Source organism: Carex rostrata, chromosome 16 (genome assembly GCF_964058835.1).
Source record: "Carex rostrata chromosome 16, lpCarRost1.2, whole genome shotgun sequence".
Taxonomy (NCBI): Eukaryota; Viridiplantae; Streptophyta; class Magnoliopsida; order Poales; family Cyperaceae; genus Carex; species Carex rostrata.
Genome location: NC_135933.1, coordinates 1,047,905 through 1,102,907, shown reverse-complemented (window position 1 = coordinate 1,102,907; position 55,003 = coordinate 1,047,905). Strand labels below are relative to the sequence as shown.

The window sequence follows — 55,003 nt, the reverse complement described above, 5'->3', positions numbered from 1 at the left end:
ATATAACGGTTTGAATCGACTATTTGGACTTTGCAAATCAGAAAACTGAATCGTTTGCTCCAGAAACTATGAACAAACGTTTTGAGTTTAGTCAACATATATATATATATATATATATATAAATTTGCTGCCAGCAACATTTCTGCCGGCGGTGCTGCCGCCGTTTTTTTATTTTTCTGATGTTCAAACAATAAATCCAAACCGTTAGATGTTTAATCTATACTATAATCTACTTGGAGACCAAATTTTACATTTTTTGGAATTTTTTTACTATTTATTAAGCTGGTTTGAAAACTGCTGATTTCAGTAAATTTCTGCAGCATTGAAATCAGCGGTTTTCAAACCAGCTTAATAAATAGTAAAAAAATTCCAAAAAATGTAAAATTTGGTCTCCAAGTATATTATAGTATAGATTAAATATCTAACGGTTTGGATTTGTTGTTTGGACATCAGAAAATAAAAAAACAGCGGCAGCACCACTGACATAAATGCTACCGGCAGCAATTTAGCCGTGCCCGATATATATATAGAGGGCTATGGATAACATAGAGGGCTACGGTGCTACGGCTCAATATTCGAGTTTTCAAAATCCTAACGGTCGATCCGAACCGTTCATCTTGTTCTCCATATTAATATGTGTTTGAAGACCAAATTTTACCATTTTTTTAGATAGGTAGAAAATCAAATATTTGAATAGTGCACAATTTTTTAGATCAAGTGGTAGAAAATCACTTGATCTAAAAAATTGTGCACCATTCAAATATTTGATTTTCTACCTATCTAAAAAAATAGTAAATTTTTTTCAAAAATTGTAAAATTTATCCATAGCACCCAAGCCTTACTCTCTCTCTCTCTCTCTCTATATATATATATATATATATAGAGGTAGGCTAATATACAATCGATTGTTCCTAGCCTCCCGTGCAACCAAGTCGTTTTCTGATTTTTAAAGTCCAAATGATTGATCCAAACCGTTAGATGTGATCTTCATATTAAAATGTGCTAGGAGACCAAATTTTATATTTTTTGAAAATTTTTTACTATTTATTAAGCTACTTTGAAAATCACTGATCCAACGGTGGCTTAACCAAACAGTAAAATCAGAAGCTACCGTTGGATCAACAATTTTCAAAATGGCTTAATAAATAGTAAAAAAATTCCAAAAAATGTAAAATTTGGTCTCATAGCACATTTTAATATGGAGATCACATCTAACGGTTTGGATCGATCATTTGGACTTTAAAAATTGAAAAATGACTTGGTTGCACGGGAGGCTAGGAACAATCGATTGTATATTAGCCTACCTCTATATATATATATATAGAGAGAGAGAGAAGAGGCCACTCCAGTCCTAAACATTCCCACCCTCTTGAGACAAAAGAGGCAATTTTTAACCTAGCCACCGCCAGTGCTAAACACTCCCACCCTCCCTCCTCTAACCAGGCCACTCCAGTCCGCCTCATGTCCTAGTCAGCTTCTTATCTCTTCGTCGACTCGGACTATCTCTTCGTTTTATAGCTCTGTTGGTGGAAAGTGCGATACGAGAGGTGAAGAAAAGAGACGTAGCCCCTCTGTCTCTTTCCTTTGTCTTCTCTGGCCGCCACTAAACCCTAGATCTAAAAGACTATTTCTCTCAGCTTTATCAAATCGAGACGTCACCCTAACCCCGCCATTATCTGTCTTTAAAGCCTCACCATAACCTTAGGTAGGGTTAGGGGAGACTGCGGCCTCCCCCACCCGCCGCCGCCGCCACCACCACCAAAAAAAGAGGAAGAAGAAGATGCCTCCATCTTTGTGTTGCTAGTCAGCTGGTGCAGCGGAGAGCAAGAAGGTGAGAGAAGAGATTGATGACCGCTTGAGTTAGATGTTGTGTTTTTAGCAGTGTTGTTTAGTTGTTGATGAGTGTTTTAGATTTGTTACGTTATTTGAATGAGGGTGTTGTAATGTTGTGATGTGAAATGATGTAATTTTAGTTTTATTTAATGAAAAATTATGCTTGACAGACATTGTTAAGATTTAAAAAAAAAAACAGAGAGAGAGAGAGAGAGAAACTACCATACATTGCAATACATTGAGGGCTCTATGCATTGCGTTGTTCGATGTCCTTCAAAATTTGTGCAGATGAGATAGATGAGATTGGAAAAATATCGCTGGATTTCAAAATTTTTGAAAATGGACCCTCCATTTCCAAGCAAACCCTCCCACCCCGTCCTTTCTTTCTTTCTCACGTTGAGAGAAGCCAGCCCTAAAGGCGTGCTCCAGACAGGGGTATGCGGAGGGAGGAGAATGGTGAATTCACTGTGCAGAGGTGAGAGCTCATCAGACCGGAGTTGACCGGGCGAGCTCACTTGCTCCATAAGGAGAGAATCGGAGAGGGAGCGGAGGTAAAAAAACATTGTTCGGAGGTGAGCTCCGTCAGAGCGCTGGCCGCTCAGTGCCTTCATGCGGCCATAATCCCACGCCGCATCTTCGTCCCAATCTACCCAGCCTTCGGAGCGCACCACGTCCTCCCAACCCCCGTCGAGGTCGTCCCAATCGCGACCTCTGTTCTCCATTAGCCGAGCATTTACTTCGCATTGCTAATGCCGCTTACTTGTACATTCTTCCATTGCGTCTTCATAAATTATCGTAGGCTCTCTTCTCTTCTGGGCCCAATGTGCTTCGTCTTTTCTTGTGTAAATTGTGTAATCCTCTTTACAGCCCATTGTGAATTATCAAGGCTCGTTCTTCAAAGGCCCAAACACCTCGCTAACTACTACGGAATTAATTATGTATCTGGCCGGTTCACGTTTGTAATCAATTTTTAAAGTTTAATTCAGTTTAACTACTTAATTAATTATGATTGTCCCTTGCGCTACCCCAAGGGAAAGTCAATATTGGAGCTCCATGACTCCTCCCCACCAACACCATGATTCATGCACTACAATCAATCAATCAATTAAACTAATCAGTCTTTATTGTTTTATTACTTGTTTATATGTACCTATACGTCAACGCTTATCATATGTTCCTTCCCCAATTAACTACGGAATGTAGAATTTCGATGAACTAGTCAGACCGCAATATAATATAATATGATCGAAAGAATATCCTATTCAAATGCGTTATCCTTCCAGCGCGCAGATAATATTGTCGCGCGCAAAACGGGGAATGAAAGAGAGAGCGTAACCTACAGCTAGTGGTTTGCAACTCGGGCGGGTACGGGTACTCCGGGTATACCCGTCTTGGGTACGGGTACGTCTCGGGTACGGGTATACTTGGGTACAAGGGTATTCGGGTACGGGTATGGCGGGTATAATTTTCAAAACCCATACCCTACCCGTCCTATACCCTTACCCGTGTACCCTTGACGGGTAAGGCGGGTACGGGTACGGGTAGGGCGGGTACGGGTATTTTTTTTTTTTTTTTTTTTTTTGCTGTTTTTTTTCTGGTTTTTCTGGTTTTTTCTGATTTTTTCTGGTTTTTCCTGATTTTTTCTGGTTTTTTTTCTGATTTTTTTGGGGGGGAAAAATCAAATTTTTTGAATTTTGAACTGTGATGAACAGTACTCGGGTATACGGGTATGGGTACTCGGGTAGTCGGATACGGGTTTAGTCGGGTACGGGTTAACTCGGGTAGGGTAAACTCGGGTATTGGTCTAAAATAACGGGTCCGGTCCGGTTTTTGCCCGTACCCGCGTACCCGAGTACCCGACTCATACCCGAGCTCGGGCACGGGTACCCTAGCTGGCGGGTACGGGCGGGTATACCCTTAACGGGTTTTATTCAACCTCTACCTACAGCTCGGAAATATATTGTTTTACTATTTTCTTGACCGCGTTTATTTCATTGAAAAAAAATATATTTCTCTTCCTCTTTATAATTATTTGTCCTCGTATTCTATATATAAGTGTTTTATTACCCATTTCTTTGTTGAATTGTCATGTGCAATAATTTTATGATTAGGGGTTAGTTTCTCATAATACTATCTTAATCAAAGATAATCTAGCCATTAAAGATTGGGTTGTGGATTCTAAATATCAATTTTGTTTATATCATGAATCTATTAATCATCTCTTTATAAATTGTACATTAGCACAGCAAATCTGATTTTGGCTAGACAAAAGCCAATTTATAATGCAATCATGAATAACTTAGGATAATATATTTGAATTTGCATACTTTCTTAATGTCATAGATAGGATAGGTTTCTTAATTATCCTTAGTGTTGTTAGTTGGAGTCTGTGAAAACACAGAAATGATGTTTGCTTTACTGCCTATGCTATCAAAAGTATTATAAATTTGATTTTACTAATTAAATTACTTTGTTATTGGGCAGGAAACATGAATAAGAAAATCAAAGATACAGTTGGAGATTGGCTTCCAGTCCTAGAAGATGCAATCCCCCTGAATCAGTATATGCCAATGGAGATGGTGGCTTTTCAACCAAGTGTAGAGGTTCCTGGACAGAAAGGAGTTGCTAATGTGATACCATAGTGAAAGATGAAGATGTCTACACAATTTTGCCAAATAGTTATACTTAGCCTTAGCCCAATATTTTGTGGCTTAATTTTAGCAAATTTAACATACTTTTGGGGCCTTGCCAATAGCAAGCTTTAGCAAATGTATTACCTTTTAATTAGCTTTTTGGTATGTAATGAGTAAGGATGAACTCCAACTTACTAGATAATTCTTGTGTTTAACATATTTCAACAATGAAACGGGCAACTTTTTGTCTTTTTAAAAAAATAATAATAATAATTTTATGATTAATTTAAGAAAATTTGTGTACTGGATTCCTCTTAAATTTTTTAATAAATGTGATTATGGTTTCGTAATTAAAATTTATGACAAAATAAATATAACTTTCCTATCCACCTTTGTAGTTCATAAGCATAATTTTTTTTTCATCATAATAAAAATCTTATGCGCATTTTTTTTCTAAAAATGAACTGTGCACACTTTTCCTATGACCATTTTTATTAATACCCTTAATTTTTTTTTTAAAACTGCCCCAATCGCCAGGCCCACGGGCGGCCCAGATCCTCTAGCAGATTGCCTGGGCCAGGGGCGGTCCGCTAGGGACCAGACCGCCTGGGGGCCGGACAGTCCTCTATTTTTTTTTTAGAGATCTTAATATTTTGATTTAAATAATTTTGTGAAGAAAAAATTTTCTTGTATGCCAAAAAAATAAGACATTTGATATATTTGTGAGTGAGATGTCGTAACTCTTTATAACTTTGATTTGATTTGTCAGTTGGATTTCACAAGTCTAAAGATAACACTAATTAAGGACTTTGCCTTGATTACAAATTTTTCAAGTTCTGACAGCTTGTTGATCTTCTTCTCTTATTTCTGGTACTAAAACAGTAGTTTAGAGCCACTAAAATATGTTCAAACCTCAAATTAGATTCCTGTCCATGCACAAGCACCCTAAACTGACCTCTGGTATGGTACCAAGTCCAAACTCAGCAGCCAAGCACTAGGCAAAGGCCACTGGTATAACATCAAATTTGACCTTTACTGGTAAATCAACAAGTATGGATTGATACAGGGATCAAACTGCAAAAGTGATTGTACCAGCATGTAGAGCATTCAAAAATACACATAATTGATATAAATTTCAATTTATTTGGATTTTTCTACAGTTAGTTATGAATTTCCAAAGTTTAGCTTTCGAAAAAACTTTAAACAGTCATAAATTTTGCTAGGAAAGTCGAATTTGCACGTATGACCACTTTTCGGAAAGGGAAGGGGGGACGAGATGGGTCCGAATATCGCCCGGGAGAAACCCCCAAGCATCCAAAGCATCAAAATTTCAAAAAAATGTCGTTTAGTGCCTCAAAAATTCAGTTTAAGTTTTTGTTTGATGGTAGGCATACAACGATCGGTATTTTGTTTAGTCAAAAGCCTAAGAGATTATTCAAGAATTATCTATATTTACTATTTATTATGTTCGTTTATCTATCTACGAGCAAATGGTATATGTTGACAATAATCAAATAATTCAATTATTCTCTCTCTCGCTCTCCAATTATTCTCTAAAAAAAATAAAGAAGTTGACATCATTGATGCAATCTAACCATATTTTCTTGTGTATATTTGAATAAAATAAATTATTAAGAATCAAGACGAAGTCCTTAATTAGTGTTATCTTTAGACTTGATATATAAAATGACAAATCAAATCAAAGTTATAAAGAGTTACGACATCTCACTCATAAATATATCAAATGTCTTAGTTTTTGGCATACAAGAAAAATTTTTATTCACAAAATTATTTAAATCAAAATATTAAGATCTTTTAAAAAAAAATAGAGGACCGCCCGGCCCCTAGGCGGTCTGGTCCCTAGCGGATCGCCCCTGGCCTGGGCGGTCTGCTAGAGGATCTGGGCCGCCCGTGGACCTGGCAGTCGGGGTAGTTTCAAAAAAAAAAAGAGTGCGGGGGTAGTTTTAAAAAAAAAAATCTTTTTTTAAAGGTATTAATAAAAATGGCCGCTTTTCCTATCAATTGCTTATATATGATTCTATGTTTTTATTTATGGGAAAATTTATAGTGTACCCATCTAAACTTTCATAATAGCCAATTTTCCCATGAATACAACATAATATCCAACATACCCATATAAACTCAACTCTCTTTCTTATATCCCCATTCATTTATTTTATATTCTATTTAATTATTTTAAAATTTATATTGACCAATATACCCTTTCCTTCTCTTCCCCTTCTCTTTCACGGACAAAGATGCATTTTACTTGAGGTTTTTCGTCACAATTCGGCTATCTTTCTTATATCTATCATTTTCTTCCATTGACTTTTGAACTCTGTCACACTCTTTTCTCTCTAATTTTATCTCCCCACTACTAACTTGTTCCACTTTTTTCCTTTCCAAGCATGAAGATATTTTTTTTCCCTTTTGTACTGATAACTTTATTTTTTTCTTCAAAAATTGGAATGAATAATATATGTGTTGCTTTCGATTATTATACGGAGATATTGGTGGGATGCTGGTTGAATTAGAATTTTCCCAATAAATGTATGATGTCATTTCATTCTGTTTTAGTTGAAGCATGCAAGTTATTTTGCAACCAGCTTATTGTGTGTTCACTAAGAATAGTTTGCACCTTCTTGCGACAATTCTATACAAAGTGAGAATTTTAGTCTTTCGACAGAGAGAGCATGCCCATACATTGCATCAGGTAGCAGGGTTAGCTATACCAAGCCATGTATCTGCTTGTACGAAAAATACATTAATTCCTTCTAAAACTTAATCTGTCTTGTAAATGCTCAAAGACATGAAGACGTTTAGATACCTGGAAGGCACAAATTTTAGTTGGGTTGTGAGAATTCACATCCTCCCCAATTCTATACATTAATACATGTCTTGTAAAATTTAATGTGTGAAAGAGAAGAGGAAGATAAGAAAAGGGTATATTGGTCAATATAAATTTTAAAATAATTAAATAGAAGATAAATTAAATGAATGGGGATATAAGAAAGAAAGTTGAGTTTATATGAATATATTGGATATTATGTTGTATTCATGGGAAAATTGGTTATTTTGAAAGTTTAAATGGGTACACTGAAAATTTTCTCTTTATTTATTTCAATTATAACATTAATTTCTTAACTAAAATGAAGGTCCCTTAGGTCCGTTGACTTTGCGTATTACTTCCATTATAACATTATTTTTTTAATAGTAAGAACTAATCAAGAAGTACATCGATCTTGCTTAAAATTTTATATGGTGCAAATAATAATACCAAATTTAATCTAAGATATATATATGAACGACTATAGCACCCTTGTGAAATCGACCCATGACTTTATCATAATAATGGAGGTACCTCATTTGTTGGATCGATGTACATTAGTCACCAATAAAAAAAAAAAGGTATACCTTACCTTACCACTTGCAATATTTAACCACCCAACTTGCAATATTTAACCAAACAACCGATCAATTAATCTTTATTATAATATTACTTGGTTAGTTGGTTATATGGATATGTCAACGCTCTTCCACATATGCCGTGACCCTCATCCCTTAGGCCTCAGTTATATAAAGCATAGCTCCATCCATTACTTGAATCATAACTTACTTCCAATTACAAAGATATCGATCAAATTAATTAAAGCCATGGCCAAGATGATGTCTTGTTTCCACCAGCTGCAGGTTGCCACCATTGCAGTGTTGGTTTTTGTTGTTTTTCCTTCGATTGTTCAAGCCGACCCCGACATGCTTCAAGACATCTGTGTAGCTGACCTTGCTGCTGGTAAGCGCCATTGATCAAATGCATATATCTGTATAAATGTTAATGAACTTATTCAACTAATCAATCAAGTATTTATAGTATCTAAATATTTACACATGAATATCTAATTGCAGCCACTAGGGTGAATGGTTTCGTATGCAAGAACAACAACAACGTGACAGCCGACGACTTCTTCTCCAAGGAATTGGCAAATGCCGGGAACACGAACAACCTGATGGGGTCACTTGTGACGGCGGCAAACGTGATGAAAATCCCAGGGCTTAACACATTGGGCGTGTCGATAGCCCGCATTGACTACGCAGTGGGGGGCATCAACCCACCACACACGCATCCCCGCGCCACGGAGATTGTGTTCGTGATGGAGGGTACCCTGGATGTTGGCTTCATCACCACAGCCAACGTGCTTATCTCAAAGACCATCAACAAGGGGGAAGTCTTTGTGTTCCCACGAGGTCTCGTCCATTTCCAGAAGAATGCCGGATACATGCCGGCTTCCGTGATTGCAGCCTTCAACAGCCAGCTGCAGGGCACAGTGTCCATCGCCAACACACTCTTCGCCTCCACTCCTCCTGTTGCTGACGACATCCTTGCCAAGGCCTTTCAAATCGATAACAAAGAGGTCACGGAGATCAAGACCAAGCTCGCTCCTAAGACATAAGACTAGTTTAACCACATGTTCTTTCATATTCATCCAAAGTTTCAGCTAGCATTTGCTTGTTGATTGCTTTCATTTGCTGGCTTGTGGGTTAAATTAAAAGGGATGTTAATAATGATAATAATATCACAATATAATTAACATCTGTATCTTGTTTTCCTGTTAAACCAAATAAATATTGTTTTATAAGTTTGCCCATCATGAGTGTTGTAATGAGAATACATATGTGTTTTTTATATATACCGAGCTTTTGTTATTGAATATTTTCATTGTTGGAGACCAAATTTTACATTTTTTGAAATTTTTTTACTACTTATTAAGATAGTTTGAAAATCGCTGATTTTATTAAAATTATGCATCATTGGAAAACAACGATTTTCAAACCATCTTAATAAATAGTAAAAAAATTCAAAAAAATACAAAATTTGGTTTCCAAGCACATTTTAATATAGATTGAATATATAACGGTTTGAATCGACTATTTGGACTTTGCAAATCAGAAAACTGAATCGTTTGCTCCAGAAACTATGAACAAACGTTTTGAGTTTAGTCAACATATATATATATATATATATATATAAATTTGCTGCCAGCAACATTTCTGCCGGCGGTGCTGCCGCCGTTTTTTTATTTTCTGATGTTCAAACAATAAATCCAAACCGTTAGATGTTTAATCTATACTATAATCTACTTGGAGACCAAATTTTACATTTTTTGGAATTTTTTTACTATTTATTAAGCTGGTTTGAAAACTGCTGATTTCAGTAAATTTCTGCAGCATTGAAATCAGCGGTTTTCAAACCAGCTTAATAAATAGTAAAAAAATTCCAAAAAATGTAAAATTTGGTCTCCAAGTATATTATAGTATAGATTAAATATCTAACGGTTTGGATTTGTTGTTTGGACATCAGAAAATAAAAAAACAGCGGCAGCACCACTGACATAAATGCTACCGGCAGCAATTTAGCCGTGCCCTATATATATATAGAGGGCTATGGATAACATAGAGGGCTACGGTGCTACGGCTCAATATTCGAGTTTTCAAAATCCTAACGGTCGATCCGAACCGTTCATCTTGTTCTCCATATTAATATGTGTTTGAAGACCAAATTTTACCATTTTTTTAGATAGGTAGAAAATCAAATATTTGAATGGTGCACAATTTTTTAGATCAAGTGGTAGAAAATCACTTGATCTAAAAAATTGTGCACCATTCAAATATTTGATTTTCTACCTATCTAGAAAAATAGTAAAATTTATCCATAGCACCCAAGCCTTACTCTCTCTCTCTCTCTCTCTATATATATATATATATATATATATATATATATATATATATATATATATATATATATAGAGGTAGGCTAATATACAATCGATTGTTCCTAGCCTCCCGTGCAACCAAGTCGTTTTCTGATTTTTAAAGTCCAAATGATTGATCCAAACCGTTAGATGTGATCTTCATATTAAAATGTGCTAGGAGACCAAATTTTATATTTTTTGAAATTTTTTTACTATTTATTAAGCTACTTTGAAAATCACTGATCCAACGGTGGCTTAACCAAACAGTAAAATCAGAAGCTACCGTTGGATCAACAATTTTCAAAATGACTTAATAAATAGTAAAAAAATTCCAAAAAATGTAAAATTTGGTCTCATAGCACATTTTAATATGGAGATCACATCTAACGGTTTGGATCGATCATTTGGACTTTAAAAATCGAAAAACGACTTGGTTGCACGGGAGGCTAGGAATAATCGATTGTATATTAGCCTACCTCTATATATATATATAGAGAGAGAGAGAGAGAGAAGAGGCCACTCCAGTCCTAAACATTCCCACCCTCTTGAGACAAAAGAGGCAATTTTTAACCTAGCCACCGCCAGTGCTAAACACTCCCACCCTCCCTCCTCTAACCAGGCCACTCCAGTCCACCTCATGTCCTAGTCAGCTTCTTATCTCTTCGTCGACTCGGACTATCTCTTCGTTTTATAGCTCTGTTGGTGGAAAGTGCGATACGAGAGGTGAAGAAAAGAGACGTAGCCCCTCTGTCTCTTTCCTTTGTCTTCTCTGGCCGCCACTAAACCCTAGATCTAAAAGACTATTTCTCTCAGCTTTATCAAATCGAGACGTCACCCTAACCCCGCCATTATCTGTCTTTAAAGCCTCACCATAACCTTAGGTAGGGTTAGGGGAGACTGCGGCCTCCCCCACCCGCCGCCGCCGCCACCACCACCAAAAAAAGAGGAAGAAGAAGATGCCTCCATCTTTGTGTTGCTAGTCAGCTGGTGCAGCGGAGAGCAAGAAGGTGAGAGAAGAGATTGATGACCGCTTGAGTTAGATGTTGTGTTTTTAGCAGTGTTGTTTAGTTGTTGATGAGTGTTTTAGATTTGTTACGTTATTTGAATGAGGGTGTTGTAATGTTGTGATGTGAAATGATGTAATTTTATTTTTATTTAATGAAAAATTATGCTTGACAGACATTGTTAAGATTTAAAAAAAAAACAGAGAGAGAGAGAGAGAAACTACCATACATTGCAATACATTGAGGGCTCTATGCATTGCGCTGTTCGATGTCCTTCAAAATTTGTGCAGATGAGATAGATGAGATTGGAAAAATATCGCTGGATTTCAAAATTTTTGAAAATAGACCCTCCATTTCCAAGCAAACCCTCCCACCCCGTCCCTTCTTTCTTTCTCACGTTGAGAGAAGCCAGCCCTAAAGGCGTGCTCCAGACAGGGGTATGCGGAGGGAGGAGAATGGTGAATTCACTGTGCAGAGGTGAGAGCTCATCAGACCGGAGTTGACCGGGCGAGCTCACTTGCTCCATAAGGAGAGAATCGGAGAGGGAGCGGAGGTAAAAAAACATTGTTCGGAGGTGAGCTCCGTGTTCAGTTTTGACAAAGTTGTTACCTTCCAAATCGGGGTGTGCAGTTTGGAGGGGAGCTTCCCTTTCCTTTAATGAAGTTTTACTCCTAGTTTGTGGAGCACAGCCTAAAGGCGATTTTGAAACCGCTCCTCGAATAGTCGGGAAACTAAGGGGAAATGCTGTCGAAATTTTCTTTAATACTAAAACACAACTAACATGTGGCCACTACTGAGACAAAGTATTCAAAGAGTGGGATAGGATGGTAACCCGGCCCCATGTAAGCCATATTGTGAACAGAATTGAGTACCCCAACCTTGTTCTTAATAAATTGTGTTTTATTATAATTGCAGATGGACCGCAGTTGGATGTACGAAACATCACGTCTATCTGATGAATATATGACAGGTGTCGAGGAATTTATCAGAGTTGCTATGGAAGATATGGCGAATAAGGGGAGTGCACTGATGTCGTGTCCTTGTCGTGATTGTAACAATGGTCAAAAATTTTCCAACTCGAACCAAGTGAGGAACCATTTAATCCGCCGTGGATTCAAGCAAGGATATAAGTGTTGGATATGGCATGGTGAGAGTTTTCCAACCGACATAGGTACTAGTTCTGAGCATCAGGAATACTATACCGGTGGAAATGACAGGAACGATCTACGGGAATTGAAAATCGACATAGGTACTTGTACTGAGCATCAGGAATACCATACCGAAGAAAATGATAATATTGTGGTAGATAGTGTTGTTCGTGCAATAATCTTTTTCGTTTATTTGACTTATTTGCAAAAACATACAATTATTGAATTTTACGATTTCTTATATTTTCTTGAAAGATATGTAGGTTCAAGTCAAATGGAATTGCATTATGGAGTGCTTGGACTGAAGAAATCATGAAGACCTTTATCAAGAATACAAATTGTAAAATCAGATACTTGGTAAAGTAAGTTTGAGGCTATTTTAACAGAGGTAAAACGTTAGTAACGTTGTAACGTTTAAAACCTATCAGAAACGCTGAAGTAACAGCTTGATCAATCAGAAACAACTTAAAACGTTATAACGTTTTAGGATTGTCAGAACTGCTGAAGCACAGCTATACAGAAACAACTTGAAATGTTGTAACGGTTTTACAAAACGTTGTAACGTTTTAAAGATTGTCAGAACGATAAGTACAGCTGTATGAAAGCTAAAATTCAAATTATAAACGTTGTAACATTTTCACAAAACGTTATAACGTTTTAATTAAATCTGAGCTTCAAACAATTCCTGTTTTTTATTAAGATTTTACAGAGCAAAACGTTATGTAACGTTTTACTGAGCTGTCAAAAAATTGGAACCCTAAATCGTATTTTGAACTAAAACGTTGTAATGTTTTATAAAACATTGGTAACGTTTTATGTCAAACAACTCATTTTTGAGCTGACTCTATAAATAGGGGATTGGGCTTTCTTCACAATTATCTGAGCCGTCCCTAATTGCAAAAGAGGCAATTTTCTATGAGCTTGGTTCCACCATTGCTAATTGAGCTTAAAACTTAAATATCTCTCAAACAACCTCAAACCTACTTCACTAATCTTATGTTAGATTATGTTAAAGTGATCTATTGAGTGTTTCTCTTATTCATCTAGACTTTGAGACTTCGTTCTCACCTCGAGTAGCTCGTGTGACTTCTCTTGGTTGTAAGGACTCACCGGCGCACATCTCAAGTAGCTTGTGCGACTTCCCTTGGTTGTAAGGGCTCGCCGGCGCTCATCTTTTGTTGGCCGTGTGACTTCCCTTGGTTGTAAGGGCTTGCCGGTTCACAAGTTGTAAACCTTTCTTAGTGGGTAATATAGAAAGGCGCACCTAGAAAGAGGTTGCGACACCCCGGAGACGTAGGCCTTTGTTTTGCCGAACTCCGTTAAATCTCGCGTGTCAAATTTCTCTAAACTCATCTATTTACTTTCAATTGCAATTTAATTTCAGTTTTTGAGCAATTAGAAGTACTTTAAGTTTAACAGATAGATGTGATAATTTTGATTAAATGTTATGTGATTTAGAAGAGGATTTTGATAATGATAAGCAGTATTGTTTATTTGAGAATTTGTACGAAGATTCTAATAAGGAACTGTATCCTGGTTGTTCTAAATTTTCAAAATTGAAATGTGTATTAAAATTGTATAACCTTAAAGCATCTAACGGTTGGAGTGATAGAAGTTTTACTGAGTTATTACAAACTTTAAAAGAAATACGTCCGGATGGAAACGAGATATCACATAATGTTTATGAAGCGAAGAAAATATTGTGCCCAGTGGATTTGGAAGTTCAAAGAATACATGCGTGTCCAAATGATTGTATATTATATCGAAATGAGTATAAAGATCTTCACGAGTGTCCAAAATGTGGTGCATCACGTTACAAACCAAATAAGTTAACCAGCGATAAAAGTGATGATTATAAACCGAATAAAGGACCTCCGGCAAAAGCATTGTGGTACCTAGGGGTGTACAACGAGCGGGTCGAAGATATTTTATTAAAATTTGAATCCAACCCGATTACACCGGGTTACAAAAATTATTTACTTGACTCACCCATAATCTAACCCAACCCATCTATTTTTTTATATACGGGTTATTACGAGTTATGCGGGTTAGACGGGTTAAACGGGTTATAATTTTGATCGAAAATCTATTATATATCTTTTTACTATTATTATTAAAACTATGTACAAATAAAAGTGACAAACATAAATAAAATAGAAATAATTTAGCATATAACATCCATAACAAAAAAAAACATATCCATAATGTAACATCCTAAAAAAAAGACAACGACATATAACAATCGTATATAAAATTCATGAATTAAAAAAATATAACAATTTAAATTCATGTAGTGGATCATCCTTTCAACAGATATCTGATTTTTATCAAAGCTTAAACGGGTCAGATATCTCATATTTTGAGTGACCTACGTGTCCAGTGCCTATTCAGGGATAACGCAGGGCCCAGTATTGTTTAAGCTTTGAGATTCATGCAGAACGTCTTTGAACAGATGAGATTTTCCAAAAAGTCACGCAAAATATGAGATATCTCAGAGGATGCGAATTCAGCCTAAACACAGCACTCATCCTTTCAACAGAGATCTTCTGTGATTTATTTCATGTAGCGGGTCAAACTGAATGAATTATTCCTTCACATAGGTTTGAGGCCGGGTCCGGGTATAAACGGGTTATTAAGAGCAAACCCATGACCTGACCCAAAGTAACGGATTTGTCAAAATTCAACCCGTACCCGACCCAATAACATCTCAACCCAGTAAAATACGAGTCAGGTCGGACGGGTCAGACGGGTCGGGTGGGTCGACAATATTTTTGTACACCCCTAGTGGTACCTCCCCGTGAAACCGAGATTCAAACGTTTGTTCTCAAATGCTAAATATGCGAAATTAGTGCGTTGGCATGCCGATAACTGGAAAAAAGACAGAAAATTATGACACCCCGCTGATTCTCCTAAGTGGAGAAATATGGACAGAAAGTTTCCCGAATTCGGACGTGACCCTAGAAATCTTAAGCTTGGGCTGAGTACAGATGGAATAAATCCGCACAGTAGCATGAGCAATAAGCATAGCAGTTAGCCGGTTCTATTGTGCATTTATAATCTTTCGCCTTGGTTATGTATGAAACACAAATACATCATGATGACCTTGCTCATATCAGGACCCAAACAGCCCGGGAACGACATAGATGTGTATCTAGCGCCATTGATCGAGGATTTAAAAGAATAATGGCAACCCAGAGTGCAGATATTTGATGCATATAGCAAGGAGAAATTCACTTTACGGGCCATGATTTTTCGACTTATGGAAATTTGTCAGGTTATAGTGTCAAAGGAGAGAAAGTGCGTCCTGTTTGCCTGGACGATACAGTCGATGTGTGGCTACCTAAATCCTCTAAAAATGTGTACATGAGTCATCGTAGATTTCTTCCTACCAACCACGCACACCGAAAGAGAAAGAAAGAATTCAATGGAAAGACCGAGAATACTAACAAGAAAGGACAATGGGCCAACAAGAATGCAATGTTGCTTCTGGCCTTGGGGACAATTCATGTTCCAGTTGTACAAGGTGGAACAATTCACACTAGGCCTATGCCTCCCGACCATACAAGAGTAATGGTGGATGGTATTTGCGATGCGGACTATTTGGACACCCCATTACCTGTACCAACTGGCGAGCTAGAAACCGTAAAGGATGTCCTCGGCAATTTCACTACATGGCTGATGTCCATGATATTGATAGGTTCATATGAGGTATATTATTATTAAGTTCTTATACTTCTTAATTTGTATCTATATGATAGAGTTATAGTTGATTCTGGATTTTATTTTAATTTATTATGAAATTTTGCAGGAACCAGGCAAAGAGTTACAAGTTCATAAAGGTGGGAATGCAACGAGTCACTCCAAGGTGTTTGATGGTATCAATTTTGACAAGCTGGGACGAACATTCAAGCAGCTGCGTGATCGGTTTTCGGAGCTAGATGGCAGTCCATTCCAAATCGATCCGCCACTTGACCTTTTCCATCAGGTAGAGTCCATATCTGTTTATGCAGATGATTATGCGGCCTTGCTTACACCACGGGAGTGGCTCACTGTACCAGTTATTCAGATCTGGATGCTGTGAGTTAATAGTCGTAATAATTGCAGAATTTAGTACTTTTAATTCAAATTTCACAAAATAGAGATCACCTGTATGCAGGTATTGGCACAAATTCATCAAGGAGGAATTTTTCGATGAGCATGTTGGTTTCATGGACCCCAGCGAACGAATGCCACCCTGTTGAATAATGACCGAGGAGGTACACTTCAATACACAGGGAAAACACTCAAAGAAAATTGGGACAAGAGATTGATATTCATACTTTACCATCAGATGTTAGTGTTATATATATATTCTAATTTTTTAATATTTCTTTCAATTCATATAAATTATAGATTATGACATGCTACAAACCTAACATGCAAAAACCATTGGATATTGGTTGTGCTTATGCCAAGAGAAAGTGCATTGTACATGTACGATTCCGATAAGAAGAGTGAAAAAATGCTAATGATCACTGCTGCGGTCGACGAGTAAGTGCCTTCTTAAATTTTACGTTGGTTTAGAATGCTAATGAGTTTTTTATTGTTTTATCATTTCAAATATCTCTCGTAAGTACTGATTGTTCATGTTCATATTTCAACAGTGTCTTCATCAGGAAAATGGGTACTTCTTTAATGGTTCATAACGATTGCAAGGTAATAGTTTTTATTGAGATATGATTATAGGGACCTAGATGCAAAAATTTGTGAATATCTAGAAAAATAAGCCATTTGTATGCTCATTAACATACATTTCAATATTTTCAAACTTGTTATATAGTGCCCACAACAACCAACCGGATGGGAATGTGCATATTATGTCATGTTGCTCATGCAAGACATAATAAAGGAATTCCTCGAGGATTTTCCGAAGTTAAAGGTATATATGCATTTATATATTTTCCAAAAGAAAGCATTGTTGCTTCAAATATAATAAAATACACAATTAATTATGCATGCTCTTCTATCTTTTAAAAAATGTAGGATATTCCCGCTAAACATACTGTACAACACTTGGCCGACCTTCGTCTAATGTGGGTTCAAATTTTACTAAATGAGGTAAAGCCGAGAAGAAGTACAACAATTTAGGATGTGCTGTGTAAACTGAATTTGCATGAACATGAATTTTTTGTAATAATTTAGGATTTGTGTATGATATTTAATTTATGATGTGTATGTCTATGATATTTAATTTAGGATGTGTATGTGATTTGTATGCAAAAAATTATAATTTAGCATATTAGGCCAGCATATATATGGAAGCTGGCCAAATAAATAAAAATGGTTTTTTTTAGATTCAATAAAACATCAGGATCGGTTTCTATTAAAAAACCGACCTAGATACCAATTTTTATTAAAAAAAAACTTCCAAAAACAATTAGTATCGGTTGTTATATACAACTGATACTAATTATTATTTCCAATTGGGTATTAAAAAAACTGGAAAAAAAAACTATTAGGATCGGTTCTACTAAACAGCCGATCCTAATATATATTAATTGGGATCGGTTGTGTAAAAGAACCGATCCAGATTAATATGTATTAGGATCGGTGATTTTGTAGAACCGATCCAGATAAATGCCTATTAGGATCGGATATATCAAACAACCGATCCAAATAGTAACTATTAGGATCGGTTAAAGAATCGATCCAGATTAGTGTAGTATTAGTATCGCTTTGATCAAGATCGGTTAAAATCCGATACTAATGTGCATAAACAACCGATCCTAATTAGAGTTTTTCCACTTGTGATATATACAATTTTTTTTTTATAAACTCATTTTTTTATAATATATGTATATATGTATATATACATATATTATATATTATATATATAATATACATATATATATACATGTATTATATTATATATACATATATATACATGTAGAGTAAGGCTACGCTAGTTCACGAATTAAACGGGGTGTTTTAATTCGCTCTCATATCTCTAGTTTCGAAGTCCAAATAGCCGATCCAAACCGTTAAATGTTTAATCTATATTAAAATGTGCTTGGAGACCAAATTTTACATTTTTTTGAATTTGTTTACTATTTATTAAGATGGTTTGAAAATCGCTGTTTTTTAATGTCTACCGTTGAACGAAAACTTAAACTGAATTTTTGAGACACTAAACGACGTTTTTTTGAACAAGGAAAAGGCACCAGAATAGGCACCATAACGTCGGTCACGCAAAATATGAGATATCTCACAGAATACGTACGTACTCATGCATGTCATGCATGAACCGTGAAGTTGAAGATATTTTACATGCAAATGGATTATGAAATAGGATCTGTGTGCGTTTTTTTGAGGCGAGATAGTTGTCTAGCTACTGACTATTATCTTCTGAGAAAAATTATATATGTAGAAAAGTTGAACTCGATCTAATCTTACGATGGAATTCAAAACCTACAAACAAGTGATCTACAAAATACATACTTAAATATTGAAAATAGGTCGATGCGTGTAACTTTTTTCAGCTATGTGACACAAGTATTAAACAAATAGTATTTTTTTTTTATTACTATAGACACTTCATGTGTAGAGATCGATGTAAATTCAAGATATGCCTATTGTGCTGTGATTTAGGTAAAGTAATGTGCTATGTCATGATCAAAATCTTGGTGAATAGTCACAATAGGTTAGTTACTCTTACAATACGTTAGTTACTCTGTGATGTGATGTGATGTGAGTGGTTACATTTGATTAAATTTATTATTTTCATCAAATTTTAAGTTAGTTTAAGTAAGAAAAAAAAATCTGAAAAGAATAAAAATTAAGGAGATTTTATAAATAAGTGTAAAATAAAGAAATAATAAAATAATGTATAAAATAGTTGTTTTGGATACGTAATGACATGAAATTTATGTTATTTTAGTCACATTTTGTGACGGGTCATGTTTGGCTAGACTGGTTCGAGTGCTATATCATGTTGTGTCATTTTTTTTTAAAAGATAGTCATGGTATAGAGATAGACATGGCATGCAACATGCAAGTCACGTCACGTGATTGGAAGACATGCTATATTAGATTCGTATTATTAGTACTTTATTAATAAGAATTATTATCGTTATTAGTATTATTATTACTTTATAATTAATAGTAGTAGACTAGTAATTAGCGGAAAGGGGTAATAAGGAAAAGTGCCGGTGAGAGGTGGGTTGATCCAAAATGTTTACGGGCCTATTGCATGGTTATCCGCAATCACCAATGGCCCGTAAACATTCGTCCGCTTTGTCAAAGTTCATCAAGTAACCATTGGCGTTACTACTCAGAAGTCACAGGAGTGCGAATCCTCTGAGATATCTCATATTTTGCGTGACCGACGTGTCCGGTGCCTATTCGGAGGTGACGTATAGGGGCAGTATTATTTAAGCTTTGAGATTTGCGCAGAACGTATTGCAACGGTTGAGATTTTCCAAAAAGTCACGCAAAATATGAGATATCTCAGAGTATGCGAATTCAAGTCACCGACAAACTAGTGCAAAACTTCCCCATTTCTCTAATCTTATCGCCTCGCTAGACAAGCCCTGGGCCCCTGGTTACGAAGTCAACAACGTGTGCCCCACGAGATTTTCTTAAATCGGACCGTGTTATAAAATGCTTTCAGCGACTCTATCACGGCTAATATAGCCAAGGAGATGTTACAGAAATCCGGAACAAATAATGCACAAAAATATCTAGGTCAAAGTAAGTATCAGTTGCTGTCGTCTTTATAGAAATTTGTTACACCTCTCTCTCTCTGACTGACTCTCCACATTTTCTTGCTTGCTCAGTTGCTTGGGGAGTCCGAACACTTGTACCCGTTTTTCTCAATTTTAAATTTTTAATTCTTAATTGCCCCCTTTTCTTTCTTCTTATCTTCTCCACTTATCTTCTCTTCGCTCCTCAAGGACAAACTTCTCTCTCTCCGCTCCCCTCAGTGAGTTGGGTATCTTTTCTGCATTAAACCCTCTTGTGTTAATTAATTATTTTTCTTCTCTAGCAAATTTATTTTCCTAAAAGTAGTTCTGATATATTATCTTCTCTTAGGAAAAGTGCTATATATACTTAATTATTGCTATCTATTTGATTTTCAGAACTTGCTTCGACAAATCAATACATGTATATATAATATATTCCATCAGAAAACTGTCCTAATTAGATAGGAGCAAGAATATGAATAAAAATTATTGTTTTCACTTTTGTGTGTTGAGTTTATAACTTAATTACTTCACTTGTAGTAGTTTGTAAGAAGAGAAGAGAAGAGAACAGAAGATGATGGCAAAGAAGCTTATTGTGAGCCTACTTTGGTTGTGGGCCCTGAGTTACAGCTGTGAGGGTCTGTCGAGAATCAGCCTCTCAAAGAAAAAGCTTGATCTCCACTCTCTCAGAGCTGCCAGCTCAGCGAGGAGACAGCACTTCTCCAAGAATTTGTTGGTTTCAGATTCAGGCAGTGTTGGGGAGAGCGATGCGATTCCCCTTAGCAATTACCTGGATGCGCAATACTTTGGGGTCATCGGCATAGGCACTCCCCCTCAGAATTTCACTGTCATCTTTGACACCGGCAGCTCAAATCTGTGGGTCCCATCTGTCAAGTGCTATTTCTCTGTAAGTTGCTTCCACTTGAATTACTGATTGTATTGCCTACTAAAACATTTGATCATAACTGCACATTCAGGGATTAGTTGATGAACAGTTTGAACTTTGAATAAAATTAATTTAGTTTTGATTTTTAACTTGGGGCTCTGTTGGCTGGTTTTTCAATAAAATTTTGGCTGAAGACCCTTACCTTCTATTATATATGTACCAATTTGGTAATAAGTACTATGTTCAGTGCTGGCTGAAAAAAAATTCTGTTTCATTGGCTGGTGATTGTTCATTTAAGCAATTTTTTAAATAGTAGATTGAATTTCATGCAGGTAGCATGCTACTTTCACCACAAGTACAAGTCAAAGAAGTCCAGCACTTATATCCAGAATGGTGCAACCTCTCTTTAATTTATTACTGTTTCTTTGTTGGCTGGTTTCTATCAATATTTAAAGAGTTTTATCTCAGAATTTTGTCCTAGCCAGAATTGTACGGTCAGTACTCAGTACTATAGGTATAAATCTAATCCCAATTTTGTTTGTGTTACACGTCACATTTCAAGAATTTTCTGAAGAAAATGAAAACACTTCCTTTTGGTGCTGTTATGGTGGATTTATTTACATTTTTATATTTTTCTCTCTTTTATATTCAAGAATTGTACATAAATAAACATTCTGGTATAGAATGAATCAGTTTAAAGTTTAAACTCACCATATCAGAAGTAGTACTTGACTTACATACTGGAGAGTGTATGAAATAGATGGCAGTATTTTATGATTATTTGACATTGTATTATCATTCTATTGTCTTGCATATAAACAAAAAATCATTTATACACAATTATAAGGTTGTCCGTGGATGTGGCAGCTTGAAAGACATTAAAAAATTTAAACAGCTACGCCTATTGAGTCACTGGAGCACAATCTCACTATTATTTTGTTTTGGGGGTGTGGAATCATGATTTGCCTGTCAACTATTTAGTGTTGGTTGTGTCTGATTTTTCATTTTTGGTTTGATTATATTTTAGCTCTTAATTAAAATCCCAACAAGTAAGGTTTTAATCTAAAGATTGATAATTTCAGGAGAATCATGTAAGATTACTTATGGATCCGGGTCAATTTCTGGATTCTTCAGCCAAGACAATGTACAAGTTGGCGACCTTACTGTGACTGATCAGGTGGGTTCTCCTCATTTTTTTTAATCTTTCAAAGGTTATTCTCAGCAGTCTATAAGTCTCTACCATTAGGACTTAAAAATTGTTTACAATTTCAGGTTTTCATTGAGACCACGCGTGAGCCGAGCATCAGTTTTGTTCTTGCCAAGTTCGATGGATTACTTGGCCTCGGCTATCCTGAAATTTCTGTTGGAGATGTACCGCCTATCTGGTATACCCTCTTTTCAGCTACTTGAAGCAAAACCACAACTGGATTGATCTCTATATTGAAAGTTGAAGGTGATCTCCCCATTGCATAATGACACATAATTAACAGGTATAGCATGGCAGAGCAAGGGTTGATGGAAAAGAAGGTGTTTTCATTCTGGCTGAACCGCGATGAAGAAAATGTGAATGGTGGAGAGCTTGTGTTTGGTGGAGTTGATTCTAAGCACTTCACCGGCCAACACACCTATGTTAACGTCACCCAAAAGGGTTACTGGCAGGTCTGTGATGCCTTTCCAATCTCTCTCTCTTTTCTCTCTAATAAATTAAGGTTAAGTTTAGTCATTTATTTTCTCACTCTACTTAACCTTAATTTTTAGTTTGGTGGTGTTTGCAAAAAAGTGGAAACTTTTCTGTAATTGCAGAGAGTGAGATGCGTAGTCTTTTTTATCATCTATCTTGTAGCTCCTTAAAATGATGGATGTTAACAAGTTATAACTCTTTCCTTTTTTTTCCTCTTTTCTTCTTTTTTTATTCTCTCTCATTCTTGTAGATTGAAATGGGAGATCTCCTTGTTGATGGCTACTCTACTGGTAATATTTATTTTCTCTGTATTAAATGTAAATTGGATTACCACAACTGCAATATGTACTGATTTGAACTTCACAATCCACCCAAGCTTTGAATTTTTTTTTTTTTGTTAAATACCACTTTTCCCTTGTTCCTAACATAACAGACTGACAGTGCTGAACATAAATTTGACATGTACAAATTGATTTACTTAAAAACACTTATAGATATATTTAATTGAAAGCCTACTAATTATGCTAAATTAAAATAATATGATGTGCTGTGTGGTTAATTGCAAATAGAACTCAGGGTCCAAAAAGTTAAATGCTTGCCTGTGCAATAGAATGCGGCCCTGTTTGGTTGCCTCATAGTCTTATTAGAGATTAATTTCTTACAGGCTTTTGTGCTGATGGTTGTGCTGCAATTGTGGATTCTGGAACTTCCCTACTTGCTGGACCGACTGTATGTATTTCCCTGAAGCACTTTAATATTAGTCTCTGCACTTTTTACTAACATTATTGTGTTTTATATTGTACAAGTAATGATTATATCGGTGTTCTTTACCTTTTCCTCTTTTTTTTTTTTCCCATCGTGGGGCTTGATGCTTGAAATAGACAATTGTAGCTCAAGTCAATCATGCAATAGGGGCTGAAGGTGTAGTAAGCGAAGAATGTAAGGAAGTTGTTAAGGAATATGGAGACGTGATTATTGAAATGTTGATTGCTCAGGTAATAATTTGTTCCAATAGTGATCTTAAGAACATTATGTATTTTATTTTTTTTTATTCATCCAGTTGTTTAGTATTTGCTGTATTCTTATACACAGACATCACCAGCAAAAGTTTGTAGCAAGATCGGGCTTTGTGCATTTGATGGTTCACATTCTGTTGGGTTAGTAAGAAAATTAGATAGAAAGTATTGATTGATCAGCAATATTTCTCTTCTCATATCTCAAGCTTGCTTTTGTGGTTGCTTTACAGAAATGGTATCGAGTCTGTGGTAGAGATGACCAAGGAAAAAGGCTCTGATCTTATATGCGCAGCATGTGAGATGGCAGTTGTGTGGATGGAGAATCAGCTCCGAGAGAATGCCACTAAGGACCGCATCTTGGCCTATGCAAACCAGGTATTTTTTTTCATTTTAATTTTATTATTGGGACTGATATTTTGTTGTTTATGCCGTACTGCTAGTTGCAACTTGGTAGCAAAAAAAAAATCATAAATAAGTGTATATCTCAATTAATACCCCCTGTAAAACTTGAAAATATCACATTTCCAGCCAATTGAGGATTATTACAGTAAATGATCATATAATATAAGTGGGCATGTACAGACTACTACTAGAATGGTAATAACTATTGTTGATTTCAATATGAATTTGTACAGTTGTGTGAGAAGTTACCAAGCCCGATGGGAGAATCAACTGTGTCTTGCAATGAAATTGGGAGCATGCCAGACATTGCATTCACCATTGCTGGAAAAACTTTCACCCTGACTCCAGACCAGGTATGACTAGCTTATATTATTACATTGCATATTAGTTTGAGCAGTTAATTGAATTTGAGTGTCATGCACCAGTTAGTTTGTCTGTCATATGTTCTGGTTTCTATCTCAAATACATATATATCGTTGTTTCGCAGTATGTTTTGAAGGTGGAAGAATCAGGACAGACTATGTGCATCAGTGGTTTCATGGCCTTTGATATACCGGCTCCTCGCGGTCCCCTTTGGTATTTCCTGGCTTTGTTTTCTTGAGAATTTAAATTCTTTCATATATTATCCCTCTTATATATTCGTGGAGTATTTGTAGTTCAGATGATTTAAATCCTATCTTGATGATTTCTGAATCTAAATTAAAGCAAGCATTTTAAATGAAAATGCAGGATTTTGGGGGATGTGTTCATGGGAGCATACCACACTGTATTCGACTTTGGCGATGACAAAATCGGATTTGCCAAGTCCGTGTAGGAGCTGCTCTTCGCTATGCTGCTCACCTCTTGTATATTGTTAGAGACAACTTATATTAATATAAGAATAGACACAACTATACATGCTTAAGCGGTCAAATTGCTGGGCTCCTGTGGTGGATGAGAATATATTTCTATTTGGTTCTCATCTTATTCGATGGCTTTAAGCCTACAATGATGTGACATATATTTGTACTCTACGTATGTATATATTTTATGTGCACTGTAAAGTGGACATTGTGATTGTTTAGATGATTTTATCTCCCTTATCTTTATGTTGTGTGGGACTTTTGATGAGTCATTGAACATGGCCACAAATACGGATCCGTATCTTCTCAGGTACCTGACTTAACGGACGGCCCATATTTACTCTCAGTCGGTGCCTATTTGGGATGTGTCTATTTGGAAGGGGCAGGGGTAGTATTATTTATGCTTTGAGATCTGTGCCAAGTTAAAAGACGGATCCTGGACCGTCTGTTTCAATTGTACTCGGATGACCTGAGGCGTGAGGGGATGTGAATTGCACAAATGCTCGATACAAAAGGAACGAAATTCTTTGCTCTTCCTGCTATTTTCTCCTCCTCTTTTGAAGAGAGAAAAATAGAGAGCATGGGCCTGCTATTTTTCTTGAAATAGCAAAGAAGAATAGGAGCAGATTCAGATCCGATACAAAATCCTGATATTGGTAAGAGAGAGAAGGAACAACCGAAAATTGATTGATTGATTGATGCAGCCCATTTATACCAATTAAATCATCCCGTCTCATTTCTTGCTGAATAGAGAGGCAATTAAGTAATGAATTCGTATCCTCTGAGATATCTCAAACTTTGAGTGACTTTATGGAAAATCCCAACCGTTTAAATACGTTCTGCACGAATCTCAAAGCACACATAATACTAACCCCCTACAACGCCCCCGAATAGGCACCGGACACGTCGGTCACGCAAAAGTTGAGATATCTCAGAGGATACGCACTCGTAATGAATTCGGCCCATTTAGCCCAAATAAGCCATCTTCTCTAAACGAACAGCTGAGGTAAGGGAACCCTTTCCGCCTCGACTCCACTGGACGGTTCTGGAAGGCAAGGGTATACCATTCCCGTTCTTTCCATTTCTTGCTGAATAAGAAAAGAACTGCGAGATGAATATATATTCATATTCATTACTTTGGGGAAGAAAGATAGAGCGATATTGATAAGATATTCATATCCTTTTTAGAGAGAGAAAGAAAGAGAATGGACAGTTATGGTGTTGGATGGAGAGGAAGAGTATCTCGGGGAATGGTGCCGCTGCTGGCGCTGCACGTGGCCAACGAGTACAGTCGACTCGGTAGAATCCCTCCCGTCACATCGGGCCTCATCCTGGCCAATTCCTTGATCTTCCTCCGACCGGGGCCCCTTCACCGCCTCCTCCCCTCCATCAACCGCGTCTGGTTCAACCCCCACCTCATCGTCAAGGTTTCTTTCTATGCTTCTCTCTTTTCTTCATTCCATATTTTCTTCCTAATTAATTACTACTGTCAATTCGTTATTGTTACAAATCAATCAATCAATCAATCTGGCATCCTGTCAATTGGTGGTTCGTAACTCTAGTATCTTCAATCTTGCTTTGCTTGTTGCTTGTTACCAGACCAATCCCTCCTTGTTCTCCATTGGCTTAACCTCAATCGCTGCACTTCTTCTCTTATTTAATCAATCAATCCATCTAACCATTGCAAATTTCTATATATTTACATGTTATATGTTGTTTGTGTTATCTTCTTTTCATTTTTATATTCTTCCTGATCCCTTTGAGACTTTTTAATTAACTAATCAATCAATCAATTGATCAGTGCAGAATCGAGATCTGAGACGCTTCTTCTTGTCAGCCTTCTACCATGTGAATGAGCCGCACCTGGTCTACAACATGATGTCTCTTCTATGGAAGGGTATCCAACTGGAGACCTCCATGGGTAGCATCGACTTTGCTTCCACGGTGGTCTCTCTGCTCGCGCTATCCCAAGGCGCTACCCTCATCCTTGCCAAGTCCCTCCTCCTCCTCTTTGACTACGAGGCCCCCTATTACAACCAGTTCTCTGTGGGCTTCTCTGGCATTCTCTTCGCTCTCAAAGTCGTCTTGAACGAACACTCTGATGCCAACTTCTCCGTGGTGCATGGCCTAGTCATTCCATCCAAGTACGCTGCCTGGGCTGAGCTGTTCCTCATCCAGCTTTTTGTTCCTGATGCCTCCTTCATCGGCCACTTGGGCGGCATACTTGCAGGCATCTTCTATGTTCGCCTCAGACGCTCTTTCTCTGGACCTGGCCCCATTAATCTTCTCCTTAAGGGTTTTGTCAAGATGCTGAGCTGGCCTCTTAGGTTTCTGCATGGCTCCAGTAGCAGTCTGTCTGGACGGGGCCGGATTGGACGTGGCTCTGCTAGCACTGGTGGTGTTTGGAGGTGCCCGCTCTGTACATTTGACAATTCCGAAGGGGTTGATGTGTGCGAGATGTGCAGCACTGCCCGTGGAACAATGAGTGACTCACAACAATTCTCCATTGATGAGATTCGCCAGAGACGCATTTGGCGGTTTAATAGATGATCACAGCTTCATCTTCATTATCTCCTTATTTTACTTTTTTTTTTAGGGCGTCCATTTTTTGCAAACCCCTCTTATAGTCTTTATGTGTCCCTAGACCAAAAATTATGCCAAGCTGTGCTGTAGGCCTGTTGCATATGACTTTGTTGCTTATAGAAGCACTGTATTTTGATGGGCGGCTTGGAAAAAAATTAAAGAAAGATAGAACTATCTTGTATAGTCATAAGTTTTCAGAAATTCTTAATTGAATATAAATGTCTGGTCATAAATCTTGATTAGTCTCTGATGAATTAAATTATATACAAAGAAAGTGATGATGGTCTTTCCTGTCATTCCTGTCCGTTGAGTTTAGACTGGGCAAAATTGGGAATATTTTTCTGATACTTTCCCAGTTATTCCAACTCTAGTCTGATACCGGGAGCAGGATTGTTGTGTCATGGGGATTAGGGATTGAATTGTTCTATGGTTTGGTTTGGTTGACTGAGCTCCGTTGGGAGATGCTGTTTAAAAAATTTCATAAGGCTTTTACTCTCTTTTTTTCTGGGTTACTGACCTGTTGGCCGTTGCCCATGGCAAGGCTTTAGCTTTTGCAGCTCTTTCAGGCTAAGTCAACGCCTAAGGGCTTTAATTTGCCTTTTTATAACTTAACAGTTGCATGAATTTAACGGTTAGTTCTTGTTGGAATAAATTTCATAAGAAATTCATTTCATGTACGATTTCTTATCAGCTACACAATGTACTGTAGTAATTTCGTTTCACTTGCGATTTATTTTGCAATTAGGACCCTTGTAATTTCAGCAATAGCAGAAACTTATGTAAATTATGATTATAAACTTTAGATGTTCATATCTTGTCTTGCGAATAGGGCTGCAAACAAATTGAATCAAATCAAACTTATCATAGTTTAAGTTTGAGTTTGAATAAGATTTGAATCAAACTGGTTTGATTTGTTTCAGAATGAACTTTAATTGCACAAATTAATTGTAATTTTTTTTCGAATTGAATTGAAGTCAATCGAATCACAAACTATGAATTTTTTTGGCGATTGCTGGCAGTTTATGCATTAGTTTTCTTCATGCGAAACGAAATTTACGCGGTTTTCTTTTAGCTTTTACGAATTCAGGCTGATCAATTATGAGCCAGTCCAAAGTTCCCTTACATTTTGCACTGTTGAATTGATTAAAATCACGGCATGGACCTAATCAAATGAAACTTATTTTCATTGTTAATTTGTTACGCTACTGAAGTATTTTCTTATTATTAGTTATCATTATATTAACAATTTTGAACTCTGATATAAGTTTGGTTCCTGCATCATTAAAAATTGATGGTTGAAGCCATTAGTTGCATTATTTGAGATTCGAATCTAAATAGTTCACGAACTATATTCAGTTTGAGTTTGAATTTGAATAAGATTTGAACTGAACTAGTATAATTTGTTTCATAACGAACTAATTTCAAATCGAATTAATCATAAACTTTTTTCAAATCAAACTCAAATCAAATCACGAACTACGAACTTTTTGTGCAGCCATACTTGCGAATATCAACATTTGAATATTTTTCTTCTCAGAATGTTGGTATAATCGCCACAAACAGATCAAGCTGAATTTGTTAAAAATTTCCATAATGTGGAAAAGTTTTATATTAAATTCAAACTATTTGTGTGTAATACTACTTTTTTTGTAGAAAATCTTCACATATGCCAAAAGAAAATATGCTTCAAGTTTCTCATATTAGTAAGTTCCGTATAGGTGCTGTAGACCGGAAATTTTGTTATTTTTTGGCAATCATGGTTCATTACAAATTATATGTACGCTAATTGTTCTTTTTCACTAATTATCAGATTGATGGAGAAAGTTATCTTTAGCATTTCATAAAAAAAGATTCTATTGTATTATTTTGCATATTACAAATGTTGTTGACTTATTTAGTCATGCTTTTGTGATTTTTTTTTTTTTTTTGTCTTTCTTCATTTTACAAAGTTTTAGACTAAAGACCGACTTGGTTGTTGTTGTTAAGTAATTATGTAATTTATAAAATTGAATTTCTTGAAGCTTAAATAAAAGTAAAGATAAATACGTTGACGTGGAGAAGGAAAGGGACTTGTGAAAAGAAAGATTTTGTTTTATTACTTCTAATTTGATATTTTTTTTTAAAGTATTCTTATTTCATATATCGCTTTCGTAAATTTAAAACTTTTAAACTCTTTATGTAGAAAAAAAATATGAGCACAAAGTATTTAATTATACGTGATAAAGCAACGTTAAGCTTCGAACTTAGTTATCAACAAAGAGAAATAATATTTTAATTATACGTCTTTTCCATTGTCTGATTCTCGTCAAATCGAACCTTTTTGCAAAAGATATTTGTGACCCGACCTTCTTTGTGTCAAGTACTCAAGTTGCATGATTGCATTGTCTTCTATTTCCGCTCGTGTCCAGTCCCGATCGATGAATTTGGATTTCACAAGTTCTATTTTGCGTATGGAGGACAAAATTCATCAAAACTTGTTAATAGTTCTTATGGCCTCTCAAATATTAAATTTTTATTTATCAAAAGATGATAAATTAATCATTTTTTTTGCAAAACATGAAACAAAATTATGTTCGTGCGGACGAGTAGACCCTGTGTTGAAGCATGTAGTATATAATACAATATTTTATTGAACAATACGAGGTCATTTTAATTTGTATAATACACAGACTAAGCAGAGTGGGTCAGGTCAACCCTCAAACTTGCGCAACCAAACCCCAACCAGGTCTTGATCTTATCAGCTAACCAAACCCAACCAAACCCCATCCCAAGTCCAACGACCCCAATCCCTCTTTAATCTGTAAATAAATAATCCCTTAAACACACTTTTTGTTTCGGTTTTTGGGCCAAACTCTTCAAGCAAATCACAAAACCAGAACAAAATAGCGAAAAAGTAAAAAAAGAAAATAAGCGAGAAAAAGTTTAAATAAAGAAAGGAATTATGGCGGAGGAAGAGGATCAGCGAACAATCGCGGGTGAAGACGACGACGATGACGAAGATAAAGAATCAGAGACAGAGACGGACGGCGAAGAATTGGAAGGCGATGAATCGGAAGCTGACGAGAGCGCGTGCCCCTCTAAAGGCGAGCAGGCGGGTGGAACGCTCCTTGCCAGTAGCAGTGCCAATCCCTCCATCCCCATCCCCATCCCCATCCGCGTGCTATCGCCTGATCGGAACCCAACTAACCCCAATTCTAGTCAAGACCGACGAGATGGAGAAGGAAGAGGAAACGGAAACGGGAACGGAAAAGTGCAAGTGGTAGAACCGGTGAGCTCGATGTCTCCGTCTTTGGGCGATAGCCAGAGAAGAGCAGAAAGGGAGGAGTCGATGGCGGCAGCATCCCGGCGGCTGTTCCAGCGGCTGTGGACAGATGAGGAGGAGATCCGGATCCTGCGGGGTTTCCTGGAGTTTACGCGGCGCCGGGGAACGACGTTCGCGTCGCACCAGTATGACACGGGGCCGTTCTACGAGGAGATCAGGCAGCAGCTGCATCTCGACTTCTCGAAGAACCAGCTCATTGAAAAGCTGCGCCGCCTCAAGAAGAAGTACCGCAACTGCGCGGCCCGTATGCGCTCCAAGGGCCCCTCTTTCTCCTTCCGCAGCCCCCACGAGCAGGCCATTTTCGACATTGCGCGCCACATCTGGCGACCCGCAAACAAGCGCCAAGGCCAAGGTCTTTCTGATTCCTCTCACGTTGACCTTGACCTTGCGGTTGACCACCCCTCTGCTTCTGCCCCCTCCGATGAATTGGATTTCTCCTTCTCCTTCTCCTCCTTCGCTACTCCCTCCACAGCAGCACATCCGGATCTTCATCTTGAATCTGACCCTGCCAAGCCCCATTCTCGATCCTCTGGTAGGCGTGGCAGGAGGCGCTTGCAACAGGAAACATTCCCTCCTCCTCCGCCTTCCCTTACTATCACTGCAGCAGTTCCTGTTTCCGTGTCACCACCAACATACCATGAAGCTGCTGCTGCTGTTGCTGACGCTGTCAGTCCTGTTCCCCCGCCCATTGTTCCCTCTATTCCCTCTGGGGCTGCTATTGAAGAGGCACTTCGCAGCTGCTTGTCTCCTCTCTTTAAGGAGTTAGTCAGCTCTGCAATTGGAGGAGCTAGCTCTTTCGGGCATTCTGGTCTGGGCCCCATGCCCACCTGTCCGCCCGGCAAGAGCAGTGATGACAAATGGAGACAGCAGCACATACTTGAGCTGGAGGTCTATTTGCAAAGAATAGAGCTCGTCAAAGAACAAGTCATGCAGGTACTTCAGGATCTCAAGGGCACAAACACTTGATTCAACTACCGGAGGTAGTTTTTTTTTTTCTTTTCTTTTTAAAAGAAAATATGAATTTACTTCTTTGTAACATTAAATTATAGATTTTTCATTTTGTCTTATGTTGTTAGTGTCATTATTTTTTTGTATTATTACTGTCAGTCTGGGCGAACAGCACATAACTAAATGATTCAACAAATAGTGTGTACATTTTTGCTTTATAGTGTGCTTTTGGTTGTTCTAACCTAACCTGTGATTTATGGTTGTGTCTATGGTCTTTTAGGTTGTTGAAGTGTACATTACTTTGTCAGCTTGCTCTAAGTTTTGGAACTTTCAATTAAATAATAGAACTTATATGAAAGGCATGAGATAGACCTCATATAAATTGTGGTCCATAAAGGACTCACATGGTGGAGTGGAGAAAAGCACAGGATTGAAAAAAAGACTAGGTTGGTATATGTGGGTCCTGATCTGTTTAGTCTGTTCAGTCAGGTGAATGTTGAACTTATGATTGTGTATATCCTTTTACCTCTGGCACAGCCTCTGTTACAGTAGTCACTGACAAGAAGGCCCCATGGGATTTATTATTCACGGGGCCTGCATTTCGTGCTAAGTAAACATCTTCGAGCGTTAGAAATGTTTTGCTCTTGGGTTAGGACAGGTCATATGATCTGATTTTGATCGGGGTTTGCTTGGTAATTCAGTGCTATGAATTCATTTTCTCTGATGTTACCCTTTCTTAAATTATGCTTTGTATTCTTTTGTTTATTATTGTAGAGATTCATCACCGATTTTAATGGTACAAATTCGAGATCCATAACATTAACTTGTATTTCTAGAAAGCTAGATACATTGTTTACCACTAAATGTTTCCTTTAGATATGTTGTAAGAGCCAAAACATGTACATATTGTAGAAAGTATCTATAAATACCTTTTTATTTATATATCTAGATATTTTCTTACTACATTTTTACCACATATCTACCTATAAATAGAGGTGTCGTACTTTAGAAAGGCACAAGTGAATGGGCGATTGAAAGTGTGGAGAGATGAGTGTATGAGGTTATCATTTACATGCATATGGAAAGATAAATTTATTTTGAGTGGTGTTCTAATGCTGAGTGTTAGTTATATCATCTAGTAGCTGGTTCCGTACCGGATCGGGACCGGATAATCGGGTACCTTAACAAACCAAGAACTGTACACTGCCAAATTTGTGTTGTCGTAATAAATGTTTGTTTGTTATATTAGTGCTTTTGTTATGTCAAACATATAAAGTATGTTTCTTCTTGAAGCAAATTGAGCCAATTGTTCTGATTTTCTGGTTTTGTTTTGTACTGCTATCAGCACAGAATTATGGACCTCATCTTTATTTATTATACTTCATTCTATATTGATAGAAATCTCACGGATTGGGTGCCACTTGTGTAATATTTATGCTGATTAAGACGATTCTCATTTGTTTTTAACAAAGAAACAGATTCAATTATTTTTCCTGATCCCACTGCTCAAGATAAAGAAAAGTGCAGTGCAAACAATCTGTTTTTGTGCTGCCTGGACGCTTTCTCATAATGTACAATTCCGAATACATTCCAAATTTTACATTCGAAATTATCTCTTTCATCTATTATTCAAGGAGCCTTTTCCTTTCAGGTCTGTCTTTTCTGCAATATTGATGGTTTTTACCCTCACCAATTGGAAAAGAAATGGTACTGTTACTGAAACTCTTGGTTAAGAAGTCCTGTAAATTCTTCTGGAAAACATCTTTGTAGTGTTCAAACTATGCAAGATTCGAATTTAAGTCCTTTACTTTCTCTTTTTGTTACATTTCTTGGCCTCTTCTATAGTCCCTTCTAATAAACTGTTGTTTATAACCAAAATTATGTTCAATAAAAGATTGGGTGCATTTGTTTATTAGTAGTTAATTCCATGTAATTTGTGTTTTTATAATTGTTATATCAAACAAGGTTCTAAATAATGATTATAGCAGTATAGCGAGGAGACAAAAAAAAAAAAGCTATGGTGAATAGCGTAGCTATAGCGGAAGCTATCATATATAGCGATTTTACCTTTTTAAATTTTATATTCTATATTTCTACTAATTATTAACATAATCAATATTGGAAAATTGAGGCAATAACTAATCTAAGTCTATACTTTTTATCAATTACACAAATAAGAAGAGAAAAAAAAGATCTAAAAAGTAACATTATTTAATATTTCATACTTCATAGTATTACATATTATAATAGACGAAGAGCAATTAATTTTATAATGTAAATGAAATCAATATACATATTTAAACATTTTATATATTATAATACTAATCAAAATTAGCTTTCAGTTGAAACAAACGATAATAATTTTACAAATGAATACTATATAAAGAGTAATCAAAATGAAGAATTAATATTTGAATATTTCTCGATATCGAATGAGAGAATAGACCACAAATAAAAACAGAAGCACATAGTTTGGTTTAGTATACTTATCGTAGAATACCATGTATCATTAGAAATACGAATAGAAGTACATAAGTCCATATAAATTGCAAAAAATAGCCTATGTAGCATAGCAGTAGCTATAGCATGTCGCACATAGCTGTAATAGCGGTCAGCTATTATAGCTATAGCGGTTGTAGCTGAGTTAGCGCACTTTTATCTCATAGCTTAACGTTTATGGTCCGAAAAAGCTATAGCTAGCTATTTAGAACACTGATATCAAATAATAACAAGGTCTGCACAGGATACTACTAGGCAGACTATTCACATTCTTATTTTGGTCCTTCGAGAACCAAAAGAAGTATGATTGGGTTGAAGAGTTTTAAATGTTGCCTACCATAGCACTGGCGTCCATAGTAACCAGATACGCGTTTTATTCGCGTTTAATTCGCGAATAAAACGTTTTTATGAGGTTACCGCACCGAATAGCGAACTATTCGGTTGACCGAATACCGAATAAAACGCGAATTTTACGAATAAAACGGCGGATTATACGAATAAAACGCGGATTTCACGAATCATTCGCGATTTACATAATACTTTAAAAAAATTATTTTTTGGGCCACTGCCAGGCTGCCAGCAGGCCACGAGTCTCCTTGAAAAGATGACTCTTTGACCAAGTCCAAGTGGTATCTATCCCTCGTGCACTCAACCTTGTTTTATAGAAACCTTAGCGCCCTCTTTACTTTATTTCTTGCATGTGGGATTAAGGTGGCGGCAGGAAGTAGAAACCGGACAAGGTTTTTGCTCCCAGTTTTTATGGGCTTGTTTATTTGATGGGCCTAATTCTATATAAACGGAAGTTCAAAAGTCCAAAATTTTAATATCATATATTAATGGGTCTAATTTCTGATATAAACTCAATTTATAATTCCGAATTATTCCTGAATTATACCCGAATTATACTGATTTGGTGTTTACAAAAACGAATTATTTCCAAATTATTTCCGAATTATACCCGAATTATACCCGAATCACGAATTTTTGACTCTGCCGAACCTTTCCCGAACTATTAAATTGTCACTATGCTGGCGTCTGGCTGTCATTGTTCCCAAGAATACCCATTCAAAATTAAAAGGTCAATGTTAAAACTATGGCACACGCTATGCAAATTATTTCACCTTGATTTTCACAAAAGAAAACATGTTTGATCTGAACTGTCTGATCTGACCAGATGGTTCATATTAAAATTATAGCACACACTATGCAAAAATCAATAAACAAAAAGGCTAGAAGAACTAAAGAAATTCTGAGTATAAGTTTTTAGTACCAAACTTTTTTAGTTATACAGCATGTTTCAAAATCTGAAACGACTCGATAATATAAGAAAGATGGGAAATTTATAATTTGCTAAACTAATTATATGAACTATTTTGACAATGTTTAGAAAATACATGAAGCATGTTTAAATACCTGGTCTGCCGTCCGCCTCCCTGTATATAAGAGAATTCATACTATAAAAAAAAGGTAACCATTAGATGTTTGTAATAGAACATGCAAGTTCAAGTACCAAAATCAATACGTGACAGAGAAAAAGAGACAGAGAAACAACTATATCAGCTTGAATTGGTACACAGTCAGTCGAAATGACCTCTACATGGGCTCTACTTTGTTTATCAACATGAGTTGATTCACACTCAGGCCTTATCCCTTCTACCAAAGCACCAATTGTAGCTTCAGATCTTTTTGGTTCATGGCTCTCAAATATATATTTTCTTCCTTAACCACTTGACTGAACAACACCTAGCTAGCACCACTTCCTTAATTTCACGTGGTCAGATTGAATGGGTACAAAATTAACTGGAGTGATCTCATCATTTGTCTTACAGCTAATTTTAACTAAGTATTCAATTCTAGTATCACAAACGAGATACTTAATTATTCTGACTTATTAGGTTACAACTCACCAAAAAATTAATTGACTGAGAATGAATTTTCATACCAAGGGCTGCGGATGCAGCTGTGATCGGATAAGTAAGAGTGGACTTAGTGGCTCCCAAGGTAGGAGGAGTCGAGAAGAGAGCACGAAGAGGGCGCAAACTGAGGAGAAGATATCATTTTTGAGCTGACAGTGATCAGATTGAAGTGGAGGGAGAGCATGATGAAGGTGCCAGCGGCACGAGCCCACTCGAGTGGCAGGTGTGGCAGACACATCTCCACGTACTTTCTTGAGCGTGTTGGTTCTGCTGCGTTTTACATTTTTGTTTTCAATACGTAATGAGTCCGTTTTGCACTAAGTGTCTGCTATAATATTGTTAACTTGTTAGACTTCTAATTGTAAAATTCATATTACATATAAGTCCTCAACAAAAAAAATTGAATATTTTGCTGGAGATATGAAGAAAAAATAGGACGTGACTTAATATTTTTTTTATGTAACGTGATAAAAATGATAGAAGATAGTCACATCACATTAAATGTGATCATGTCAATATGTCATAATTACATGTGACATAATTAATCACATTTAGTTTTTTTTTTTTCTAGAATTGAAGTTAGTTCGAAGAAGAAGAAAATTTAAAAAAAAATGAGAGGCTAAAGAAATTAGAAAATATTGTAAAATAAATTAAAAAAAAAAAAAGTATGTTGGTCACATGATATGATGTGATAAGGTCATTTTTTGTATCTCCATTTCATTATTAAGTATACGTTGGGTGTCCGATCCGTCAATGGCTATGATTGAAAGATGAAACTTAGAATTTAATCTCTGCCCTCAAATTACATAATTTATTTATTTTTGATTAAATGCATCTATTTTTTGTATAGAAGTCTAAATTTAGTTAAAAACATACACATTACATGTGTTACCACACGATACGTTACAATTAAATTGAACAGACTCTGAAATTTAGCGATATATTTCTATTGTTACAATAAATGCACCTCTAAATTGCTCAAAAATTGAAATTAAATTGCAATTGAAAGTAAATAGATGAGTTTATAGAAATTTGACACGCGGGATGTTAACGGAATTCGGCAAAACAAAGGCATACGTCTCCGGGGCTTCACAACCTCTTGTGGGTGCGCCTTTTTATTACCCAATATGAAAGGATTACAACTTGTGAACTATTGAGCCCTTACACACCAAGCGGGAAGTCAAACAGCCAACTCAAAGAGATGAGAACAAGGTCTCGATTGTCTAGAAACTCAAGAGAAACACTCAATAGATCACTCTAACCTAATCTAGATCAAGATTAGTGAAGTGGGTTTGAGGTTGTTTGAGGGATTTTGAAGTTTTAAACTCTCACAACAATGGAGTAAGCTAAGCTCTCAGAAAATTGTTTTTTAGAAGTTTAGGGTCGGCTCAGATAGTTTGGGAAGAAAACCCAAAGCCCTATTTAGTTCAAAATGCGATTTAGGGTTTCAATTTTCTGACAGCTCAGCTAATCGATCAAACACGTTGTAACGATTGTATAACGTTTCTATAACGTTTTGCACTGTAAAAATCTTGATCAAAATAGGAATTTCTGAAGCTCAGAATTAATTAAAACGTTACAATGTTTTTATAAACGTTGTAACATTTGTGACGTGATTTTGAATTTGATACAGCTGTACTTAATGTTCTGACATTCCTGAAACGTTACAACGTTTGATAAAACGTTTTAACGTTTCAAGTTGATTATGTACATCTGTGCTTCAGCAGTTCTGATAGTCTAAAACATTATAACGTTTTTATAAATGTTACCAACGTTTTAGTAACGTTTGTCCCTGTTTAAATAGCCTCAAACTTACTTTACCAAGCTTCTGATTTTACAATTTATATTCTTGATAAGAGTCTTTATTATTTCTTCAGTCCAAGTATTCCATAATGCAATTTCATTTAACTTGAACCTACATATCTTTCAAAAATAGAAGAAATTGTAAAATTCAATAATTGTATGTTTTTGCAAATTAGTCAAATAGACGGAAAAGATTATTGCACGAACAACATCTATATTTTCTTATTTCTTTGCTTTCATATTTCTCATCTTCAATTGAGCATACTCCACCTCCCATTTTCTTATTTCTTTGTTTCCTTACTTCTTCGTTTCTATACGGATCACAAGGGAAATCATTTTTTTCTTCTTACTTCTCTTTCTTTGTTTCTATAAATATTGTTGTGAGCAATTTAGAATATATTTCCAATATAAAACATATCAACGTGTGTGTATTCTAAATTGAAAAACAAAAAAGAATCTAAATCGGAACTTGTGTGTATTTCTCTTATAATGTGTGTGTGTGTGTGTGTGTATATATATTTTATATATACACACGATAACACTTTTTATTTGTGTTTTTTGATATCATATTATATGTCGATATTGAATTATTATACGATATTTGATATTAGAATCGAATCGAGCTATTGTTTGATATTATTGGTACTTAAAAATAAAGAATCATCATATCATCAAATTATTATCAGAGATCACGATTTAAATTAATTAAAAATACAGAATTATATAAATTCTTAACAAGTCTCTTAATTTTTGAATAATTATTATTTTCATTGATATATTTTTTTATAAATTTTTCTTATATTATGTCCCCGTTGCAACGCACGAATACGATACTAGTGATATATTATTTTCGATCACACTAATAAACACTTCATATGATCGATACATGACACATGCCGTGATAAAAACAACGTATCATCAGATTTAGCAAAGTGTTGATAACTGATTGTACGCCATCTACGGTTGTCTCATGAGACAGAGATCCTGGGCTGAATATCCTAGTTTCTAAGTTTGAAACATAGCAGATCAGCCGAGCGAGAAGATCAGGTACCGTTCTTCTTCTTTTCTTCTCAAATGTCAACTAAACAAGTGTGGATTGTCCACAAACCCCCACTCTTTATGGTAGAGGCGGATTTTAAACCAATAAAAAGGTGGCTCATTTTATAATATTAGTTATATATACTATAATTTAATTAAAATTTATTTTTTTAAAATATTTTTTATACTCTAGGCCCTTCATAAATGATTACATGTTAACTTTAGTCTAGTGGTAAGAGGTAAGAGTTTATGTAGTATTAAAAAGAACTTGAGTTCAATTCTTACTAATCACAATTTTTATATTTTAATTTTTAACCCTCCTATTAAGATTTTCTAGTTCCGTCCTTATCCCAAATTTATATTTAATAACGTAGAGTAACTTTTTGTGTAATACAATCGATGAGATGAAATGATACAGATAAGAGCGGCGAGGGAAAGGAGAATTAAGCTGGGTAGTGAATTACTCTTTCTGGTACAGTTGTACTTGTACTGAACTTGAGAGAGAACTTTAGACTTAATTAGTTTGTTCATAAAAGTTGCACTTTCTGCCTTTCTGGTGAAAGCTTTGCTGCTGGGGTACGCTTCATTTCGGTATAAACAAATAATATGAGAGTAGAAAAAACCATGAGTAGACTTGCCTAACATTTGATTTTGATTTTACACTCCTTCTTCTCCGTCTCTGCCTAACTAGGTTTTGCTTCATCATTAATCATTCATTATTCATTACTAAACCATTGTTCATTGCCACAACAGCTTAATCAAAATCTCAACCGTTTGCTTACTAAACCATGTGCGTAATTATAATTACAAGTCTTATGTGATTTCTGCTGTGCAACTACTTTCTATTTGTTTGCTTCCTGGCAGTAGCAGAGCAGGGGCTCCACGTTAGAGTCTTAATTAGCGCCTCTTTTCTGTTCAAAGGGATGCAGCAATTTACAAGAATATGTACGGATAAACTAATGTTAATGCCATGAAGGACTATCTTAACTCAATTGGAATAAGGTTTTGATAATTAATAGCATGTCGGGTTTTCTTTACATGAAATGTTATGATAAATTAAGGTCCCATGAAAGAGGAGGAGAACGGAATCATTTGGAAGGAGAAGAAAATGCTTTTGGAAAAAGTTGATTCCCGTGAGAGGAAAATTCAAAAGAATGTGTCGGAAGGTTGGAGGTGAGTTGCGCTTTTTGAAAATTACAAAAAAAAAAAAAAAAAAAAAAAAGGGTTAACGCTTGTGACCCCAATCCCCAAGGAATTCGCATCCTCTGACATATCTCATATTTTGCGCGACTTTTTGAAAAATCTCAACCGTTTCAATACGTTCTGTGTGAATCTCAAAGCTCAAATAATGCTAGCCTCCTACGTCACCCCCGAATAGACACTGGACACATCGGTCACGCAAAATATGAGATATAAATATAAGATATCTCAGAGAATACGCACTCATTCCCAAGACCCCAGAAAATAAATCTGCTGCGATTCTAAATCTCTGCCTTCACATTTTAAAATGCACAAATTTCAAAGAAAAATTGCAGGGATTGCAGGAATTTTGAAATCGCAGCAGATTTATTTCCAAGACCCCAACCATAACTATTCAATTTTGACTATTTAATATTTTATTAGGATTGTCTAAAAATGAAAAAATGTATTACGTAAAAAGTTTAATTTTTAAATTAAGAAATACCATTACATGATTTAAATTGAATACAATGACAAAAATATATAAATTTTAATAGATGATCACATGAGAACGTAATTAATTAATATCATACATTGGAGTAGAGCTAGGATATTCTCAAGTACACCAAGTCTCTTTGTGAATTTAACTCTAAAACTTATTAGATTGGCTTCATACGACGAATCTAAACTGTTGTAATCCATCTATACCTTACGAGTGATGCATTTACATACGAAAATTTTAAACTTTCGAATTAATTTAGTAAGAAGTCAATCAATCGGTCCAAATTAATTAGAAGGTCTACAAATTAATTTTAATGCATTTATTTTTTGACCACTTGACTCTATACAAAATTAGTTTGAAAATTTTAAAAAATTTGCATGTAGATATATGCATCACTCATTAAGGTAGATGGATTTCAACGGTTTGGATTTATTGTTTGAAGTCAACCCGATATATTTTAAAGTTGAGTTCACAAAAAAACTTAATGAATTTAAGAACACTCTAGTTCTATATACTATATACATCAAATTAATTTTACTTAAAATATTAATTAATGAATATTTATTAGTAAAAACTAAAATATTTAGAAGCATATGATCATATGTGAGAATAATTAATGACTAATTATAGTTTACTAATAAATATTCATCTAATTCAATGCATGCAATTAAAATTATTTAATTTTGTGATCATCTAGTTGTTAAGCTTCAAGATTTGTAGTTTGTTTAGAGGGAATTTCACGTATACCCCTCGAAAACTTCAAAATTACGTACTCCCCCCTCTAAAATCTGAAATTACGCATTTTCCCTTCTAAGCTTCCGAAACATATAAATTTACCCATTTTATTATCTTTTACATTAAAACTCATTTGAAATTTATAAAATACTTCTTTTATCATTTATTAAAAGCATAAAACATTTGTAATTTGTTTAAGAAAAATGTCAATCTTATAAGATACTGATAACGCCAATTTATATAGTGAAAATCACTACTTTTTAGTACGGAAAATGGTGAAAAAGCGTATGCAAAGTATCCATTTTTTTGAATTATTCACCGCAAACGTGTTGTTAGGCTATTTTGGAAGGTTTTAGACAAAGTTGCCAATTTAAGCCGAAAACAGAGTAAAAATGTTATATTTAGGCCAATTCTGAAGGAAGCGTCAAAATAAGGCATCACATGGAGTATGCAAACACCTCACACGAATTGCACAACAAGCAACATAGTGAAATACTGAAAATTCAGCTAAGTCAGACTGCCGTACGGTGTAAGCTATACCTTATGCGGGTATAAGCTGAGGCCGTAAGGGCATATGGATTGGATCCGTGGACTGTCTAGTTCGGATTAAATCTCAGTCGTTAAGTAGCAACCGTCTGGAAGGACGAACCTACAGATGTGGCAGGCCTTATTATGATTAGAAGTTTACATTTAGCGCTACATTTTTGGAAGAAATCTATAATTGGATCTCTAAATATGACATAAGAGGCTAAAATTCGCCTCCATGTTCTCCTTGACTACATGCTTAGGATAATTATATAAACCCCTCATGTAATAGGATTTAGTGTGCATGTTTTAGTCGTATAAGTCCATAGATTACAGTAGAATAGTGCGTGTAAATTCTGGAGTTGGAGAATGAAAAGCGCTCGAAGTCCAAGGCGAAAGAAGAAGACGTCATCTAAGAAAAAGGTTTCTGTTTCCACTAGATTTTAGGCTATTTCTTTCTTATTTTACTTCTTTTATTTTGTTATGGCTTTGAGTAGCTAAGCTTCTCCTCTCTAAGGTTCGAATGTAATGAATTATATATTATCTCTTTATTATATTTATTTTTCTTTTATGTCTATTAGAGATTTTGTTATTCTTTGAATGATATTGAAATATATCATTGCATACATAGTTCTGTCTACTATACGCCAATGTCCTCCACATACCAATAGGTGTAAGGCCATTGTATATGGTAACAGACGTATACGAGTAAGTACTGAGCACTTCGGCTAACGAGACTTGGCAACAGTTCAAAGACTAGGGTTAGAATCTAGTGGGCTCCCTTGGCAGGATATAGATTAAATCTCATCTCGAATTATAATTAGGAATTTATTTATTACTTGTAATAAGTAGGGTTTAGGGTTATTACTTAGCGAGTAATATGTGAATGTGATTAATTAGATTAGTGTGAGTGGTTTAATTATATTACATCCTGTGACAATCTAAATTGTTCCCCACAAGCCAACCTTAGAGTCAGAGAACCTTTCAAATACTCATAGAACTGAACCAAGGCATCCGCAGGGAATAATAGTACCAGTATGTGGCTCTGTCTGCGGGGTGGTCTATACCGTATGCGGGTTAGTGACAGTACCGCGTAGACATGAATGCCATAAATATATTTTGAAATAATTAGAAGGTTTCATCTAAAATCCTAGAGGCTCCCTATTCTTAGCTTACAGCAATTAACATCTCTACTTATACTTTGCCAGAGTAAACTGTAAAATCACCCTTTACTATTATTATTATTAATTAATTATTTTAAATATCACGCAATCAAACAACCCGAAGAACCTAGACTAGTGTTACCTTGTTAAATATTTATAGATCTATCACTGTGGATCGACACCCGACACTACTGCACAGTAGGATTATGCGCTTGTAATCCGACAAAGTAGAATTAGGGTAACTAAGTATATATTTTATATACTAAAAGTTAGTAGTACTCATTTAGAGTCATTAGATACCCATTATATCCTTCACTATTTATAAAATACTCATTTTGCTCTCAAAACTGATCAAATATAAGACTAACGTTTATCTTAAACAAGCTACAAGTTTTATATGTATTTAATAAATTGGGCAAAATGGGTATTTTATAAATTTCAAATGAGTTTCATTATAAAAAATTAAATGGGTACATTTGTGAGTTTTAAAAGTTTAAAGGGTGGAATACGTAATTTCAAAATTTAGAGGAAAGATACGTAATTAAGTTTTTAATGGTATACATGAAGTTCCATTTTTTAACAGGGTTTTTACGTAGGACTGGCAAAAAAAAATCATAGTTCGTAATTCGATTCGAGTTTGATTCGGGTTTGATTCGAGTTTAATTCGATTCAAAATTAGTTCGTTCTGAAACGAATCAAACCAATTCGGTTCGAAATTAAATCGAACCAAATTCGAACTGGGTCTGGTTCGATCGAAATGGGTTTGCGAACTTTTATGGTTCGAATTTTATAATAACACTGGTCATTCATTTACATGATGAAATTAAAACACAAAATAGAATCCTAATTTAACCTAGCCAATGCTGGACGCTCTCATCTCATATCTCAATAACCTGCCTCTCCCTGACTCATTCTCCCTCTCACTCTAAAACCTAGCCGATACTCTCGGCGACTGGCCGTCTCTCCGGCCATCGCTCCTCTCTCCAGCCTAGACGGCTCTCTCCGGCCGTCTCTCCTCCGCCTTCTCTAGGATTGCTGTGAATTAATACATATGTTTGGTTGCTGTGTAGTTTTCAGGCTTCATTGTTTTTTTTCTTCCACTGACAAATATGCAACTGAAATACATGAAAATGGAAGTATACTGAATTCCACTTTAACCTTCTTCCCATTATTTATTTCTGGTATATTTGCAAGGAACAAGTTTGTAAAAGTTACTTATTTGAATTAATGATTTTCTTTTTCTTAGCTTTAAGTTATGTGCAATTGATACGAAAGGCAGTGAAAATGGGTGTCATATATCAGAACATGTTGTTGAATCTGTTATATCCCACTTAGCCCTTCTGTCTTATTTCTGGTTGTTTGATACAGTTCTGCTTTTTTCTTCTCTTTTCTTACTGTGCTTTAGATGTGCTATTTTCTATTTAATTTAGGTTTTTGCACTTTGTTTAATGGATTGTTTAAAATCAGATCTCATTTTGAACTATTTTTGAATCAAACCGAACTAGTTCGAAATTGTAACCGAACCAAACTTGAGCTGGTCTATTCAGTTTGAAATCTAGTTTCAATTTCAAACCAGTTTGGTTTGAAATTAATTCGAACCCGAACTCGAACCTTAGGTAGATTTGATTTGGTTTGGTTTGTTTCCAGCCCTAATTATACGTGTATACGCGTACTTCCTCAATTTTTTTGAACATATATAATTCACCTACGTAATAGCAACATATTAATGGAAAAACTAGAGACAATTTTATTCTAAATAATTATTAGCATGCCTCATAAATTATCCTGATTTTTTAATTAACATATATAATTCACTTAATTTAATAGCAACATATTAATGAAAAAACTGGAGACAATTTTATTCTAAATAATTATTAACATGCCCTTAAATTAAGTACAACACAGTACTTGCTCAAAGATCATAATTCTAAGTAAACAATGTGAAGAAACTCAAATCCTATACCTATGGTGATGTTTGGTTGTGGACTAAATTAACTAATGAAGTCTAATTTGGTTATTCTAACTTAGACCGATCTAAATTATTTATGTTTGGTTGATGCCTAAAATTATTCCTTGTTTGATAATAATTTAATGGCTTAAAGCATGATTTGATATTACAAAATTTGTAATATCAATAATAAAACTATTCTTTGTATTTTTTTTTATTCATTTTGATTGAAAGATATTGTACAAGAAAATGAGTTATGTATAAATTAATTCTATATATTAGAGATACACATTGCATTTAGTAAATCTTGTTTAATTAAACTTACATGTACTACAATTTATTTTGTCAGAAATATATTGGGTTGTTGAACAAAGAAATTATTTGTTTGTAGTACAATTTCAAAAAATATTTTTTTATTTAATAATTTTCTAGATTGCATATTTTTGTTAATTGAGAAATTTGTGTCATTTTTTAAAAAAAATTGTTGATTTTATAATTGATAAAGTTATAGGTTTATTTACGCTTAAATGGAAACAAAATTAATTGTTTATTTTACATTCTTTAAAAAATAATTGAAAATAATAAAAATAATGAAAAGTTAGGTCTCATATCCAAATAAAATTAAACCACCTAGAGAGGTGGGTTAGTTTAGACCAATTTAAGCTAGCCTAAAGATCGGCTTATTCCATCATAGTCCGGCTCAACTAAACCACGTTTGGCGGAATGTGTAAAGCCTAAAGTCCTTATTCCACTGTTTAATCTACAATCAAACATGACCAGTGTAAAATGGGTCCCATACGGTTCAATTGGATATATTTTATGGCTTATTATATATCTATTAAGGAGTAGAACTAGGGTGTTCTTAATCTCACCAAAGTGTTTGATGAGTTTAACTTCAAAATCCAACAATTCGGTTTCAAATGATGAATCCGAACCATTGGAACCTGCCTACCTTACGAGTGATGCGTCTACATGTGAAAATTTTAAACATTTGAATTAATATAGTATAAAGTTAATCGGTCAAAATTAGAAGGTTAATAAATTAATTTTAGTGCATTCATTTTTTGAACGTTTTTTGACCGCTTGACTTTATACTAAATTAATTCAAATTAGGGCTGTAAACGAGCTGGCTCGAGCCGAGCTGGGCCTTAGCTCAGCTCGTTTATTTTGGCCCGAGCCTGGACCGAGCGAGCTGGACCTAGGTCACCCGAGCCAAAACCTCTGGCTCAGCTTGTGACAAGCCAGCCCGAGCTAGCTCGCGAGCTGACGAGCTGGCTCGTTGGGCTTTATTGGGCTGTTATTATACAAATTCAAAAATAAAAAATAAGAAATCTCATTCAAAAAATTTAAGAAATTGTCCAGCAGGCACATCTTCAAGCAACTAAAGCCATATCCTTTCTTCCCAAACCGAAAATACATCAATTTTGCATAATTGCGCCTTTAAAAATGGGACTGGACTTGAAATTATACGGGACTAAACCCTAAATTCACTGTAGCTTAACGAGCTGAGCTGGCCCGGTCCAAGCTGACCCCTAGCTCAGCTCGTTCATTTTGGCCCGAGCCTGAGCCGAGCTGGCTCGTTAACAGCTCGGTCCACTACCGAGCGAGCTGTTAGCGAGCGAGCTAGAGGCGAGCCACGAGCGAGCCACGAGCCGCGAGCTTTTTTGACAGCCCTAATTCAAATGTTTAAAATTTTCACATGTAGACGGATCACTCGTAAGGTAGGCGAATTTCAACAGTTCGGATTCGTCATTTGAAACCGATTTGATGGGTTTTGGAGTTAAGCTTACCAAACACTTTGGTGAGCTTAAGAACACCCTAGTTCTACTCTCTACTAAGAATTGACCTTATCCATACTCTACTATTGCTTATTGTAGCATGTATTTAGATTAATTTAATAGATTTTGAAGTTAAGCTCACCAAACACCTTGGTGAGCTTAAGAACACCCTAGCTCTGCACATATATATATATATGAATAGAACTAGGGTGTTCTTAAGCTCACCAAGGTGTTTAGTGAATTTAATTCCAAAATATATTATATTGATTTCAAATGACAAATCTAAGTCATTGAAATTCATCTACTTTACAAGTGGTGAATTTACATGCAAAAATTTTAGATTAATTTTTATATTTTCAAAAAATCAAAATAAAATTGGCAAATAGGGGTGAATATCAGATATCGGAAACTTATTACAAAGGTGATTATTATAATTAAAAAAAATGAAAGACTACTTATTATAAGATGAAATTTTGAAGGTGCGGTGGAACTATCCAAAATACTACTTTGTAATTATACATTCGAGAACATTGCGTACGTGGATAAGAAGAAGTGCACGCTTGAAATCACAAGAATAATTATAGGCATGTTTGCAAAATCCAGACCATCTTTTTAAAAAATCTTCTTACATTTTTGAAACCAGCACGGAAATTGCAGTCAAAGAAAGAAAAGCTAATTAATGATTGATCTTCTTTCGATCCAGTCAACAATTCTAAACCCTAGACTTTATAGCTAGGAAGAAGGAAGCTAATAAGTTGGTACAAATAATATATATATATTTTTGTTTGCGAATTTCGACTGCCTAACCAAAGGCATCCTGACCTTGAATATATATTATGTAATTAATTAATCCATGTTCTCTCGTTAAATCATTCACACAATGCCCATTTCAATAAATTGCCAGCCTATAAGTATACCAAACTTGCTCCAGCTTTCTTATCACAACAAAATCAAATCGATATATATATAAGAGTTAGAGCAAATTAATCAATTCAGAAACATCCAGCGCTGAATGGGGAAGGGAAAGAATTATTTTCTTGCATTTTTTGGTTTGAAGAAGTCGTCTGGAGAAGAAAGCCGGTCGGGGGAATACAGGTACCACTATGAGTACCAGAAAAAGGTACGACCCAGCGATGAAGACCGTCCGTTTTGGTATGGTGAACCAGACATAGACCGCAAAGCCAGAGACTACATCGATCGCTTCCACCGTGGCATCAACTCAGAGGACTGATCATTGCTTGCTTTTTTTATTAATCTTTATCTGTAACTATATAAATATATAGAGGAGGGATCCACTTACAACAACTTGAAAGTTACAACATCTTACAACATCGTTTTTTTTCATTTTCAAAGTCCAAATCGTCGATCCAAACCGTTAGATATTCAATCTATATTAAAACGTGGTTGCAGACCAAATTTTACATTTTTTGGAATTTTTTTGCTATTTATTAAGATGGGTACAAAATCGCTGTATTTATTAAAATTCTGCACCATTAAAAAACAGCGATTTTGTACCCATCTTAATAAATAGCAAAAAAATTCAAAAAAATGTAAAATTTGGTCTGCAACTACGTTTTAATATAGATTGAATATCTAACGGTTTGGATCGACGATTTGGACTTTGAAAATGAAAAAAAACGATGTTGTAAGATGTTGTAACTTTCAAGTTGTTGTAAGTGGATCCCTCCTCAAATATATATATATGCATACTTAAATATTCCTTTTTTTCTTCCTTTTGAGGTTTTTTTTTTTTTACTTTTTTCGCTTTCCATATATATACAGTTATTTATTAAGGTTTGCTCTGTGCAGCAATTTGATGCTTGTTTGTGGGATTGATTTGTAGAAGAATGTTTTTTTTTTTTTTTTTTCCTTCTTATAGTGGAATAAATGTATCTTTTTACATATAACTATACAGAATTATTTATTTTTCATTTCATTAATGTCCTTCCGTAACTCTATCCCTGTCCAGTACAAAAATGTCATGAAGAACTGTTAGCAATCATCTCTATAATGTCTCTATGTATAGAAGTATTTTTGTGTCTTCTTCAAAACCCACGGAACATATATAACAATGAATTGATAATATATGTTAGTCGGGTTGAAAAAATAATAAACAACACCTTATATATGTTTTTATTTTATTTTATTTTTTTGGCAAGGTTATGGTAATATGCATATTACAGATCAAGTCGTACTATAGATTTATATTTTTATTTTGAGCTTATGTCGGAGGAGACAGAGAGATCTAGATAACAGAGTAGATATGCAGATATATATAGTAAAGACAAGAGTACGTGCATGTACATATGGCAAATTATAAAGAAAAAATTAGCTTTAATTAATCCTTGATTAATTGTAGTTTTTATAATTTAAAACATGATTGATTTAAATTTTGAGCATATTGGATAAATATGTTAGTTATTAAAATATATATAGAATGATAAACACATAATTATAAGATTTGAGATGATAAATACGTTAATTTTATATTTTTTAATTAGGTAGTATACATAAAATTCTGCCATTTATGTTATCTTACATTTGCAAACACATAATAGGTGATATTAATATCTTAGTCAGCAATTCACCTGACATTGCCTAATAGAAACACATTAAAAGGTTGCAGTACTCTAATCAATTTATTTGCAAAAATGCAACATGTGTTAAAGAGGTTCATATGTGTGTGTGTGTACATAATTACATACATATACATATACTTATACACACAACATGTGTGTATACATGTGTGCATATATGTATTTATGTATGTATGTATATATGTATGTATGTATGTATGTATGTATGTATGTATGTATGTATGTATGTATGTATGTACGTACACATATACAATTTGCGAATTAAGTTAGTCTGACGACGTCGTCCCTTAATTCTGCCACCAAATTAAAGTATCAATATATATATATATATATATATAGAGTTAGGCTGGGGTGCTATGGATAGCATAGTGGCATCTATGCTACAGCTCAATATTTGAGTTTTCAAAATCCAAACGGTCGATCCGAACCGTTCATCTTATTCTCCATATTAATATCTGCTTAGAGACCAAATTTTATAAGTTTCTGAATTTTTTTACTATTTATTAAGCCACTTTGAAAATCGCTAATCCAACGGTTTTACTGTTTTGTGCCGCCATCGTTGGATCAACAATTTTGTAAAATACTTAATAAATAGTAAAAAAATTCAGAAAAATGTAAAATGTGGTCTCCAAGCAGATATTAATATGGAGAATAAGATGAACGGTTCGGATCGACCGTTTGGATTTTGAAAACTCGAATATTGAGCCGTAGCATAGATGCCACTATGCTATCCATAGCACCCCAGCCTAACTCTATATATATATATATATATATATATATATATATATATATAGGATTTGGCTAATATGCTATGGGTAGCTAAGAGGCCTCCCGTGCTACGGCTCAATATTCGACTTTTCAAAATCCTAATGTTCGATCCGAACCGTTCATCTTGTTCTCCATATTAATATGTGTTTGGAGACCAAATTTTATATTTTTTGGAAATTTTTTACTATTTTTTTAGATTTATTGAATATCGCTGTTTTTTATGGTCCAGATTTGTCTGAAAAACAGCGATTTTCAATAAATCTAAAAAAATAGTAAAAAATTTCCAAAAAATGTAAAATTTGGTCTCCAAGCACATATTAATATGGAGAACAAGATGAACGGTTCGGATCGACCATTAGAATTTTGAAGAGTTGAATATTGAGTCGTAGCACGGGAGGCCTCTTAGCTACCCATAGCACCGTAGCCAAGTCCTATATATATATATATATATATATATATATATATATATATAGAGTTAGGCTGGGGTGCTATGGATAGCATAGTGGCCTCTATGCTACGGCTCAATATTCGAGTTTTCAAAATCCAAACGGTCGATCCGAACCGTTCATCTTATTCTCCATATTAATATCTGCTTGGAGACCAAATTTTATAATTTTCTGAATTTTTTTACTATTTATTAAGCCACTTTGAAAATCGCTAATCCAACGGTTTTACTGTTTTGTGCAGCCACCGTTGGATCAACAATTTTGTAAAATACTTAATAAATAGTAAAAAAATTCAGAAAAATGTAAAATTTGGTCTCCAAGCAGATATTAATATGGAGAATAAGATGAACGGTTCGGATCAACCGTTTGGATTTTGAAAACTCAAATATTGAGCCGTAGCATAGAGGCCACTATGCTATCCATAGCACCCCAGCCTAACTCTATATATATATATATATATATATAGTTAGGCTGGGGTGCTATGGATAGCATAGTGGCCTCTATGCTACGGCTCAATATTCGAGTTTTTAAAATCCAAACGGTCGATCCGAACCGTTCATCTTATTCTCCATATTAATATCTGCTTGGAGACCAAATTTTATAATTTTCTGAATTTTTTTACTATTTATTAAGCCACTTTGAAAATCGCTAATCCAACGGTTTTACTATTTTGTGCAGCCACCGTTGGATCAACAATTTTGTAAAATACTTAATAAATAGTAAAAAAATTCAGAAAAATGTAAAATTTGGTCTCCAATCAGATATTAATATGGAGAATAAGATGAACGGTTCGGATTGACCGTTTGGATTTTGAAAACTCGAATATTGAGCCGTAGCATAGAGGCCACTATGCTATCCATAGCACCCCAGCCTAACTCTATATATATATATATATATATATATAATTCCTTTCAGAAATTTGCATTTTTTTTAAAAAGAAAAATTGAACTTGTGCTACACCCCTCCCTTCAAACAATGTGTTTAACGTCCACCACACTTCTTAATCCTTAGAAATGAAAAACAGTCCCAACATATACATATTGGCATTTTCTGCACCATAAAATAATAATTATATCTAAAATAAAGGTTATTTTAGTTTACATACCAATTTTATCGGACATTAATTTAACAAATATTATTTAAAAACTTAAAATTGTGTATGTGTTTTCAATTATTTATATATCATATTAAAATGTGATTAGTGACCAAATTTTATATATATTTTTTGAGATAGATACAAAATTACAATTTTTGGATGGTCTAGTTGCAGTTATTTTGTACCTATATAAAAAATAGTAAAAAAGATCCAAAAAATATAAAATTTGGTCACTAAGCACATTTTAATATGTATATCATGTTGAGCGGTTCGGATCGACTGTTTGAACTTTGTAAATGGAGATAGAGACGTGGGGTATGGTTGGGGCACAAAACCAATAGTACATTTTAACTCTACTCTTTTTTAATATGGTGGATCATTGTTTATTACTAAAAATAATAAAGAGGAGGGTTTCGCCTCATCTTTTTCATGTCTCATCATACCTCATATTTTATATCTTCGTTTTGGAAATCCAAATTGTTGATCTGAACGTTCAACATAATATTTATACTAAAATATGCATGGAGATGAAATTATATATTTTTTGGAATTTTTTTTACTATTTTTTAAGATAGCTACAAAATTATTGTTTTTGAACCGTTCAAAAAACAGTGATTTTCTACCCATCTTAAAAAATAGTAAAAAATTTCAAAAAAATATAAAATTTCATCCCTAACTATATTTTAGTATATATATCATGTTGAACGGTTCGGATCAACAATTTGAATCTTGAATACAAAGATATAAAATATGATGTATGATAAGGTATAAAAGATATGAGACATTGGAACCCTCCTCAATAATAAATTAGTTACGAGTCATAATTAAATGGTTTTGAAGAATTTTACTAGAAGGACTATTAGAAGCCCTAGTAATTAATTAATCCAATGTATTTTTTATACTTTATAATTCATAATAGGAATTGATACCTGATTGGATGCAAATTAAGGAAGCAACAGACAAAGAGAACGAGGTGGGGAAGATGATGATGGAGGCAACAATAAGTTTTCATGCATGTGATTTTGACATCTCTGGTTATAGTACTAGCGTATGGCATGTGGATAGATTATCTTTTGTCTCTCTGCGTAGGCACATATGTACAGATGCATTATGCATATGACTTAATTATTGGGTCTTAAAGTTCATAAATCCAAATACAAATGAAGAATCTCCATGCATGATGCAAAATGGTATTCAAACCGTACCCCTGGAATATATTTCACTCTGCAATCAAATAAAATTTTGCATCTTGAATTCTTGATATACATGATTAGGAATATTGTTGGTTTAATAAAGATTCTATTAGAATTCCATCTCGATCGGATTGTAGAGGGAACTGATCCTTAGATCATATCCTACATGCCTCTTCCTCACCTCCCGGATCTTGGTCCCCTTAGATGAACTAATTAGTTAATTAATCATAATGATTAATTGTACTCTGACATGCATGACATCACTGCCCCTTCAAATTGTCAACTTGTTTATCGCCGTCCCACTATATATCTCTCTACTTAGAGAAGCGAATTCAATAAGCATTATCTGTATATATTATTCCTTGCAACAAGTAAAAATCTAACTAGTTCATGGGTTCTTGGGTTCGTACTATTACCTCTCCTTTTCGAAAAGCTTACACAATTTTCAATCCAGCTCATCCCAGGGAACAAAAAGCACAATCAGGTTTGGTATATATTCTGATATATGTCTTGGTTTCTTAATTTTCAAATTACATATGATTCTAGCTTGTAATTAACTTCTGGTTTGGACATTGATTTGAATGGCGCACAGTGCATGATCATACAAGATCAAAGCTTCATGGAGAGGTGATGGCATGCTCATACGACGACGTGCAAGTGATGTGGTCCATTCTCGACAAGTCGAGGATCGGGGAGCATCCCACAACATCGTGAGATAGTCGAGGAGAAAGCATCATGACTAATCCAATTTGTCAAGTTTTCATTTGAATTGCAATCTGTTAGAAAGAGAATTAATTAGAATCCCCATGTGTTCTCTATCCGGTGCATGGTGAGATTTTTGTAGAGATTTTGTGTTATGGCATGGCTTGCAAGGAGTGGTATATAATTTTTCTTTTCTTAAATGATGAAGAAGCCTCACAAATTTCGGATATAGAAGTTAGAAACGTAGGTGTTGTCCTAGGCAAACTTATAGCTTGAAAAACTTTGTAAATGTTTAAAATCATTCTTAAATGGCGTATTTCAATTATTAAACTTTAATTTAGGAGCTTGAACTGAATAATTTGGACGATCTGCTCTGCTTCTCTCTGTTAGTCATATGAAATTAAACCAGGCTAATTATATTAACATTTCCAATTGACGAATTCACAATCTAAAAATCATGCTGCATCATTGGAAATTAAAGGGCGGACTTTATTATAACTTCATATAATAAAGGAAATTAGATGTTTCACAGAGACGTATAGTTTAATTTACATAGAAATAGTGAAATACTACCTCAAAAAGAAAAATTACTTTAGAATAATAATCATTGATGCAAAATTAAAGAGCTCGCGAAGTCCTAGTTTTAACTTTGGCAACGCAAGAGTAATTCTAAGCCATGCATGTATAACTAATTAACTAATAACTATATATACTTGATTAACTACTTATTTTTTATAGTTGAATATATACTTTGAATGTCATTTCTTATGGCCATTATCTTACCATTGTTTAGGGACTTAGGATATCGGCGTCTTTTCAAATGATGTCCTCCGTTGGATAGATATTGATGTTGAATATATAGCTTGGTGGCAGATTTCAGTCCATTTGATAGATATAATGTTGAAATCATGTGGTGATGAATGGTGATGGTGGGAGAAAAACCCAAATAGGCCCACACAGATCGGAATTCGATCGTATCCTCTGAGATATCTCAAACTTTGCCTGACTTTATGGAAAATCCCAACCGTTTAAATACGTTCTGCACAAATCTCAAAGCACACATAATACTGACGCCTACATCACCCCCGAATAGGCACCAGACACGTCGGTCACGCAAAAGTTGAGATATCTCAGAGGATACGCACTCCACAGATCGAAAGCAGGCTGAGAACTTGGCTATAGAAAAAGGGCATAAGGGGAATTTCTTACTACAATTTTGTGCTTTCTTTTTTTTAGCACTCTTTAGTACCATTACTGGGACTTTCAGTAATGAAAAAAGGTAAAATAAAATTATGGGGGACAATTTCTTTAATTAAATAAAATTGTTAGCTGTCTTTTATTTATTTAAT

General features: G+C 35.1%; 4 protein-coding genes and 1 long non-coding RNA gene across 10 annotated transcripts; all 5 read left to right on the top strand.

Annotated features, from left to right (window-relative positions):
* Window positions 1-7,992: 7,992 nt before the first annotated feature.
* Window positions 7,993-8,938, top strand: LOC144567743 (germin-like protein 5-1). The gene is made up of 2 exons (XM_078317907.1): window positions 7,993-8,256; window positions 8,370-8,938. Exons 1-2 carry the CDS (start codon window positions 8,121-8,123, stop codon window positions 8,912-8,914), a joined length of 681 nt encoding a protein of 226 aa, XP_078174033.1. The 5' UTR covers window positions 7,993-8,120; the 3' UTR covers window positions 8,915-8,938.
* An 8,072-nt stretch (window positions 8,939-17,010) lies between these two features.
* LOC144567074 (uncharacterized) lies at window positions 17,011-17,471 on the top strand. Its single transcript, XR_013515352.1, has 3 exons — window positions 17,011-17,060; window positions 17,185-17,283; window positions 17,388-17,471. It is a non-coding gene; the product is annotated as an uncharacterized LOC144567074 (long non-coding RNA).
* Window positions 17,472-20,183: 2,712 nt separating this feature from the next.
* On the top strand, window positions 20,184-25,153 carry LOC144567072 (aspartic proteinase-like). 6 transcript variants are annotated; one of them, XM_078317121.1, is made up of 14 exons: window positions 20,184-20,325; window positions 20,627-20,993; window positions 21,305-21,365; window positions 22,055-22,149; window positions 22,245-22,357; window positions 22,463-22,631; window positions 22,904-22,943; window positions 23,318-23,382; window positions 23,535-23,648; window positions 23,746-23,810; window positions 23,900-24,044; window positions 24,305-24,424; window positions 24,559-24,647; window positions 24,801-25,153. In XM_078317121.1, exons 2-14 carry the CDS (start codon window positions 20,661-20,663, stop codon window positions 24,883-24,885), a joined length of 1,494 nt encoding a protein of 497 aa, XP_078173247.1. In that variant the 5' UTR covers window positions 20,184-20,325; window positions 20,627-20,660; the 3' UTR covers window positions 24,886-25,153. The 6 variants fall into 6 exon arrangements, with proteins under 6 accessions (XP_078173247.1, XP_078173249.1, XP_078173245.1 ...); XM_078317123.1 differs by having other exon boundaries at window positions 20,186-20,334; window positions 20,630-20,993; XM_078317119.1 differs by having other exon boundaries at window positions 20,188-20,202.
* Window positions 25,154-25,876: 723 nt separating this feature from the next.
* RBL14 (RHOMBOID-like protein 14) lies at window positions 25,877-27,729 on the top strand. Its single transcript, XM_078317124.1, has 2 exons — window positions 25,877-26,340; window positions 26,720-27,729. The coding sequence occupies exons 1-2, from the start codon at window positions 26,119-26,121 to the stop codon at window positions 27,461-27,463; spliced, it is 966 nt and encodes a 321-aa protein (XP_078173250.1). The 5' UTR covers window positions 25,877-26,118; the 3' UTR covers window positions 27,464-27,729.
* A 2,504-nt stretch (window positions 27,730-30,233) lies between these two features.
* On the top strand, window positions 30,234-31,962 carry LOC144567071 (putative transcription factor At5g28040). The gene has a single exon (XM_078317116.1). The coding sequence runs from the start codon at window positions 30,438-30,440 to the stop codon at window positions 31,782-31,784; it is 1,347 nt and encodes a 448-aa protein (XP_078173242.1). The 5' UTR covers window positions 30,234-30,437; the 3' UTR covers window positions 31,785-31,962.
* The last annotated feature ends 23,041 nt before the right edge of the window (window positions 31,963-55,003 follow it).

Excerpts from the sequence above, each read along its gene's own strand:
- LOC144567743 (XM_078317907.1), top strand. The coding sequence starts at position 8,121 with ATGGCCAAGATGATGTCTTGTTTCCACCAGCTGCAGGTTGCCACCATT. Across the intron at positions 8,257-8,369 it reads TGTAGCTGACCTTGCTGCTG|CCACTAGGGTGAATGGTTTC; the intron begins GTAAGCGCCATT and ends ATCTAATTGCAG.
- LOC144567072 (XM_078317121.1), top strand. The coding sequence starts at position 20,661 with ATGATGGCAAAGAAGCTTATTGTGAGCCTACTTTGGTTGTGGGCCCTG. Across the intron at positions 20,994-21,304 it reads CTGTCAAGTGCTATTTCTCT|GTAGCATGCTACTTTCACCA; the intron begins GTAAGTTGCTTC and ends AATTTCATGCAG. Across the intron at positions 24,425-24,558 it reads TCACCCTGACTCCAGACCAG|TATGTTTTGAAGGTGGAAGA; the intron begins GTATGACTAGCT and ends GTTGTTTCGCAG.
- RBL14 (XM_078317124.1), top strand. The coding sequence starts at position 26,119 with ATGGACAGTTATGGTGTTGGATGGAGAGGAAGAGTATCTCGGGGAATG. Across the intron at positions 26,341-26,719 it reads ACCCCCACCTCATCGTCAAG|AATCGAGATCTGAGACGCTT; the intron begins GTTTCTTTCTAT and ends TGATCAGTGCAG.
- LOC144567071 (XM_078317116.1), top strand. The coding sequence starts at position 30,438 with ATGGCGGAGGAAGAGGATCAGCGAACAATCGCGGGTGAAGACGACGAC.